The 72,089-nt window shown below is 35.9% G+C and overlaps 3 protein-coding genes, 1 long non-coding RNA gene and 1 pseudogene across 6 annotated transcripts; 1 reads left to right on the top strand and 4 right to left on the bottom strand.

Annotated features, from left to right (window-relative positions):
• Window positions 1-4,818: 4,818 nt before the first annotated feature.
• Window positions 4,819-10,276, bottom strand: LOC142530425 (uncharacterized). The gene is made up of 5 exons (XM_075636259.1): window positions 10,148-10,276; window positions 7,049-7,318; window positions 5,600-5,902; window positions 5,439-5,525; window positions 4,819-5,062 (listed from the first exon to the last, which is right to left on the bottom strand). The coding sequence occupies exons 1-5, from the start codon at window positions 10,274-10,276 to the stop codon at window positions 4,991-4,993; spliced, it is 861 nt and encodes a 286-aa protein (XP_075492374.1). The 3' UTR covers window positions 4,819-4,990.
• Window positions 10,277-20,703: 10,427 nt separating this feature from the next.
• LOC142531345 (26S proteasome regulatory subunit 4 homolog B-like) lies at window positions 20,704-22,401 on the bottom strand. Of its 2 annotated transcripts, none has more exons than XR_012816263.1 (3): window positions 22,168-22,401; window positions 21,619-22,090; window positions 20,704-21,153 (listed from the first exon to the last, which is right to left on the bottom strand). XR_012816263.1 is itself a non-coding variant. In XM_075637443.1 (3 exons), the coding sequence occupies exons 1-3, from the start codon at window positions 22,262-22,264 to the stop codon at window positions 21,070-21,072; spliced, it is 399 nt and encodes a 132-aa protein (XP_075493558.1). In that variant the 5' UTR covers window positions 22,265-22,401; the 3' UTR covers window positions 20,706-21,069. The 2 variants fall into 2 exon arrangements, 1 of the variants encoding a protein (XP_075493558.1); XM_075637443.1 differs by having other exon boundaries at window positions 20,706-21,153; window positions 21,873-22,090.
• Window positions 22,402-43,052: 20,651 nt separating this feature from the next.
• On the top strand, window positions 43,053-43,565 carry LOC142530297 (uncharacterized). The gene is made up of 2 exons (XR_012816115.1): window positions 43,053-43,341; window positions 43,443-43,565. It is a non-coding gene; the product is annotated as an uncharacterized LOC142530297 (long non-coding RNA).
• Window positions 43,566-50,202: 6,637 nt separating this feature from the next.
• On the bottom strand, window positions 50,203-52,576 carry LOC142531436 (glutaredoxin-like). 2 transcript variants are annotated; one of them, XM_075637550.1, is made up of 5 exons: window positions 52,119-52,572; window positions 51,918-51,991; window positions 51,252-51,326; window positions 50,841-50,867; window positions 50,203-50,570 (listed from the first exon to the last, which is right to left on the bottom strand). In XM_075637550.1, exons 1-5 carry the CDS (start codon window positions 52,400-52,402, stop codon window positions 50,494-50,496), a joined length of 537 nt encoding a protein of 178 aa, XP_075493665.1. In that variant the 5' UTR covers window positions 52,403-52,572; the 3' UTR covers window positions 50,203-50,493. The 2 variants fall into 2 exon arrangements, with proteins under 2 accessions (XP_075493665.1, XP_075493664.1); XM_075637549.1 differs by lacking the exon at window positions 50,203-50,570 and adding an exon at window positions 50,577-50,730 and having other exon boundaries at window positions 52,119-52,576.
• Window positions 52,577-52,843: 267 nt separating this feature from the next.
• LOC142531236 (putative indole-3-pyruvate monooxygenase YUCCA9) lies at window positions 52,844-54,549 on the bottom strand (annotated as a pseudogene).
• Window positions 54,550-72,089: the final 17,540 nt, after the last annotated feature.

Raw genomic sequence — 72,089 nt, 5'->3', positions numbered from 1 at the left:
CCCTCTCGGCCCCTTCGGTTTTGACAGCACATGTACTTCGAGTTGGTTGGTTTGGTGTGGATCTTGGTTGGCCTATGGCCCTTAGCCACGGTTCATACCATGCCCCTAGATGTCTAGATCGTGCCATGGTCAATCAAATGGCCACTGGAACGACACGAGACAGCAATAAAAACAAAACACTACACACGCACGCATGAGGGCCCTCGGTAAGAGCTTTTGGTTGGTTGCTGGAATGGTGAGGATTGTGGCTGGCCTAGGGCCCTTAGCCATGGTTAAAATCATTCCTTGGGATGTTGGTAAGAGTCTCTGGTAGGTGGTTCACGCACCAATGGCCGGTAGTCTCGAAAACAACACAAGATACGCGATGGTATAGCTGCTGGAAATTTATAGCAAGTTGCTGTGTTGGTTCGGAGGCTCGTTTGAGTTCTTGGTTGGCTTTTAGCCTGTGGCCTTGGACTGGACAGTGCCTCATTGAGTTAGGAAGGTCGTGTTTTTGACCGTTTGTGATTCGGATCATTTTTGAGGTCGTACGAGAATTTACGGTGCGATGTGCCAAATTGACTCTCGAAAGAGCGTTTCTTGTTTTGGCCTCCATTTCACCTAGATTTCGACCCTCATCATTTTAGGAGTATTAGTTCATAATTTTAAGCGTATTTTAATCATGACTATACGTCGGTTCAGTGTCGGTTCGGGTTGGTTCGGAGTCATGATTAAATACGAAGTCGTTAGACGTAATTGTCGCATTTTCAAACTTAATTGCATAGTTTGGTCAAGTATAAGCTATTGCATATTTTTCATGGCATATTTAGGTTGCAGCGAGCCTGGGAGCGATCCAATCCAGTTGGTAAAATATACAGGATATTTTCATTATGCCATTTAATTATATTACGTGCATGAAAATAGAAAATACTTATTTTTTTGAGATTTATGCGATATGGCTTGTGGTCAATTCACTATTATGGGAGCATTATTTTATACGGTCGCCAGTGACCGATCAGTTCAGTTTGGTACCACCCGGTCGCCAGTGACTGGTCAGCTCAGTTCAGTTTGATACTCCCCGGTAGCCAGTTACCGATCAGTTCAATTCAGTGCAGGGGCCACAGGCGTAGACCATAATCTCAACAGAAAATTTTTACCAGTTATTTCAGTACAGGGCTCCAAGGAGCAAACATTTTTACTATGATTTCAGTTCAGTTATGCACGTATTATAATTTCTCAGTACAAGTTATTTTCAGTATGCCTCATGACATGATATTTTATCCCATGCACATTTTACTTCAGTACTTACTCGTTACCTACGATATTTGCATGCTGAGTCTTTAGGCTCACTAGACTTGATTGTTGTAGGTACTGATGAGGCCAGGGCCGAGGGCGAGGACCAGTGAGCCAGCTTGGGTCGGCAGTAGTGGCACCCGAGGACCTCAGTTTCAGAACTTGCCACTTTTTTATGCTCAGACATTTTATCAGCTGTTGAATATTTTTAAATTGTTATTTTCGGCAAACTTTATTTTCTTCCGCTGCTATATTTTAAACATTGAACTTAAGTTATCAGTTGATTTTATGAATGAGGCACTCCATTTATTTTTAAAAAGAAAATTTTTAATTTTCCGCAAATTTTCAAGCAAGGAGTTTTAGGGCCTCGACATGAACACAATCGAGAAGCACTTTGCTGTCATGGGAGACAAGGGTTCGGTTGTTGGGGTCCTACGGCTGGGCTTGGTAATGGCTCACGTCCAGGACTAACCAAGGTCGTATAGGGGTCAAAGGAAGAGTCCTAGCCATGCTAGGACTCGAGCTAGATAGGCTGGGAAGAGTCCTTGTTGACAAGGACTCTCACCCGAGAATGGGAAAACAGCGCGCAGGTGCAGCGCTTGTCCAGGGCTTAAGGGCTTGGTCTGGGGACTGCGGGCTGGGCCAGGGGGTGACCCTAGGGTCCTAGGTAAGTGCTTGATACGTTGGTTCAGTGGTTGGAGTCGTGGGTAGGGGCCCTAGAAGCATAAATCATGAGAGGAACATGAGTTGCGCAGCTGCTGGGTTCCTGAACCAGGTGGCTCGCGCGCGGGTTATAGGGTCTGGGTTGGTCTGGGCTTGGTCTAGGCTTGATCCAGGGATGGTCAGGGTTAGGTGGGTTCGGAGGTTAAGGGTTGGGAGGAGTCCTAGACTTGATAGGAGCTTCTTTGTTCAAGGACACTACACACACACACATGCAGAAACATGGGTCGACTTCCGGAAAGATTTTGAGCGGGTTAGGGTCATGTTTTGGGGCTAGGCTTTCACAGTAGTGTCTCTAGATGGGTTGGCTAGGTTTTGGCTCGGGCGTGGCTCGAGTAAATTAGGAGATGGCTCGGTGTGTTCGATAAGGTGTCAAAAACAAAAATTAAAAGGCTAAAAATGAATTCATGGGTTCACGGGGGTGGCTCATGACTTGGAAGAGTAGAATAAATATTAAAAATGCTATGTTAAAAATTTGGGGTCAAAATAATGAGTTTTGGATTTAATCGGGATTTAATCGCCGCACGAAACGCTAATTAACGAGTTAATTGAAACACCTAGTTTTAAGCTTTATAAAATTATGAAAAATTAGCTTTAGGCTTAAATAATTATGAGAAGTCTAAGTTTTTAATTTGGGAATTTTATAATAAGGTTTTGTTTAATTCGGGATTAAAACGCATTAATACGTCACATTTAAAGATTAATTTAAAAGTCATCGAATTAAGCTAAATAAAAATATGAGAAAATTCATGTAAGCTTAAATAATTATTTGGGACATGTTAGAGTCAATGAAATTAAGAAAATGTCTAAAACGGGAAATTTTACGTCCAGGGGTAAAACGATCTTTTTACACCTAGAAATTAGTAAACGTCATGGCAGTGTCCCGAATGCTGTTTTATATGTTAATATGATTATTTTCAATGATTATGGATGTTTATATGTTAATAGGTCAATTTTAAATGTTTATGGATTTTTAAGACGTTAATATGTTTAATGTTTTATGATTTAATATGCTAAAACGTTTATTTTAAATGTTTATGATCTAAATGTTTATTTTAAACGTTTATAAAATTAAAATGTTTATTTTAAAACTGTTCATAGATGTTTATGATTTTTAATATGTTAAATTATGATTTTTAAATGTCTATGATTTCTATGATTTAAATATGGGCATTTAAAAGACATGTTGCATGCTTGGTTTCAAAATAAAAATGACATTATGCATGTTTTTATTAAGTGATGCTAACATGTTGAAGGACGTGAAGCGATTGTGACTACTACATGTTGGAAATATCGTGAGGGTTATGGTCCCAGTGGGAGCCCGACGATCGTGTTTCCTTGGATACGGATACGAATACGAATACGTGATACGAATACGAATATGTTAATACGTAGGCCAGGGCCCAGTTGACCGGTGAGAGTGTTGCTGGTGTCCCCCGCCGCCCAGTACTGTCGTTTTCTTTAGATGGATCCATCGCCCAATACGTTTAAAAATACGAGTCACAATCACGATCTGAATTCAACATACACGAACATGAATATGAATACGAATATGGACATGAATATGAATATGTTTAAGTGATATGATTATGTCTTTTGAAAATGTTTTTATGCATCATGAAAATGTTTACGAAAATATTTAAGTTTAAGTTTATACATCCTCATGAAAATGATATTTTAAGTACAGTATTTTTCACCGTTATATGTTAACTGTATTACGTATTACTTGTTATCAAAGATAGGACGTGTTGAGTCTTTAGACTCACTAGGTGTGTTGATGCAGGTGGTATAAATAGCAATGATATTGGAGGTCTTGACGAGTGACTTGCTGGATTGAAGGTGCACATGACCCGAGGACCGACGCTAGTTTTCCGCACTAGTTATGATTTATGATTTTAAGTAATGTTAAAGATATTTTTACGTCTTTTATTTCTGTTACGAGAGATTTTTGAGAGGTTATAGTATGGGCTATACTTTTCAAATAATGTTTTTGGATTTATAAAATAGTTGGTTGTTTTACTTTTAAAATGGTTCCAAAATATTTTTATGATTCGGCCGAATGCTACGTGAGGTTTGGAAAAAAAAATTTCTAGTACTTTTTAAGAAAACGAATAAGCAGACGTTTCAGTCATTCCTCAAACATTTGATCAAGTCCCAGTCTACTGCGACAACACTTGTGTCATTGTACAAGAAAAGTAACCGAGGCCTCATCAACGATCCAAACATATACTAAGAAAGTTCCACATATTCTAGGAGAAGAGACACATCAGTAGCGAGAGTCGTCTCTGCAAATAACATGGTTGATCCACTAACGAAGCCCCTGCCTAGATCATTGTTTTAGAAGCATCGTGAAGCAATGAGTGTTAAATTTATGGGTAGTTGGTTATAAGGCAAGTGGGAGATTGTTACAGTAAGTGTCTAGCGAACCAAGTGGCTTGTGTTTTATTGACTCTTATTTAAAAACAATCTTTATTTTAATAATATTTTATAGTTTTATCCATTTATAACATTTACTTTATCTGTATACTCATACAAGCTGCATAGACACTACAAAAAAAACGCTCGACGACAATGGTAAAAAACTGTTGTCGTAATTCTTTTAAAACCGTTGTTAAAAGCTGTATTGTTAAAAAAAGTTCTCAAAGACAACAATTACAACGGTGAAAAACTGTTGTCTTTGATCGCACTCTTTAACAACATAGTTTTTAAAAACGCTTTGAAAAGACTTATGACAACGGTGAAAAACAGTTGTCTTTTTTTAGGAAAAAAATAATAATAAAATTTATTTTATATTTTTTTAGTATTATAAATCATTCAAAATTCGAAATAAAATTTAATATACAATTTTTATAAATTATTATAAATAACTGCATGTTCAAAATTCGAATCATAATTCTATGTACACTAAAAAAAAGATCTATACATTAATCTTGATAAACTTGGAATCTTCCCTTCAACATTTATTAGCACCCGACTCGAGCTAGTACAAATATCACAACTACACTTTGTTGACCCGGGATTTTTTATAAAAGCCACAGCAATCTCTTTTCTTTTGCTTTGTATATCCAAACTGTAAATTATTCAACAAAAACACAATCATTAACACAATTCAAGTACTAAATCAAATAGAGCATGCATATGACGAATAATATCTTCAAACTCATAAATAAATATAATTTAAGAAATAATTGTAAAATCGATTTTTGGACGAAACAATGGATATCAAAACATTCAAATCACAAGATTAACACTTTCGTATGGCAAATAAACACTCCTTCGGACAAGGAAATCTGGAAAAACAATTGAATTGAAAGAACGCACCTCATCGATTTCTACCCGAGTGTACTCCGATTTTGTGAACTATGAAAACACACACAAATTTGTGTTCTGAAGTAGGAGTGGATAAGAAGTTTCAGACAAATAAAATTACCTAAAGAAAAACTCACCAAGATAGAATCAAATGCATGAAGAAAATCAACTTGATGAGTCACGAGCAAATCTGTCATTGTTGAGAGGGCTTCAATTACATATTCCTGCCAAGATTCAACAGAGTTTTTATCATACAACGCCTAAAACTAAATTCTACTTGCAATGGGAACATACTAACGTTAAACAAACTCAGGGCAGTGTGTGCATCCAAGGCACTAAATGGATCATCCAAGAGATATATGTCAGCATCCTTATAAAGAGCACGAGCAAGCTGAATCCGTTGTTTTTGGCCACCACTTCCTATCTCAGTGAGTTCACCATAAGGTAGCAGCTTGAGATATTTAAGTAGTGAACACCTATCTAGTGTATCTTGATATTTGTTGTTACCGAAGTTAGACCCTAAGAGAATGTTTTCTCGAATGCTTCCTGATTGAATCCAAGCCGATTGAGAGACATAAGCAATTGTCCCATGTACTTTTACCTAAAATATGTTAGACAGATTACATTTTTATAGTATATCTTTAAGATTTGTAAAAGGTGAATCACTTGTGTACTTCCATGCTAATAAGCTCAATCATTGCCACACCATGAGACCTCAGATCCGATTTTCCTCCCCTGTCCCACTCCCCATTGTTGTAAACTGTGGAAGCTCTCACATTTGAGGATTTCAATGATTTTTTGAAAACTATAGTGAATAAGATCATGATGAAGAGCAGGATATCAAAACAAAGACTTAACACACTATCGGTGTAAGAAGAAGAGCGTGTTCGAAAACTCAAATCAGCATCACAAGGGATCTTGTTGTTGTTTGAACAGTTGGATTCCCCACAAAACACGGTCCATAGATTCTCCATCTCTACCCTCACAACTTTTTAGGCCTTCGCAAGTCTGAATTGGATTCCCCCCAAAACAAGGTCATGTATATTTTTCTTAGAATATTCAAGTTTGGAGCATTTCTTATCATAGATGTAAAAATGCATTTGAATGGAAAACCTGTCATCATGCAAGATCTAAACTAATGAAAGGTACACTTTGGACAACACAGCAAGTAGGGGGGAAATGGATCAAGAATGGCAATAATGCAAGCAAAAAGTGGAAATATTTTGTGTAACAGAGATTTGAGGGCCTATACATACAGGAAACAAGATCAACACCTTCCAAAAACCATTCTGAGACAACCAGGGAAACAATCTAAGAAAGATTATAGTAAAAAATAGTTCTTTTACTGTAAAAACAGAAATCAATCAATGCTAAAAAGAGCCAAGACATCTTGCTCCTCTCAATCAAATAGAGCAACTCTTTTTTTCCTCTTCACACGAATGAAAACATTCAAGAACCCAAGAACTTGTTCATCTTTGATGTTCAAGATTTTTCTATCCACAAGCTTGTTGAATTCGAGGGAAAAAAAACCATTATAGGAATGATGCCATACGTGTAATGTCTCGGGGTTATATGATCAAAAAACGCTGATTAACATGCACTATAAAGTTCTAAAGTAAGTAACAACAGTGGGTATCCAAAATCAACATATGTGTGTGGCGTAAAACAAAGATATGTATCACTATATCTTGCAAGATCTAAACTAATGAAAGGTACACTTTGAATCAAGAATCGAAGGCAATCTCACCGGAATCGAAGAAGAACTCGTGCGCACAGACAACTTCGAACAGGGTTTGATCCACTCGATTTCTTCTCGATTCAGTACAGAAAAGAGGTGCAGGGGCTTGGGGAAGAACTTATTGAGATCGACGCTTCTTGTCCGGTGGTCTAGGCGGCGCTCGGCGGAAGCTGTCGTGGTGAGGGAGAGAGCAGCGGGAGGAGTGGGTTGGGGTTTTCTTCTTTCTTTTAGTACGGGGCGGGAATGAATTGGGGATGGGTTTTTTTCCTTCTTTTTCTTCTTTATTTCTTTTAATTAAGCTTTTTTTTAGTGAAAAAACAATGATTTTTTACGACGATTTTTCAAACCGTTGTCATAGTTACTAAAAAACTCTCATAAACAACAGTTTTTAAAATTGTTGTCTTTGACATCTAAAAGACAACGATTTTTTAAAAATTGTTGTCGTAGCCACCAAAAAATCCGCTCATATGCAGTAGTTTTGAAAAACTATTGTGTTTGACTCATAAAAGACAACGATTTTTTAAAAACAGTTGTCTTTGATAAGAAAAAACACACAAAGACAATTGTTTTCATTAAAACTGTTGTTAAAAGAAAAAAGACAACAGTTTTTCGTACAATCATTATCTTTGGAGTGTAGTTAAATGTAGATTTTCTTCTAGTGAGATAAATTCTTTGAATATGCAAAAGTAACCATGAGGTCTTCTTCTCAACATAAGATCATGAAACTCATTAGGAAGTGTATGATATATTCTAAACAAGTTCCTAGTCGAATCAGCCACCTAAAATAAAGATAAAAGTCGTTTGAACTTGAGACTAGCATATATTATGTAAACACCATGTTTCATTGGTAAGGGCACGAAGATGTCAATTCATACAGATGTTTGATCATATGATGATGCACTAAACAACTCTTCATCGAACTGTCCAAATAATTATCACTTATCGAGTGGAATAGCCCGTGGTTATGGTTGTACAATCTTAGCCCTTTAACCCAGGACAACGTTGAAGTTCTACATGCATGCACTTTGATTTGTTTACCGACTATACTGAGGGTCATCAAGTAGAGAGGTTGGGTGTAGTTGCGAAATATGTAGAAGCCAATATATTTTAGCCAGGGATTCACTGCTTGCCTACAGGTGAAGATATCAAATGTGATATGATGAATTAATAGAGCAAGAAATCTCTGACCAGAGTAAGACACGTGTATTTTGAAAAGATGTTTCCTCAGTTGCACTAATCATATCAATATTATTACTCTAAAATATATCACATCGTTATCGAATTCATTTACCACTCTCGATATACCAATAGTTGTAGATTCGATCAGGATATATGAGTTGAAGAAACGTACTGTACGCTAAATTGATACCAACACTTTAAGAATCTAGGTACTTAAATCTGGAGGTCCTGGATTCAAATGTTGGGGGAAGCGAAAGAAACAACTTTCCAGTGATGGAAATTCTATGAGTGACATGGGCATAGGCTACTGCTCATGCTGGACCAACCTACGGCCCATGAACAATAGTGATGTATAAGTATGGGCTAAGGCTCATGTTGGGTCAGCCAATGGCCCATGGTCATTACAGCTTGTGTTGTCACAAAAGATATACATGTGATTCAGAATTTGGGATACTATAATCTCGAAGCCGCTGTTGAATCTAGAGAAGTAGTGAACAACAACTTCTATAATCCAATCATTCATCCTATATTGTTGATGTCGTGATGAAAGTTTGTTTCTTACTGAACCAAGATATCAGTTTACCACAGATAAATTGACATGAGTCAATTGTACTTTTCCTACCTAATTTGCACTCGGCATAATCATCATCTGAATATACAATTAAGTTAAAATGTGGAATCCTTTGGATACCACAATCCGAAATTTTGAGTTACTTTCAGATATTTTAGAACACTCTTAGCAACAATATAATGAGATTATTCAGGGTCATATTTAAATATTGCGTAGATGCATATAACAAACATAATATCAAGTTTACTGGCAGGTAAATGAAGCAGTGAACTTATAAAACCTTGATACATGGTTACTTCCACTGAAATTCCCCTTTCATCTTTATCAAACTTCGTTGATGAATTCATCAGAGTGGTTGATGCTGTAATGTTACCATTCCAAACATTTTCAGTAGTTCCTTAATATACTTCTCTTGGTTGATGAAAATTCCTGATTCAATCTGTTTGACTTGTAAGCCTAGGAAAAATGTAAATTCTAAATTCTACTATCATACTCATATCAAATTTGCCCTTCATCAACTTGGAAAATTATCATATAATTTTGGATTAGTAGATACTAATATCATATACATAAATTTGTATAAGTAATATATGATAATTTTTAATAAACTTGAACAGAGTTTTGTCCACTAATTTGATAGTATATTCATGATTAATTAAAAATTGAGACAAAGTGTCATACCGTGTCCTTGGGCTTGTTTCAAAACATATAAAGCATTATGAAATTTAAACACATTATTCCGAATAGCATGATCAAGGAAACCTGAAGGTTATTTGACATACACCTCATCTTGTAGCAAATAATTTAGGAATGCTCTTTTGACATCCATCTAAAATATCTTGAAGTTATTGTAAGCAGTATAAGCAATATATATCCTAATGGCTTCTAATCTAGATACCGAAACAAATGTTTCATCAAAGTCAATTTTTTCTTCTTGTCTAAATCATTGTGCTACCAATCTAGACTTATTTCTAATTATTATACCATCTTCATTCAAATTATTTTTAAGTACTCATCTAGTAACAATTACTTATTGATGATTAGGTCTAGATACTAAATATCAAACATTATTACTCTTAAATTGATTAACTCATCTTGCATAGCATCTATCCAACTAGAAAAAGTAAGGGTCTCATCAATATTTTTAGGTTCAAGCTGAGAAAAAAAAAGTAGCATGCAAATATTCATTGATCATTTTCCTTCTAGTTCTAAAAGGGGTAGAGGGGTTACTGATCATCAGTGAAGGAGGATGGGTCTTACTTCACCTGTAACTTGGTTCTGAAAATGGATCTGTTGGTGCGGATCAGGATTATTTTGCATTGGAGTCTCCTCATGATCCTCTTGAATATTTTGATCACTTGATCATGTCTTCTGCTCATTTCTGCTTCTGTTTGCATCTTAGGAACATCATGTTCAAGGGACTTAATAGATCTTCTTGGAAAATTTGCATTGTCCTCACTGTACTCACCGAGTTGAATAATTTCCATCCTAATACTTAAATCATTCTCGTTAGATTTCTAATGTGCTTATGGAATTCTACAAAATATTCATTATCATATAGTTGACTAATATTAATAAGATTATAACACAAATTTACAACTAATAACACACATTAAAAATAATATTTCCATAGATAATCTCAACTTTGACAAGGTTTATCGTTAGAGTTGTAACCAAAATTAATCTTTGGTTCACCGTAGCTAATAAATTTTGAAAGTAACTTTGCTTAACAAGGCATATGCCTAGAACTAGCATTGTCAAACATGCCGACCCGAGTAGGGTAGGGTTGGCCTGCCAAACCCGCCATCTGGTAGGCCAACCTGCAGACCGTCCCCCCTCTTGACGGGTTGAGAAATTCTCAACCCAGCCCAACCCTAGGTGGGTTGTGGGTTAGGTGGGCTGGTCCACGGGCCAACCTATAAAAAAATTGAAAATATTATCAAAAAATTAGAAATAAAAAATATATACAATTTTCTTGAATTTGATTATTCATGATTAAAAATTCATAGAAAAATCTTAATAAAATTATTAATTCTTTCTTTTACGCTTCTAAACTTTAGCGATATATATATATATAAATATATGTATGTATGTATTTTAAAAAATTACTCTCACCAAGTGGCCAACCAGAGCCCACCGTGGGTTGGCCTGCCTAAGCCCGCGACCCATAAGGGATGTCCCGTGTAGGCTCTCATTTAAATGGGTTGCTAAAACTTCAACCAAGCCCACTTCAATTGGTTGGCGATTGGACCAACATGACAAACCCAACCTATATTGATGGCTCTAGGCCTCTACTTCGAACATCTATTGTATAAGTGCCACACTGAGCTTCAGACATCAGCACAGTCTTTATTTTCCTACATACACAAATTTTATTAACTAGTATTCAATCTATTTGGGTCCAAACTAGATTGCTCCATTTGGAACCCAAATTTGTATCACCCTGATGGGTTTTTTACTTCAAGTATCCATTGGGGTGTGTGTAATAGAAGATCTGAAATTATCTCCAGCAAAGCGTATTCTATCATGTTGTTCTCATACGTTATTCTTGTTTTCTTGTCAATATCTCTTCTGAGAAGTCTACTGTTATGAAATCAGTAATGTCCGGCCTTCATTGAGGTATGCTCTAATAATACTGATTTGCTATTGTATCCAGTCTGCCGAAAAGATTTTCTCTCAGGCTGAACATAACCAAGTTCAAAATACCAATATTTATTAATTTGATCAAAAGACTTTTCAACTCGAATTTTAGGTTCGTTATATTTATGCATCGTATTAGATCTCATAAAATGAATATATTTTCCTTTGCAATGTCCATATGCGATTTAATACTAATTTCAAAATACGTGCTTTCATTTTTACTAAAGCCAATATAAGTCATATCTCCATATTGATTTTGTAACCCATGTATCTTCTCTATTAAAAAAAAGACTTATTCCATGCATTTACCAATAAAGACAATTTTTTTATTTTCATTCAGCAGCCATTGGTAATCTGCATTTACTCTTTAATTATCAGTCTTCAACTTACTCACTTTAGCCTTGAGATCCTCACAATTGTCTTTTTGTGTAAAAATGGACTTATTGATCTGATCAGTCCGACTTTTTTTTTTTGGTTTTGGCTTCTTCGAATAATTGAGAGGGATTCGAGTACTCTTCAATCATGTCGTGTTTGTTTACATTATTGGGATTTGAAATCAAATAATTCATCATTGGTTGTTTCCAGATCAACATCAACCATCAGACATTGAAATTTTTCAGAAGCATTGTCACTAGATTGGATTCTACCCACTTAGTCTAGCTATCTTAAAAAACCATGGCCTTCCTATTTTTTCGAGACTTCTTGTCATTTCTCTTGTGTCTTTTCTTCTTATGATTATATTTCTTGGACTTTCTATACTCAACAATGAAATTTCCTGTCCTCCGCAATTGAAACATGCCATGTCACAAGCATGTGACTCCTTTTTGAAGTTTCGGTTCTGATTCTAAAAATTTATGTGATTCTTCTTCATGAACCTAGAAAACTTCTTGAAAAACAATGACATCACGTTACATGCTGATTTGTTCTGCAACTCACTCCTGGATGGGCTCAGTGAAATCAATAGTAAGAGCTTTGATTGGATGATTAGAAGTTGATTACTCTCCGATTCTAGTATCAAGCTCAAACTTGATGCTTTTAGATCAACAAGTCATGCAACTTCAACTTTTTTAAAACTTCAGATTCTCTCATTGCAGTTATTTTACACCTCGGGAAGGGAGCAACTTCTTTGTTGGTGTACTCCTTTTCAAGAGTTGCCAAGTCAATAACAATGAAAATGAATCTTTCATAAAAGTCATTCAAAGATTCCCCTTACCTTATTCTGATATTCTTAACTTTTTATATTGCGACAGTAAAAAATTTCTCTTTCGTTTGGTCATTCCTTCATATAGTTGAATCAGTTTCTCCCATATTTCTTTTGTAGTAGCACACATCTTCATCTTATTGAAGGTATTTTTGTCTAGAATTTTGTACGAGATATATTTTGCTACATTATCCAAGTTTGCTTTCTTCTTATCACCAGAAGTCCATTCTAATATATTGTTTTATATTATTTGTGATTCTCCACGATAAATTGCAATTGTAGTATTAGTCTTCGTGATCTTGATAGGTTCATCAATAATAACATACCACATTTCATCTTTTTGTCTAGCTAAATGAGCTTGCATTCTTATTTTCCAACCATCAAACTCTTTTTAAAGAACATATGAATCTTGCTGAATGATGCCATATATATTGATAGGTTCATTGATCTAGAAAATCTTCTCTGATACCACTTGTTAGAATTGATGGAGGTATTTAGACAGGGATGAATAAACATTAACAAACTTTTCTTCTTCTTATAAATAGTAGTGATCTAAACTGTTTTTAGCAGTCGAAATCTGATCTCAACCTTCAAAGTTCAATAGACAACTGAAGAGTCAGTGCTAGAATAAGTCCAATATAAGTTTATGAACCAAAGTGAAAATCAGAAAACCACGAACAATAACAGAAAAGTTAAATGCAATAGAAATTAATCACACATGGATTATTTATGGAAGTTCGAATGATAAGTCCCTTCTACGTCTCTCTTTATTCTCGTTGAATGAGATTTCCACTAAAAGACTTATTTTGACAACTCTTGTAAACACACATTTCATTAAGACGTATACACAGCTTACTGAAGCAACTTCTCAAACACTACAAGAAAAATGATTTTCCGCAGCACGTCATCAACAGCGTGTATTAAAAGCACGCTGCGAATAATACTTTTAACAGCGTGCACCCATGTGTGCGCTGTTAATATTGTTGCACTTGACAGCAATAACGGCGTGCATTAAAAGCACGCTGCGGATAGTAATATCCGCAGCATGCATTTATGTGTGCTGTTAATAACCTATGCAATTTTCGCAGCGCACAATAAAAGCACGCCGTTAATAGTATTATTAACAGCGTGCATGTTTATGTGCGCTGTTAAAAGTGAATCATTTTTTTTTAAAAAAATCGTGTTTAGACATTAACGGCGTACATTAATCGCATGCCGTCAATAATATTATTCACGGCATGCATATTATTAGCACGCTGCGGAAAATGTGGGCCAATTTTTAAATTAGCGACGATTTTGGTTATTATTCACAGCAAAACACCGTCGCTTTGAGCGACGGTTATAATATAAGCTAATAGCGACGGTTTATTGGAAAATCGTTGCTAATAGTTGCAAATTTATCTATAAAAATTCGATTTCCGTTCCACTTTCCTCCACACCACTTCACAACACTTAAAATTTTTCTCTCTTATACGATTTTAATTTCGATTTAGGTACGTTTTTTTGTTTCAATTTTTGGTTAATTTTTTAAGTGTTAGTTAAGATCATAAGTTAATTTATCATAGTTGTACTGTAGTTTTTTTAAAATTTTATTAAATTATAAAAGTAATTTTTTTTATTTTTGTGCAAAATTTAGCGACGGTTTTTGGACTGTCGCAAAATTTAGCGAAGGTTTTTTAACCGTCGCTAAATTTAAATACCGTAGCTAATTTAGCGACGGATTATTAACCGTCGCTAATTTAGAAATGGCGTCTCGATTTTAAAAGGTCGCCGATTAGTGACGGTATTGTCAAAAACCGTCGATAATATTGAGATGTTTTATGAATATTAACGGCGTACATTGCACGCTGCGGATAATTGTGGATTTAAACCGTCCTCGATTAGCGACGGTATTGTCAAAAACCGTCGCTAATATTGAGATGTTTTATGAATATTAACGGCGTACATTGCACGCTGCGGATAGTTGTATTAACGACGTACATATGCACGCCGTTGATAATAGTATTAACAGCGTGCACATGTACGCCGCGGATAATCTTGAACTTTCAACAACTTGCAACTTCACAGCGTGCAATGTGCGCCGCGGAAAGTGAATTTGCGCGCTGCGAAAAGCCATTTTTGTTGTAGTGAAAACTAAACTAGATTCTGAACATAAAGACATTTTCTATTACTTACAAAACTCACATAAAATACTATACAAACTTTGAAATAATTGTGAGCAATAGTTCAACACAGATGATCTCTGAAATAGATCTAATATATCTTTATGAATATGTTTGAATATGTTTCAGCAAAGCTTTGAACCTCTTAAAGAATAAATAGCATATTGTACATGAATGAAGAGAGTTTGTTGAAGCCTGAAATGGTCTTTTATAGATGATTTGCAATATTCAGATTCAAACAAATATAATATGTAGCAATAAATGCTTACGACACTGACATTCACTGGCCAAAATGTTTTGTTTGTATTCTAACATTTTTTTATTTTTGGATTTGCTGATAATATGTCTTCATATGCTAAGGAAACAAATATGATGCTATAAGTCTGTCAATAATTATTCAGCAGACAGTAGAAGTTAACTGATCATTCAATGAATATTTTCTTTCTGAATTTGGTGGAACCTAATCAGATATTCGGAAATATACGCCAGCGATATGCTGAAATGCAAACTACTGAAATACTTATTTGCTGAACTTTTAACACTTTTGAGTTTTTATGACTTAAGGGCTAATTTTCAAAACTTATGCTTACCTATTAGAAGGGTTTCTAAAACTATATCTAAAAATAGTGACACTTCAAATAAAATTGTAGCTAAATATAAGAAAATGTCATTATTTTACCCCGATTTCAGAAAATTATGGTAATTTAACCAATATATTATTAAATCTATTGGCATATTCAAAATTGAGACTATATTTCTAATTTCATCTCTAAGGACTCCATTTTTTGTAGTCGTCATAATTCTTTTTTACTATAGGTTAAGAATAAAATATTTTAGCAAAACTTAGTTCTGATATAATATTTTTAAGAGAATGAAATTTTGACATTAACATGTGTATTATATTATGATGATGGATATAATGATAGAAAAGTTTTGATATATCAAATGGAGTTATTAATAAATTTAATCGCACAATACAATAAGTAGAAATTAAAATATTAATTTACCCATTTCACATAAAAATAAATATTTTACTGCATATAAAATGTTTAATATCACTATTTGATAAGCGGATGTGAAAAAATTATGCCCTCGTTTTGTAAATTAAATATTTTACTACCTTCTTCAGAAATTCTTTTCACTACCTTGAAAAAATAATTATTATTCTCGATCAAAAGTTCATTCTTGTGAAGGTAATTTAAATTTACGTAATTGTTTTTTTTTAAAAAAATTTATAAAGTGATAATTATATACTAAACGGGAAAAATTGTCAAATTTATTTGATAAGTTTACATATTATCTATTTTCGTTTTTTAATTTGTCGAAGTTGGTCTTAATTAGTCATGTACCTATTTTAGCCCCACTTTGTCGGTGTGGTATATGACGTTAGACACATACGTATTTTTCCAGCATCACGTCAATATTTTCCGACGACATGCTTGTACTTTGACGAAATATGAATAAAAATTAACATAATGCAAAGTTACAAAACTAAGACCAAAATTTGATAAGCTAGAGGACGAAATAAAAAAATATATGACAAAAGTACCATAAGAATTTAAAAATTTTCCCAACTAAAAAGAAATAAACCGATATAAATGTTATTTTCAATTCTATACAATGACTAATTTTCTAAGAAAAAATATTGACTATCTTAATTAAAACAATTGAACACATTTTAATATAACATATGTAAAGCCCAAAATCAGTACACGTAAAACCCATGCATTTATTTAATTGTTAAATCATTTATTTAAATTAAAATAATTTTTAGTGATGCATGATTTATTAAATTGCATTATTTTAAATTATGTATGTTTATGTGATGCACGTTAAAATGTTTTCTCGAGTTTCATGTTTCAGGCGATTACTCGATGCGGGATTGATGAAAGGAGACCGGTGACGATTTTTGGCAGTTTTAATGTGGTATTTTATTTTAAGTCAAGTTTGGGGCATTTTAAATAATTTGTTAAGTTTCAGCATCTTTAAAGCCTAAATTATTTATTTAGGAATTTTGGAGTTTTAAAACTTTTAAAGATTTATTTCTTGTGCACCTTATTTTAAATTAAGGGATTTTGTCAAATTTAGAGGTGGATTAGCATTTTTATTAGTTGTTAATTACTAATTAAGCAATTTATTTTCCTAATTAACATCCATAATCCCCTCCCCACTACCCAAACACACGCACACACACACTCACACACACAAACACACGACACAAACACACACACACATACTTTCAGATTTTTGAATAATTTCTAAGGGAGAAAACCTAGGGTTCTACAAGTTCTTGCAGCCGCCCCCCTTTCCTTCTCTTTTCCAGCAGATTTTCGTGTGCTTTAGTGCAAGAAAAATCGAGCCACAATCGTCCCGGATCAATCCTCGCGCCATCTCCGCTTCGGTATTGTCGGTTCGGTAAACTTTAACATCATAAGGCACGTATATTCTTTCGTTTCTGCATCGATCTTTTCATAGTAATGATTTTTATGTTATTGTATGAAAAACATATGGATGTTATGAAGAAGTTGGAGCCAACATGGTTGGATCGGTTTTGAAATAATTTTTAGATCTAAAACTCAAATTTTGCTGTCAAATTAAATATTGCGACTTTTCGATCGACTTTTTGGAATAACTTTCAACATATAAAACGTAGAACTTTTTGATACCTTCGATTTGACAGTAAATTCGAAATATTTGGATAAAATTGAGTGAGTTATGGTGATTTTCATGGGACTGCTCGAACTGCGTTTTCTGAAAATAAGTTATTGATGCGTCCTTGAAGTTTTATGGTTGCAGGCTTCATTGGGGATTGACGGGTGATCGCTGCTACGTAGGTATGTGGTTAATGATGTTGGGAAGGTCATTGACGTTTTGTTTCGCGTCGTTAGGCACTTGGGAGAGCGAGTAGTCGTGAAAACTATTTTGGTGTTAAAAATTGAGTTTATGGGTGTATTGCGTTGCATGTGGTGCGTCGTTTCTTTGGGAACGTTCGGGGCATTTTTGTGGAGTCGAGTCGGTGTCTTAGTGTCCTAGGATGGGTCTCGAGGCGTTGTTCACTGTCGGTGTAATCGAATTTGGGGAGAATAAGTTTCTAAATCGCGGAGCACAGTGCACTCGGCGCCCGAGCGGTAATTTCTTGCCACCCGAGCGCCACCTTCACTGTCGAGAGTTTTATTTTTGTAAGCTCGGCGCCCGAGCGATAATTCTTACCGCCTGAGCGCCACCTTTTCTGTCTGAGAGTAGTGTCCAGTAGACCTGGCGCTCGAGCGGTAATATATTACCGCCCGAGCGCGGCCCATTCTGTGAGGGTGTTTGGTTTTCCACCTCTTTTCAAGTTCTAATAGTAAGTTCATGTCTTTTGTTTTTGGGAAATTTTCACACATCATTTTAGAGATTGTTCGAGGTTCGATGTCATGGGTTAGTACGACGATTTAACGAGGTCAAGTCCCGAGTGATATAGAATGTCGTAAGCTATCTATTTAATTCAGTGGTGAGCAAGAATACCTACGTCTAAGTTATGCAAGTTAAGTGTTGAAATTCATGTTAGTATGTGCAGCAGTGGCCCCAAACGAGATCCAACGAATCCTTCAACGCCAAGTAAGTATGTTTGACGTGCAAAGAAAAACATTTCAAGTTTTTGAGGTATGCTAAATGTCTTGTGACCAATTTATATATGGGATTGGAAAGCGGTAAAGCATGACCAGGGACCAATCCATCCCGTTAAATCATGAACGGGTTTAGATCAGGATTGGAAAGCGTTAAAGCATGAAGGGGGACCAATCCACCCATTAAAGCATGAACGGGGATCTCATGTATGTGGCAGTGGATTCGTCCCTGTCAGCCCAGTACTGTGGTTTAGTCTGATCAGGCGATTTATGTTATGGGTCACTTGCTTTGAAACATGCCTCTTCGCAAAATGATGAAGTTTAAGTATGTTCAAGTATGTACAAGTATGCAAGCACGTTTAAGAAAAGTTTCATGTTATGGCACGTCTATGTGTGTATGTACGTATGTTCAAGCTTATTTATGCAAGTTCAAGTTCCCGTATGTATGTTCTATTTTAAAGCTGCATGTGATTTTATTACGTATTACTCGTTACTTCCAGTTTATACGTGTTGAGGCTTTAGACTCACTAGACTTGATCGATGCAAGTGAGAATGATCTTGAGGAGACTAGGGGTGGGGACCAAGGAGCTGGCTTGGACTGAGCAGGAGGCTAGACCCGAGGACCGCCCAAGTTTTTAAGTTTTTATGAAATGTCAAATACATTTGTCAAACTTTATTTTTGATCTTTTGTTGCAACTACTGTTGGGACGTACGGGTTACGTTATCAAAATTGAAGTCTGATTACTCTTTTAAGAAAATTTTTATTTTTCCGCAAATTTTAAGTAGTAAAAAGTACGGTACGTTACAACATATTTGTCTATAAAAGATTAAAACAAAATAATTATACTTTACTACAACAAATTTGGAAAGAATATATATGTTGTAAGGAGCATTTGACGCTTTACTAAAATTTATAGCTGATAGTAAATGTGCAACTCCAAAATTTTCAACTAGGTAAAGCTCAAAAGTCATGTGCTGATCACTGTCCTAGCAAGATGGTAATGATGATGCTTATAAAGATCAAATGTTTGTCGTTTTACCAAAATTTACATCTCATAGTGACGGTGTAATTTCGATCAACTGTACAACAGCTCAAAATCCACATGCCTATCACTCCTAACAGAAGCAATCATTGAAACCATCTCCACTCAACAATTGTACTTCTTGCAATCTATGGAAAGTGAACACATGTACGAACTTGACTCTGGTACTAATTGTTAGGATCGATCGTGTTGATCTCCTAAGATTAACAACTATTGAACTCCAACAAAATACTAATCCGGTCCATTTAAGAGCAAAAAAAAAACAAAATCAAATTGGATTTCGTTCACTTTTTTTTGGAGCATAAACAATATTTCTCCATAAATTAATAAATATCATGTTGACTAATGTTTTTTTTTTTAATTTCTTGATTAAACATTATCGTGTTAACTAATGATTTTTCAAGTTGTTGACGTTTGATTTGCCTTTGGAAGAGGAACACACCCACTATAGTTCTGATAATAAGGAAGTCCAAGTAAATAAGCATGCGACATGATGACAATAAATACGATGGAGAATCCCGACAATTATATTGTTTCCTTTTTGTCTTCCTTGAATTATGACCTCTCGAGCTATGGTCTCCTTGTACCCTTTCAATTATAAACATTTTTTATGTAACACGCGTGTACTATTATTTACTTTATTTTCCCCTTGAATTATTAATATTCCCACTTCTTCAATATGTTTTTATGAAAAAAAAAAATCAACATAATTAATAAAAGTCTTTTTAGTACTATATGGTAATTATAACCATAATATGATAATCACATTTATAATCATGAAAGTAAACCATAAGATATTAATGTTTAAATATGTAATTAAATTATTTTAATATAGTTTCACAACAGTTTCAATTAAATACATTCATTGGATCATACAATAGTAATGCACAATGTAATGTCGCAGATTCGACGATTGTTTCCACTGTATCAAGACGAGTCTTTCCATCGTGCTTATGTCTCAATTCACACACCCCTAAGAAACTTCCCCAGGGGGTCACCCATCTCAAAATTACCACAAGCCAAACACGGTTAACTTTAGAGTTTTTATGTGATGAGCTTCCGAAAAGAAGATGAACCTTCTTGATATGAGTATTACCTATTAAATCTTTTAAGCTCTCCTCAACAGCAGAGTCTCATATCTGAACAATTTTGGAATTCCTCTCCTTCCGGTGTAAGATCGTTTCATTCATGTTCTATTTGTCTAGAAGCCTACCAGGAGCCGCTCATCGTCCATTGAATCTCATGGCACCAACGATCAGCCTCCACCTTCTTCGACCCCGAGCCTCAGACACAAGAAGTGCGTTGTAGGGGTTGAGTGAATATCAAAATTACAATAAATGAAACCTTATAAAATAGTTGCTAAATTTACTGAAAATGAACATTTAAGTTCAGGAGAGGATCACACGTTCATCTTGGATCTTGCAGTTTTTTCCCTTTCCCATTGATAACTAGAACTTTGAAAAAACATGTCAAGAGAACAAATGTGAATGCGCCATTGGCATGGAATCTTAACTGCTGCCAAATACAACACCTCCCAGTTTGTCATAACTATATCTCTCACAAAGCTTTTAAAATGACTCAGTATTCACGAGTCCATGTCCCTCTTCCTCTTTGTCAACCCCAGAATCATCACATGTAAAGCCCCTCCGGAGCGCCTTCTTTCTTTTTGAACATTACCTTGTCTTTCGCTTTCTTGAAATCTAAATGTGTCACCTAAACATGATAAAAATATATATATCAATATGCAGATTATACCTAACATAAAGGTGTCTAGATATCTCAGAACTAAGAAATCAAAAGGAGGCAAATTCCTGAGCTTAGTATGAATACTTGAATATTATTGCTATTGCATTTGTTTCATTACAAGAAAATAATAAATTCCAGATAATTTTAATACCCACTTCCAGGAAATAAAGTGAGTAGATAGATGTTTATTGTGACAAACATTTTACAATCTTTGTAATTCATTGACTTCGACATCCAATTTAGCAGCAAGCATTGGAAGGTGATGATCGGAGCATTGCAGAATTACAGTCTTAACGTATATTGTTCTCATTATACATGAATTCTCGGCCCCTATTTCCAGAGAATTAATTGCAAAAGACAAAGTTCAGTTGCACTTTAATTTGTCCTTACACCGCACCAATCAAGAGTATACTAATAAAGGTATTGCCTAACCTTCATACGGCACTCTCTCAAAGCAAGTAAACCAGCTTCAGTGCATATGGCCTTGATATCAGCTCCAGAAAACTCATCTTTTGTCATGACAAATTCTTCAAGGTTTACATTATCAACCAATGTCATCTTTGATGTATGTATACATTAAACAAGTATTAATTGAGGAGGACATTCATTGGATCACAAAAGATATTGCACAAAATGCTGATACTACTTAAAAAGTCACAAATAATGAATACATACATATAACATACCTGGAAAATACGCCTCCTTGTTTTGATATCTGGAAGAAAGAATTCAATCTTTCGGTATATTCTACCTAGCCGGAGGGGGGCAAGATCAAGACTTTCAATTTTATTTGTTGCAAGAATTACCTTAACATCTCCTCTAGCATCAAATCCATCTAACTGGTTCAGCAATTCTAATATAGTCCTCTGAATTTTGTCGTTCACCGCCAGAGTGAGCATCATACCTGCAAGGAGCATTCACCAAATAAGTACCCATCCGCATCATTTCCACCTATTTATGGCCCACTAATTAAAACATTACCTTTTTGTACCCACTGCATCAATTTCAACAATAAAAACGATAGATGGAAATAGATCATCAGCAACTCTAAACAGCTCTCTAACCAATTTAGGGCCATCTCCCAGATACTTTAGAATCAATTCACTACCAACAACTCGCAAGAAAGTTGCTGATATAGAGTTTGCAACAGCCTGGAGAAAACAAATAAAACAAGGGGATGACAAGTTATAAACCCTACGTCCTTTTATGCTTTCAGGATATCATCTAACAGAAACTACACCATAAATAAATATGGCGATCACTTGATCAAACAGACGAGCGGCTATGTAGCACGGACACCTTAAAAATATCGGACACGGATAGAACGCGTATCCGCATGTCGGATATGGCAAAATCCGTGTCATTGACCTTTTTAGGATTGACCAGTCGGATACGTTTTGGACACAGCGAGGACATACCACAGGTACGTTTCTGCACTTCTTCTTTTAAATCACTGCTATGAAGTTGTTTATTGTATATATTTGAATTGCTGAGATGGATATCAATATGTGCATAGGATTGAGATTTTGCGAAAGTGAGAATTGATGAAGGCGGTCAAATACTTATAGGGGCATGAGGGTTAATCGCGGACGTTGAGCGGAGGATGAGCAAACGATCAAGATTTACCATGGAAGTTGAACCAGGTCACCCGAGAAGACGAAAAGTTGGGTCGGGTAGGCGAAGCGATGTCTGTCGTATTTCTGTATTTTCAAGTGATAGGGCTTACATCATGTTTCCATCAGCACTAGCTCGTCTTAATTCAAAATATAATTGATCCCCGCCCAAGTAAAATAAGAGATCGGGATTCTAGGGCTATCGGGAGAAAGACCAGGCCAGGTAAAGAGAACACTCTTATATAAACCATATGTGGGTATGCAGCAACTAAGGAAGTTGATTAGACCTAGCACATACTCAAACAAACCTGGACTCCCTATTTGTGTCCTCACATCATGACCAATGCTTAAGCATCTCAGGACAGGCCTCGATTCTTGGCATACATGTGAATACCTAAAACGAGTTGTAACAGCCGATAGAATTATGGTCATTTAACCTCATTGAAGGAAAAGATGGCCATTAAAACCGAGCCATTTAATCCGAATTTTGACCACCTTTGCAAACGATAGAATTATGGTCATTTAAGCCTCAACCATGCCTATAAATAGATGAGCATATGGCATTCAAAAATCACACCACAAATCACCTCAAGTTGCTGCCAATTTCCGAACCAACACCTGTCCAAATTCGAAGCCTTGCAGCAGCTGTTTTCAAAGCCTTGGAGCATCTGTTTTCGGAGCAATAATCGAGCAGCCTTCCTTCTCGCAGTCTCGATCAAAGTTCGGTTCCAACTCGAGTAGCCTTCCTTATCGCATTCTTAAAGAATTATACACTATAAGTCGGTTTTTGTATTAAATTTGCACACTTATATTCTTTTTAAGTGGGCTTAAAGTTTTTACAAAAATTCAATTACATATGATTTCAAAAATTCGATCGACATGATATATCCGCTTCAATTTGATATGCTATCTTTGAAATCTTTTTGTTACTTTATATTAGCTGTGATATTCGAAGCATATTTGAATTATAAATGCACTGTAATGATTCGAGTTAGAAATGGCAAAGGAAGTTTCGATGTTTCATTTGGTATGACCTTAATACGGTGGGATATAATAACCGTTTATTTAACCTTATCCCTTAGAGGAGTAACATGTAGGGGACTGATCAGTAGACCATGGAAAAACAAGATCATTTTTAGTGCTATATTCGCATTTTGTTTGTATTGAATTCAGCATGCTTATCATTGAAATAATGATAATTTATTTGTATATGTACCCTTGATAAGTGTAATGCACGATCGGCCCCCATTTACCGAGTATTTCTGAAACGTCCACTACTTTTTTATATATATATAAATATAAACTTAATATTTCCATAAATCATAATAATTTAACATTTGAAATCTTAAGTGCGCAAAAATCCCTAAATCATCAACTAACCAAAATTCCTATGTCGACCTTTAGAAAGATCAATTAGCAATAAAATAAAGCATAAAAATCCATAATAAAATCATTAACAGTAATCCTTTAAATATTTTATCTAACAAGCTAGTGCGGAAAATAAATTTTCCTTGGGAGTGTATTGCTCGACTCGATCCACTCAAGCGTCAGTGCCTCCATCAATATAATCATCACCTGCAACATTCAAACCTAGTGAGTCTAATGATTCAGCACGTTCTAAACATGAATAACAAGTAATACATATACAAGCACATGCAATAAAACCATTCTTTTATTTAAAATAAATTTTTAACATAAATAAAGCATTTAAAATAATTTTCGGCATATATAAATCATATATCATAAAATTGTAAAATCATAAAGCTTTCAATCCTTTATCAGTTTGGGTGAAGTTTGATCCTTGAAAGTGACTTGATTTTATCCTCTGGTCGACTGATCAGTCTTCATCTCCACATGGCCCATGGGGACGAGCACTAGGCTCCGCCGTGGAAATACGATCGTCGGGCTCTCTCAGGGATTCTTTCCCGTAAACGGGCTCCCTCTGGGGCCTTTTCCCTCACGACATCCCCACAGGGTCTGGCTCAGGGGCTGGTTCGGTTGGTTAGAGTCCTAGCAAGTTTGAAGAGTCCTAGTGGTCATAGGAGTTCTCGGCCGCTGCTCTTCTGATTTTTGTGGCTTTGGTTGGGGCTAGGGTCAAGTCATAGGGGTCCAATAGGTCCATGAGGGTCCAGGGGAGGTCTGGTCCAAAGATGGCTCGGGATGGCTCAAGCGTAGCTCGGTGAAAACGTGACATGGTTCGAGGTGTAGCTTAAGGGTTCGAACTAGGGTTTTTATTGGCTAAAGTTTGAAACGTGGTTCAACGGGGGTCGAATCATGGTTCACGAGGGCTAATAAATAATAAAAGTCTATATTTTAAGTTTGGGAATTTTATATTAAAGTTAGGATATGCAAACGTTTGACGATTTTATGTTTTAAACTATTTCCTTGGGATTTTTAAATATGGTTGGTTGTTTATTTTTAAAATGGTGTCAAAAATATTCTATATATATATATTATATATTTCGGCTGATTAGTAGGAGGGAAAAAAATTTTCTAGTACTTTTTAAGAAAACGAGTAGTGGACGTTTCAGTGTGTCAGATAAGGATCCGAGTTTCACGTCTGCATTCTGGAAAAATCTGCATCAGGCATTGGGTACTAAGCTGTTATTCAGTACTGTCTTCCATCCTCGGACTGATAGACAGTAAGAGAGGGTGATTCAGATTTTGTAGGACCTACTCAGAGCTTGTATGATCGACTTCCAGAGTAGCTAGGAGCCGAAGTTACCTCTTGTGGAGTTCATGTACAACAACAGTTATCTGGCATCGATTGACATGGATCAATATGAGGATTTGTATGGGAGGAAGTGTAGGTCTCCAGTTTATTGGGACGAGGTAGGAGAGAGGGCAGAGTTGAGACCAGATATTGTCAGTCAGACTACAGATTTAGTGGTCAAGATTCGGGACATGATGAAGATCGCGCAGAGCTGACAGAAGAGTTATGCAGATCAGCAGCGTAGGGATCTTGAATTCGCAGTAAGGGATCATATATTTGTGAAATTCGCACCGATGAAGGGTGTGATGAGATTTGGAAGAAAGGCAAGCTCAGCCTTATATTCATAGGACCGTTGGAGATCCTAGAGAGAGTTGGGACGTTTGCATACAGAGTTGCAATACCGCCGAATTTGGCGGGAGTTCATAATGTGTTTCATGTCTCTATGCTAGGGAAGGACATGTCAAATCCTTCGCATGTGTTGAACTATGAGCCACTTCAGCTGACACTGAACCTTTCTTTCGAGGAGAGACCCACCCAGTTATTGGATAGACAAGAGAGGAGGCTCCGGAACAAGGTGATCCACATGGTCAAAGTCAAGTGGCTGAATCATTCCGAGGAGGAGGCTACTTGGGAGACGGAGACTGAGATGAGGAGTCGCTACCCGGAGTTATTCGGTATGTTTTAAATTTCGAGAACGAAATTCAATTTGAGGGTGGGAGAGAATTGATAGTCTAGGAAATTCGAATTACGTAACCCGACTGCATGCAATCTAAGATTTTTATTTAAAATATGTGTTTAATGATTTTTATGAATTTAGCGCATTATTATTGCATGGATAAGTGTTTATTTCATGGTTACTTTAAAGTTTCATGCATTAGGGTTTTAAGCTGCATTTCGCGCTCGAACGAGAAATGGAGACCAGAGATATTCGGGAAAAATGTTTTTATTAAATAATTATTTTTAATTATTTATTATATGGTGTATTTAAGTATGATTTTCGGAAATGGGCCTTGGTTGGGTATTTTTACTCGCCAGTTTATATTTTTAGCCAGTACGCAAATTATAACAATTCAAATGACTTTTTGAGGGTGCAGATAATATTTTCAAAAACGTACCTAAACAAAATATTTTTCGAGAGTGTGTTTATGGTTGATGGGTTTATTTTAGTGCTTAATGGGCCCAAAACCCTTTTAAATTCATTTAATTTTTAATTAAGGCCCATTTATCCATGAATTTTCTACTTAAACCATACCCCATCAAACTGTAACCCTAAACCTACACCATGACCATCCCCTCCCTCTCATTCAGCAGCTTTTTAAAAGAAAAACCAGCAGCCTCCTTCGAGTTCTCCATAGGTTTTCAAGAAAGCTTCTTCCCCGGCTCTCTGGTGCAAGTCCTACGTGCATACTTTCGAGTTTTTGAGCACACAAACGTTAAGGCACGCCATATGAAACGTCTGCCCTTTTTATTTCTTTTAAAAGTACTTAGAATTTTTTTTTTAAACCTTACCAATCAATTCTATATTTCGGCCGAACCATATAAAATAATTAAAGTATTTTTGCCATCATTTATAATAATAAAACCAACCAACTAATATTTGAAAATCAAAAGAAATAGTTCAAAACGTAAAATCGCCTACTGTTTTACCAAACCTAAAAAGCAATAATTTGAAAAGAATAGCCCATACTAATCCTCTCAAAAATCCCTCAAAAGCATAAATAAAATGTCGTAAAAAAAAATCTTTAACTTAGAATCGTAAACTTAAGTGCGGAAATAGAAGCGCTGGTCCTCGGGTTATGTGCACCGACAGTCCAGCAAAGTCACCCGTCAAGACCTCCAACTTCATAATTATTAATATCACCTGCATCAACACACCTAGTGAGTCTAAAGACTCAACACGACCTATCTTTGACAACAAGTAAAACGTAATACAGTTAACATATAACAGTGAAAAATATTTGTACTTAAAATATCATTTTCTTAATAATGCATAAACTTTAAACTTAAACTTTTTCAAAACATAAACATTTCCTACACATAAAAATATCACATAAACATATTCATATTCGTATCCATATTCTTATTCATATTCATATCCATGTTCGTGTTTTGTTGAATTCAGATCGTGATTGTGACTCGTATTCTTAAACGTATTGGGCGATGGATCCATCTACATATAACCACAGTACTGGGCGGCGGGGGACACCAGCAACACTCTCACCGGTCAACTGGGCCCTGGCTTTACGTATTAACATATCATCATATACATATACATATCCGTATCCAAGGAAACACGATCGTCGGGCTCCCACTGGGACCATAACCCTCACGAAATTTCCAACATATCATCGTAATAGTCACAATCACTTCCCGTCCTTCAACATGTTATCATTACTCAATAAAAATCATGCATATACTTATCGTTTTTATTTTGAAACCAAGCATGCAACATATCTTTTAAATGTCCAGTTTAACTTAATAATTTATGAACATTTAAAAATCATGATTTCAACATACAACAATTCATAAACATGTGAAATAATCATATTAGCATATAAAACAGCAAAGAGGGCACTGCCATGACTTTTACTAATTTTCCGGTGTAAAAAGACCGTTTTACCCCTGGACGTGACATTTTACGTTTTTGACGTTTTCTTGATTTTCTTGCCTCTAACATGTCTCAAATAATTATTTAAGCCTAAATTAAAATTTCCACAATTTTATTTAGCTTAAGAACTAGGCTTTTGAATTAATTCGTAATTGGACGGTTTTGAAGGCGTTTTAATTCCGAAAAATCCCAAACTTCAATATAAAATTCCTAAATTCTAAATTTAGTCTTTTTATATTATTTTAGTCCCCATGAACCACGACTCGACCCCCCGTGAGCCGTTTTTCAAGTTTTTACGCTTATGAGACCCTAACATGACACCAAATCTTCGACCTAGAGCCATCTCTTGATTTTATCGTGTCACCCCCGAGACATGTTGATCCAAACCCTGACCAACACCCTAGAGTACCCTACTGGACCCAAGGAACTCACGGAAACCACGCCCAAAAGAAAAACGAAGCCCTCACACACCTACCCTAAGCTGGCCGAGAATTGCATGTGCATGACCCTCACGTCTTTGGTGCCTAGGACTCTAGCCCATGACTTGGCTCTCTAACCAGCCTCTCCAACACTCGCCTAGGACCCTTAGGACGCACCCTGAACCAGCCCTTGAACCCCATGCCGAGCCCCACAATCCCAACGCAAGCGCTGAACCTGCGCGATACACCTAGCAGCTTTCGGGTAGGAGTCCTTGTCAACAAGGACTCCTCCCAGCCCACTTGGTTCGAGTCCTAGCATGGCTAGGACTCTACCCTTGACTCCCTCGTGACCTTGGCTACCACTGGACAGAAGCCATGACCAAGCCCAGACCAACCCAAGCCATTGCACCCCACGCACGAAACACTGCAAACACACAGCAGCATGCACGCTATGGCAGTCCCCATGTTTCTGGTTTCATTCTCGTGTCCTGCTTGAACCAAACCCTAGCTGCCCCTGCCCCAACCTTAGACCACCTTCTATAGACCCTAAAGGACCTAGTTCAACCCAGCCCAGCCCCCTGGCCGAGCCCCTCCTCCCTGCCAAAACTTCTGAACCTGCGCATGTTTCCCTTGGCTCTCGGGTGGAGTCCTTCCCAACAAGGACTCCTCCCAGCCCACTTAGCTCGAACCCTAGCATGATTAAGACCCTACCCTTGACTTCCCCACGGCCCTGGCTAGCCCTGGAACCAAGCCAACCCAAGCCTAGCCAACAACTCACCACAACCGAGACCTATACACCCCATGACAGCAACTTGCTGCCAGCATGCGTTTTATGATCGTGTGGTGCTTTGTTGGTTATCTAGGACTCTAAATACCGTGAAACATTATGCCTAAACACATCCTATATCATGGCAGCCCTTATATACATGTAAACAACCAAAGTTGGAATCAAAATCATGCTTGAAAACTCATGGATTGCATAAAAACGAAATTTATTCAAGATGTCACTTATTTCCCAAACTTTTCTTGCATAAAAATTTAATATGATGTGATGATGGTTTTAAAAGGAAGAATAGGCGTGCCTTTGCGTAATTAATGCACGAAAAACTTGTTGACAATCACGGAGAACGGACGAGAACCTTTGGCTTGAACCTTCCTTGGCTTCTCACGATTTTTCCTCTAAATATTGTAGATGGTGTGTGTCGTGTGAGGGGTATTTTGGGAGGAGAGAAATTTCAGAATTTTAAAAGAGGGTGGCCGTGTGTCTTGTGTAGAATTGTAGGGTTTTTGGTTGATTAAACATATATTATATAGCTTAATTAAATACTAATAAGGCTTTAGGCCTATTAAGCCCTTAAATTAAGCCCATTAGTCTAATTAGGATTTAAATAAAATATTAAAATAGTTTTTGGTAAAATAGTTTGTAGATTAAATAGCCGGGTTGCTAAAAGGTACATATTTTTGTTGAAAAACCAACCCCGATAAAATATACGTCCCGGCGTATTAAATCACCTCAAAACCCATCAATTTCAAAAATAAGAAAAACCATAAATCCATATTTTAAATAATTAAAAATAATTATTTACTAAAAACATTTTTCGTTATTCAGCCACCGGTCTCCGTTCTTCGATCGCAACTTGATTAATCCTTAAAAATACAATTTTATGTAGGATGACAATTAAATCACATTTATCATAAAATCATGCATGTCACACAAATAAATTTAGCAATTAAATCAATTAATTACTTATTTTCATAGTTCCTATATTTGCATGCAGTTGGATTACGTCGTCTTAATTTTTAGACCTTGCACCATGTATCTCTTTTTCTCATAATTTACACCATTTATAGGCTGATGTATATGTAATTGCATGGATAATGCTTTTATTTATCTTGTAGTATCGTTTTTGCAAAGGTTTGACACGAATTATGCTTTCTCTTGATTTATACTCACGTTTTTTGTTACCTTGGTGCAAGGGGATGCCGTGTAAGGACCCTAGGGCGCTGTTTATGTCGAGATTTCAGGCGTCTAGGTGCTGGGTCACGAGCTGGTTTAGATTTTTGGAGAGGCGATCGGTATTTGTTTGTTGTTTGGCTCAGGTTTGGAGAGATCGAGGCTTTTGTGTGTGCAGATGTGCATGGCTCGATCCTAGCCAGGAAGCTGACCCTATTGGGTCCTTAACAGTACTGGGAGAGGGCTGTGAATGGCTGTTCATGGCCTTGGAGTAAGTCGAGTCGCAAGAAACAACTGGGCATAGGTTTTTGGCATTCACCGAGCGTGTCACGTTGGGTTGAGTGTATGGGGCTGTAGGCGCAGGTTGAGGGGTCCAAGAGGGGAGGTCCTTGGCTCGGTCTTAGCCCAAGGGTGTTGGGTTGAGGGCTGGACACATCGGCATTTAAGCTAGGATCGATTTAAGCGGTTTGGTGCAACTAGGGTTACGGTTTGTGCTCGCTGGAAATTTTCAGCAACTTTCAGGCATGGTTTGTAGGTCCTAAGGGGTCTGGAACGAGTGGTTTAGAGGCTGGTTATTTAGGTTCAATTCACTGTTTAAGTTGGGATAATTTTGGTTAAGTTTCGGGTGAATTCGAGTTAAAACCGGGACCCCGGTCCAAGTTTTGAAACGAATCGTATAAGTTTTGGAACGGACTCAAGTTTGTCTAGGAAATGATTAGTAATATATCTTGAGGTGTTTTAAGATGTTTGGTTGGCTTCGGGTCGAAATTTTGAGGTCCAGGGGTAAAACGGTCAATTAGGTTTCCAGGGAAAAATGGTCATTTTGCACTCGAGTCGAGCTTTTAGTCCTGGCAGCGCCCTAAACATGATTTTGACATGTTTTAAATTTTTATGTTATCTTTATTATGAATTTTTATGAAATTATGAAAAATACGTTCCATGCTTGATTTTAAGGAAAATTACGTATATGCATGATTTTTATAAGTGATGAAAATGATGACACGTTTTGAAGAAAGGGAGTTGGTTGTGACTAATATGTATATGTATACGATGAACTGTGAAGCCAAGGCTCAATGGATGGGTAATACTGTCGCTGATGTCCCCTCCATCGGATACCATGGTTATACGTAGATGGATCCATCAAATAGAGCTGATACGATAGAGCTGATACGAAAGTCACAACTAATGAACGGAATTCAATTAAAATAAATAAACACGTATATGATGATATGTTGGGACATGCTTTGACACGTATGTTTTATTATGTTTACGTTAACGCTTTAAAGATCATGAAATGTAATTTTTATTACGGTACTTATCATTGTTGCCTGCTATGTATATGTACTTGCTTTAACATTACAGATGTGTTGAATCTTTAGACTCACTAGGTATGAATGATGCAGGTGAGCCTATTGATCAGGAGATTCGAGGTGCCGAATACTGAGTAGGCAGAGTTGGTTGTTCGCAAGCGAACCCGAGGACCGTATTTTCCGCACATCATGTTTTTGAGATGGAGTGATTTTTGGATATTTTCATACTATGTCTTTTTATTATGTTGATGCTTGACAGGATCAGACTGTCATATTTGCATTATTTTAAAACGTAAGATTATGGATGATGATTTGCCTATTTTTATCTGCAGTGTTTTTATTGATTGTTGAATACTTTTATTTTTAAAAATATGAAATTTCAGCTTTTATCGCATGCAAGCTTAAAGATGTACATTTTCAAAAATGAATTTACAAAAAAAATTTCTAGTAGTATTTTAAGTAGTAGACGTCTCATCCCATCCCCTAGTGGAAGTGGGAAAACATTAAAATAGATTTCGTGGTAGAATTGCCAAAGACGGTGAAAGGACTCAATGCCATTTTGGTAATAATGGACCGTCTCACTAAATCAGCACATTTCTTACCTGTTAAGACGATGTTTTCCATGACACAGTATGTGAAGCTATACATTCGAGAGATAGTTAGACTGAATGGGATTCCAGTATCTATAGTGTTGGACCGAGACACGCGATTCACTTCATCATTTTTGGAAGAGTTTACATGCGGCCTTGGGAACTAAACTACTATTCAACATTTTATTTCATCCTCAGACCGACGGTCAGTCTAAGAGAGTCATACAGGTCTTAGAGGATCTACTCCGAGCATGCGTGATCGATTTTCAAGGGAGTTGAGAACCGAAACTACCTCTAGTGGAGTTTACTTACAACAACAGCTATCAGTCGTCTATAGTAATAGCTTCATACGAGACACTCTACGGAAAGAAATGTAGATCGCCCATCCATTGGGACGAGGTAGGAAAAAGGGCTACGATGGGACCCGAGATAGTTCAGCACACCGCAGAAATGGTCGCCAAGATCCGAGATAGAATAAAAACTGCTCAGAGTCGACAGAAGATCTACGCAGACAAAAGAAGACGAGATCTCGAGTTTGCAATAGGTGATTACGTGTTTATAAAGATAGCACCAGTGAAGGGTGTTATGAGATTTGGCAAGAAAGGCAAACTTAGTCCAAGATTCATTGGACCATTTGAGATACTCGAAAGAGTGGAATCATTAGCATTTTGAGTGGCGTTGCCACCTAATCTCGCAGGAGTCCACAATGTCTTCCACATATCGATGCTCCGCAAGTACATGTCAAACTCTTCATATGTACTGAACTTTGAGCCATTACAACTTACACCAGATCTGTCATATGAGGAGAGACATACTCAAATCTTGGGTAGACAAGAAAGAAGGTTGAGGAACAAGGTGGTAAAAAATTTCAAAGTCAAGTGGCTAAATCACTCGATGGAAGAAGCCACTTGGGAGACTCAGTCAGAGATGAGGAGTCGCTATCCTGAATTTTTCAGTAAGTCATAATTTCGATAACGAAATTTTATTTAAGGGGGAGGAGTTGTAAACGTCCAAAAGTCAACCCACGTAAACAATATGCATGCAAACGATTTAAATTGCTTACTTGCTTTATTTAATTGGTTTTTTATTTTTTTTACATGATGCATACTACATGATTAAGGGTTTAATTGCATGATTTTATGAAAACTGTAGATTTTATCCAAATATTCGATAATAGGCTGTGGAAAAGAGACCGGGACGACAAAGGTAAAATAAATATTTTTCAATAAAAATGCTTATTAATATGATTATTTTTTTAAAAAAATGGTAGAGTTCAAATTATTTTATGAGACGAGCTTGATTTTATCCAGAAAGCCGGTTTTGGTTAAACGAGAGACTTTTAAAAGATTGAAATTATTATTTTTGAAAAATAATTTTTATAAACTTTTATTTTTCAATTAAATAGGTGTAATTGAGTCTAATTTACCTAAGATTAGTAGGCTCAATTGCTCCAAAATCCAAAGGCCCAAAACCTAAGCCCATTAACATGCAAATTAAAATCTATAAAAAATAAATCCTAGGTTTTTTTTAGAGCTATCAGCCAATAATTCACACACACCACACACACATATTTTCAAAATTTTGAGGAGGAAGAAACAAGGAGTCTTCGTCACCCGTTCGTCCTTCTTCGCGCCCCACGCTGACTATCGTATATTCGAGCGTTCTAAAACGTAAAGGCACGTTTCTAAATTCCTTTGATGCATCATTTAAATCATATTATGATTCTTTTAATTATTTTTACATGAAAAATATTGAAGCATGAACCATTTAATGATAGAACAAATATTTTCAAAATTTTGATAATTTTACGCTTATTGAAAAAACATTATGAATCATAAAGACACACTGCCATTAATGGGACATTTATGGGTCGTAAAGGAGTCATTTTAGGAACAAATCAAGGGCTAGATGGCGGCGGGGCTCGGCGGCAGCAAAGAAAGAAGAGCCCAATGGCACAAGGACTCTTCCACCCATGCTTGCGCGCAGGGGGTGTAGTTGCAGGGGAGGCGCAGTGCTCAGATGGAGGGTTGGCTAGGGCTAGTCCATTAAGGTCTAATAGAGTCCTAGTTGGGTCCCGAGGAGGCTGGGGCAGCATGGTTCGAAGGAAGGGTAGTTGCGAGCCCTAGGTGTCCTTGCGCATTCATGCGTGCGCAAGGGTGGCTTCGCGTCTGAGGGAGGGCTCGGCGCTGGTTTAGGCTGGCAAGAAGGGGCTGGAGAGTGTTACAGTGGTGTCTAGGAGTCTGGGGAGCCGCTGGTCGCTGAGCTAGGAGAGTCCTAGTAGGACTAAGAGTCTAGGAAAAATCAAGGAGGAAGGGCCGTGGGCTGAGAGACAAGCGCTTGGGCTTTTGCATGGGCTAGAGGATGGTTATATGGGCTAGGTGCGATCAATGAGGGTCCACGAGGGTCAACGGTAGGTTAGGTCCATGATGGCTCGAGGTGGCTCGAGGAAATCGAGGGATGGCTCGACATAAACAAACTAGGGTTCGGTTTATGGAAATGGTGGTTCAAACCATGGTTCACGGGGGTCGATTCATGGTTCATGAGGGTATTTTAGGTATAAAATTTTATGTTTAAAGTTCGGAAAGAAAATATTAAAGTTGGGATTAATTCGAGATTTAAATGCTTTACAATTTAGTAAACTCTACGTTAAATAAAACTATTAGAAGTCAAATTTAAGCTTAAATATTTATTTGGGATAATCTCGAATCAACAAAAGTGAGAAAAAGTCAAAAATCTAGAATTTTAGGGCACAATAGCAAAACTGTCATTTTACACTTAGGTAGTACAAAAAGATATTAACATATGATAAATGATATTTTAAAACGTTTATGATGAAAATATGAGATTTTTTGATTTATGATAAAGTTGTGCAATTTTCACTGTTAAATATGCTATTTTTCAAATGTGAAAATAACACAATATTTTATGATTGAAAAGAAAATGAAAAATATTTTGAACGATGTGAATTGACTTTGACATAAAGGATATGATATTTGATTTTTGGGAATATCGTGAGGGAGAAGACAACAGAGGGAGCCCAACGATCGTATTTCCATTTTAGTCATTGCCTAGTGCTCGTCCCCATGCGCAATAGTGAGCTAAGACTGATTAGTCGACCAGAGGATACAGCTAGTCACTTTCAAAGATCAAACTTCACCCAAAATAATAAAAGATTGAAAATTTTACGATTTGACGATTTATGATTAAATTATGCTTACAAATTTATGCTAGCTTATTTTGAATAAAAGTATGATTTTTAATGCATGTGCTTGTATATGTATTATTTGTTACTCATGTTTAGAACGTGCTGAGTCATTAGACTCACTAGGTTTGAATGTTACAGGTGAGGATGAGATTGAGGGAGGCGATGACGCTTGATTGGATCGAGTCCGATAGTACACTCCCGAGGGACATTATTTTCTGTATTAGCTTGATAGTCAAAGTTTTAAAAATTTTGTTAATTATTTAATTAGAGATTTTTTATTCTTTATTTTGAATTTAGTGTTGATCATGTTAAATGGTTGACGTAGAATTTTGTTAATTGACGAGTTAGGGATGTTATGCACTTTTTAGATGTTAAATTATTTTTGGATGTTGGAATGTTCAGTCATTTTAAATAAGAATTTCTATTTGTTGTTTTTAAAAAAAGCTTTTTGAATTCCCGGTAGAAAGAGATTTCCTTAAAAAAATTAGTAGGTTTTTCACGTTTAAAAATAGTGGACATTGCAGGTGATGTATTAGGAGTGTCAATGTTGGGTATTGGATAATACCAAGCTGAAGTAGGTTTTTGCAATTTTTTTTAACAATCAAAGTCTTCTAGTGAATTTCTTCTTTGAGTGATAGAAGGAGAGACATAGATGGATTTTGTCTTCGAACTTCCATATATCTTGTGTTATTTATTTTATGCATCTTAATATAATTCTGCTTCAGTTAATCTTTTGTTTATTTTGTTAAGAGAACAATCAATTGAATATATTTAACTCAGCAGTACCAGCCAGACCTTTTCGCGACTTTCAGTTGTCAAGTTGTGTAAGGCTTGAGATTTATTAGTCTTCATTGATGTGATATTCGGAAGATATAAGTATGCATGACATGTAATGAGAGGCACTAAGTGAGATGGGAGTAGGAAAGACATGGAAAAGACATGAGAAATTAGAGTTTTTAATGCAAGGAAGACAGCACCCGCACCATGAAAGATACCGCACCCGCGGTTGACGGACAGAAAAATGGGCATTTTTACAGTAGGGTCACCGCACCCGCGGTCCAAGAAGCAGTGCACCCGCGGTTGATGGCCAGTAGGTTAGGGAATTTGGTGCGAACCAAGATCACGCCCGCGGTCCACATGACACCGCCCCCGCAGTCGTCGAATTGTGAAAAATGAAAAGTGGTGGCGAGAGCTTAGCGCACCCGCGGTGGAAAGAGAGCGCACCCGCGGTGCTGCATGCGAGAAATCCACCTTTGTTTCTTAAGTTGACACATGGCATGGTATATATATAATTCAAGCATGAGTCATTCTTCCTTCACTTCCAGCAGCGGAGAATGAGAACAAGGAGAGAGTTCCTTCAAGCTTTCTTTGTGGGAGATTTTGAATTGTGAAAGAATTACATGTCCAAATTGTGAACCAAGTGGAGATTCTTATTCCTTGCATCAAGGGCTTCAAAAGGGTATATGTTTTATTAAGTTCAGCATGTTTTGAAGTTGAGCTGTTAAAGAAAATCAGATTTGGTTTCTATTTTGTGTTCTTATGATTATTGTGAACATATAGTGGAAAAAGGGATAGAAGAAATAATATCATATGTGATTGTTATGATTTTCCAGCATGTATGGAATTGAGATGGTGCAGATTTCAGAATAGTACATGTGATTCATGAAGATTTTGGATTATGGTTATTGATTATTGTTTGAGTTGATCGATATCGAAAGATTACGCCGTTATACCGTCAAGATTGATCATTGATTCGTAGATGTGTTGAATTGAATAGAGATTGATAGAATGCATCTCAACATTTCCATTTCAGATTTGATATTGACAGATTCGACATCGAGACTTCGATCACGATAAAGACTGAACGACAAGAAGGTATAATTCATGTTTTGTTTGGGGAAGACACAACTCAAATGAGATTCAATTTGAGTTTCCCAACAAAATCACATACTTGTTCTGTTTGTACTTTATATTGATTTATATATATGTACTGAGATAGGAGTGTCATTGGTAGATACGCCAATTTTCTAAACGTTCGGTGATATCGATGCTTCGGATCAGATTCACTCCGATTGTAGATTTCGATACAGACCAGACCGAAGTTTAGGAATAAGATGTAACGCCACCCCGATTGGGAGAGTAGGTGGGAGACCTGTTACATCTTATTCAAACCGGGATCCCTAGACTTAGATACGAGTCAAGTTAAAGAGTAAGAATCAGATTGTTTTATCTGTATTCGATGATGTGTCATAATTACTGATTATGTGTTATGATTTGTATTAAACTGCATGACATGCATGTATACATGTTTTATACTGGGATTTATTCTCACCGGAGTATCCGGCTGTTGTCTTGTTTTGTATGTGTGCATGACAACAGGTGGGGCATGATCGGGGTCAAGAAGATGATGAGAGAAGACGAGTTTAGAGTGGTGATTCCGGACTTATTGTAGACTTGGTTTAATACTTGAAATTTAGTAGTTGAACCTTAGACTAGTTTGAATAATTGTTGTACATTATTGTACTTATATACTGAGATGTATATTAATTACATTCCATTACGTTCCGCACTTACATTTTTAAAAAGAAAAAAAATTTAGACCCTTAATTGATAATTAAATCCCAAAGATGATTAAGAGGATGATTAGCGTCCGGGTCCCCACAAGTTGTGCCTAGCCAGTCAAAAATCAGGCATTAACAGTTTACTGTTAAGGCCAACTCAAGTGTAAGAGTTTATTAACATTTTTTCTAAACTCATTTTCTGTCCTGACAAAATTAATAATCCAAATCAAATCAAACCAAACTGAATCAAAGCGAAATTCCTAGTTTGGTTTGGTTTAAGAAAACATGGTTTGGTTTGAGATTTGAAATTTTGTAGTCGATCAAATATAATTTGATCTGATATTTGATCTAAAATCATATGAAGCCAAACCATATTGAACACCCCCACATCATGCACCTTCAAATTATTGTCTTGTCGAAAAGACGCAAAACAAACCATTCTACTTACCAAAATTATTTCTTGAAACATTTGCTTAAAATTTAAAAATAAAACAAAAAGCTGCAAATTAAGGCTAGAAAAAAACCCAAAATCCCAACTCATCTAGAATCTCATCCTGTTCCCATCCCAAATCTTTACCTACCCAAATGTTTCTCGACCCGATTTTTTGGAATTTGTCCCCTCCATATCAATGTCGAGAGAAGGATCGGAAAAATTTTATTTACCCAATTTTATTCACGTTCCGACCTAAAATAATATTATTAATATTTAATATATTTTATTAATAGAATTATTAACACATTGGGCCAAACTTACTTGACTAACACATTGAGCTCTCATTTTTTCATTCCTCTCCAAATTTCCTAAACTAGAAGAGTTGAGTCTCTGACCAAAAAGGAAAATCACGTCAATCCATCTTTTTCAGCGGGAGGAAAATCAGATCGATCCAGTTTTTCCATTGGGAGGAAAATCTTTGAAGGTTAATAAAATTTTTATGAATTGATGTTTTGATAAATGAAAATCCATTTTATCCACGAGTTTTTTCCTGGGAAATTTAGGAAAAAGGGAGTCCTTTGTGACTTATTTAAAAAAAAAGGATTCAGATGTCAATTTACGTAAATGTCCCTATACTTTATGCTTAAAATTGATTAATCCTTTTTCACTCTTCTAAACTTCTTCACTTCACTGTAAACCCTACGCAGTCGACTCACTTGCCCTCGTTTTCCCATCGACTAAATCCGCGCAACTGAATCGACGAAACCCTTCTTCAATATTTTTTTTTGCAACGCATCCGAGAAATGGCTGACCAAAATATGGTATGTTCACTTTTATTATGTTATTTGATTCTTCGTGCGTGTGTTGAGAAAGAAATGGTTGAACCGTCGTGTTGAGGAAGAAAGGGTGCGTGTGTTGAGTTGTTGAGGAAGAAAGGGCTTCTTAGTCGACCAAGCGAGGGTTGGTCGACCAATGCTTGGTCGACCAAGAAGCCATGGTCAACCAACGCTTCTTTGTCGACCAAGCGTGGGTTGGTCGACCAACGCTTGCTGGTTCAGTTTAACATTAGTTTTTTATTCTAATATATTTGTATTTGTGACAGGTATATTTGCCGAGAAAAGTAGGCAGGGATGAATTTTTCGCTGCAAGTTGACACTCAAATCAAGATATAAAGAGGTTTCGGAGAAGATTTTTCACTACCTCAACAACGACGAGAGAGCCCTTTTTTTGGAGTAGTCTCCTTTTGGTAATTTGGTAAGGTAGCATAGAGATTTTAATATTTGTAGTCAAATTATGTGGTATTTGATGAGTAATCAGATAGTTGACACGGGTAGTGATGAGTTTTGGATGGTGGTGTGCAAGAGGCCGGTTAGATTTTTTTTGTTAGAGTATTGTTTAATAACCGGCATCGATTGCGGTACAGAGCCTGTAGATGTACCAGAGGGAGGTGTCTTTGGCTTCAGACACTTTGCCGGTAAGTCTGAGATTGTTTTGAGTGATTTGGAGGCAAAGATGAGTGTTCAAGTGCAGAATGAGACTGGTGTAGACGTGGAGAAGTTAAAGATGGCCAGTCTTTATTTCTTTTGTTTTGTGTTCGGTGAGGGAACTAGGAAAAAAACGAATAAGATCGATCCTAAATACCTGAGGCTTATAGATGATTTGGATAGGTTTAACAGCTATCCGTGGGGTAGAGTAGCCTTTCGTGATGCGGTTCGATGTTTAAAGAAGGACCTTTTAGGGCGATATAATTACCTCACCGAGGCACAGGGTCGGAAAGAAGTTGATGGCAGCTTCCTTGTCGGTGGTTTTGTGCTGCCTCTGCAGTTATATTATTTTTTGAATGTTAAAACTCAATTTGTTATCTTTATTTCTACTAATAACATTGTTCTAAATTTATGTTACAGATCCTCGCTTATGAATATTATCTGAGCGTGGCACAAAAGTTTGCAAGGAAAAGAGATGTGGACGTTTTGATGTTGCCCAGGATGTTTCAGTGGGTGACTAACACGTGGTCGTCAAACCGTGCCCCAACTGCTATTGATGTCACTGCAGCCTTTGATGATTGTGCTATAGATGTAAGTAATATGAATTGATTTGATATAATAACTGTGGACTTAATTTTTAATTAATCTGATACGTTATTAATTAAATGTAGGATTGTCTTGGATGTTTGACTCCTACTCCAGAGGAGCTCGTTTCAGCGTATTATACGACCGGGGTTTTTGTTGATTCTGTGCCCGATGCGGTCACCACTCGGGTACTCGAGCTCTGGAGGCAGAGTCAGACATTCATATGTAGCGAGCACCCTCTGGATTCTCCCTCAGTCCAGCACATGCATTCTGCACATTCACCTCCCTCTGTCCAGCACACGCCTTCTGTACTTGCATCTCCGGACGTTTCCGGCACCCGCTCTGGTGATCTCAATAGATCCAGCTCTAGCACCAGTTCTCCTATGCGTACGGGTCCTAGAGTCCACTTTGGACTCAATACTTCCCGCCGCCCATCACCCTTGGTGCATCGTTTTGAGAGGCGATTGACTGCGTTGGAGGATTCCGTTACTTCTATGCATGTTAAGATGTCAGCGGGATTTATTGAGACCAGAGCGTGTATCAGGATTATAAATCAAGCTTTAGATGACTTGAAGTCGAGTTTCAATCTTGGTCTCGATGAGTTGAGATTGAGTTTGACTGAACAGATTAGAGCTGGTTTTGCTGAGATGAGGTCTAACATGTCAGTGCAGCAGGACATAGATTATAACATAGCCTATAGCAGAGGGCGGAAGAGGAAATCATCCGAGGCAGATTTTGTTGAGTTAATTTTATTAATTATATTTATGTTTCTGTAATAGAATGATTTAGTAGAATTCTCATTATTATTTTAATTTGTTTAATGTACGCTATTAGGTGTGGATGATAATATGGCTAGGGAAATTGGCAGTAGTAGCCAAACACAACATTTATTTGAGCCTAACATTCCGGTCATTGCAGAGGAGTCCTCAGAAGGTGAGTTAATGCACTTTTTTGATTTGATATTTATGTATAGTATATTAAACAATAAACTTTTTGTTTTTAGATATTCAAATGACTCCGGATTCGCGTAAGTCAGGTGGAGAGGCGACCACGTCGAGAGGTTATTACACTAAACCTTGTCTATTCATATTTGCATTAAAGTTGTTATTATTTTAATTTGTTTAATGTACGCTGTTAGGTGTGGATGATAATTTGGGTAGGGAAATTGGCAGTAGTAGCCAAACCCAACAGATATTTTAGCCTAACCTTCTAGGCGTTCCAGAGGAGTCCGCAGAAGGTGAGGTAATGCACTTTTTTTATATTTATATTTATGTATAGTATATTAAACAATATACTTTTTGTTTTTAGATATTCAAGTGACTCCAGATGCGCGTATATCAGGAGGCGAGGCGAGGCGAGGCGACCACGTCGAGAGGTTATTACACTATACCTTGTTTATTGTTCATATTTGCATTAAAGTTGTTACAATTGATCATTTTATAGATGACGTCGAGAGGTTATTACACTATACCACAGTTCTACCTTTAGAATTGTCTCCAAAACTGAAGTTTGGACAACAATATTTGATTAGTTGGGATAGAAAATCATCATCCCTTGTCATGTTTCGCTAGCATCCACTTTCCAAGTACAAAATTGATTTTTTTGCTGATGTACTTGTCACCTGTTCATTGGTTGCTTCCAGTTCGGCATCATTGGCCATAAAGTATTTTACTTCATCTTAATCGTTGGAGATGCTCAAGCTCTCAGACTGAGACTCTTCACTTTCAGTCTCAGCCCATTTGGATTTGCTTTCTTTAGCTAGCAGGACCTCATGTTTCTTCTTGAATAATCTTTTATCATACTTCTCTCCTTTTCTCAACTCAACTCAATTATTTCTTTTTTCATTTGAATATCAAATGTCCTTCTTTGTTTTAGGACACTCAGCAATGAAGTGTCATGTCTTTCCATAGTTGTAGCAAGAATTTGGCTCTTCTTTGAATTATTCTTCTGATATTGTCGTTAGAAATAACTTCGATTTCTTCTCATAGGTTTTCCAAATTTCTTGACAACTAATAACATTGCGTCATTACTCAGTTGTTTTGCAGTCTTCTCAACTGAACCAGTTGGTTCCATTTTGATGGCACTTAGAGTAGCTGTGACTGTTGGTGTTGAAGGTTCTCCTTCTATTGTCTGCAGTTCGAGGTCATAAGCTTTGAGATCAGCAAATAAGTCATGTAATTCTATCTTATTTAGGTCTTTGGATTCTCTCATAGCCATCGTTTTTACATCCCATTCTTTAGGGAGATCTCGAACCACCTTCAACGCAACTTTTTTATTTGAATACACTTTCCCAAGTGCATTCAGTTCAATGATAATTCTGCTTACTCGCTCATCGTACTCATAAATAAAATGATCAACATAAATCTGGTAGGGATTGTGAGCAAAGTCAAAGGTAGTGATCCAGAATGACCGTGTCTCTCGTAGGAAAAGGCACGAAGAATTCTCACCCTGTCGACAGAGATGGGCGCTGGTTTTTGCTAAAACTCGTTACAGGGGTGAATAAGTGCATTATATATGACTTGCAGCAAAGGCATGATCCCAAATTCAAAGATCTGAATGAGGAAATAGAGCCTATACTTGTTAACGCTGCTCGTCTGCTATCCATTGTTGGGAACAACCCACACCCCGAGAGGCCATGGAATATAAAACTACATGATGAATTCCGTGCCAAGATTATACAGTACGTTGTCAACTTTCTATTTAAAATATAATAACTTCATTATTCTTTTTTTTAATTTTACAGTAAATATTAACTTCTCATTTTCTTTTCTTTTTTCACAGTGAAGATTCCGGAGCATTTGTGTTAGCTGTTGCTGGATACTCTTTGTCAAGGAAGAGTGCGCAAGTAGTACTAACTTTAGATGATAGATTAGTATCTGAGTTTAGATATTTTTTAGCTTGTAAGATGTTCCTTAATGATTGGTCATTATTGTGATGTATCGGACAATTACATGTAATTATTGGTACATTGTTTCTTATGTAATTATTTGGGGTTTTTTGTTGGTCGACCACTCTCCTTTTTGGTCGACCATTATCTTTTTGATCGACCATTAGCTTTTTCGTCGACCACTCTAGCTTTTTGGTCGACCATTAGCTTTTTTGGTTGACCAATAGCTTGTTTGATCGACCACTCTAGCTTTTTGGTCGACCATTACCGTTTTTGGTCGACCATTAGCTTTTGTTGGTCGACCACCACTGTCTTTTTGGTCGACCATTGTGCTTTAGGTTTTAGGGTTTAGGGTTTAGAACCCTAAATTCATGATTCATCATATAACATTATTTCACGATTTCACAAACATGTTACATTTAAAAAACCAAATGTGTCACGATCTCACAACTATGTTATATTAAAAAAAATATGAATCGTAATTTCAGGATTATGTTATATGTTTTAAATTACATATGAATCACAGAATCACAATCTCAGTATTTTGTTACATTTAAAAAAATATGATTATGTTATATGTTTTAAGTTACCTATGAATCGTGGAATCACAATCGAACTATTTTGTTATATTTTAAAAAATATGAAGCACAATTTCACGATTATGTTATATGTAATAATAGACATGTATCACGATCTCACAACTGTTACATTTAAAAAAAATATGAAACGTAATTTCAGGATTCTGTTATATGTTTTAAATTACATATGAATCACAGAATCACAATCTCAGTATTTTGTTACATTTTAAAAAATATAATTATGTTATATATTTTAAGTTACCTGTTAATCGTGGAATCACAATCGAACTATTTTGTTATATTTTAAAAAATATGAATCGCAATTTCACGATTATATTATATGTAATAATAGACATGTATCACGATCTCACAACTGTTACATTTAAAAAAAATATATGAGTCGTAATTTCAGGATTATGTTATATATTTTAAATTACATATTAATCACAGAATCACAAACTCAGTATTACGTTATATGTTTTAATTTACATATGAATCACAACAAAAAATATGAATCGTAATTGCATTACGTTATATGTTTTAATTTACATATTAATCAAGGAATCATAATCTCACAACTATCCTAATTTCACAATTATGTTACATATTTTCGACAATTATTAATATTAATTTTAAAAAAAACTAAAGGTCGACCATCAAGCTAATGGTCGACCATGAGCTTGATGGTCGACCAAAAAAAACTTATGGTCTACCAATCAAGCTAATGGTCGACCATTAGGCTCATGGTCGACCCTCAAGCTATCTCTTGCTGAATTCACCGATCGAAGGAATTTTGTTTTGCTTTCTTCTGCAAACTCTCTTCTCTAACAAAGGAGGCAACACCAGTGGAAAATTAATGTTGTGTGGCCATTCATTTTATTCGGAACGGGATACACAGTCTCTGAGTAAGCCATGCACCATGACATTGTAGAATAGTACTCTGAACACATATCATATAAATCAATTTTCGCTAACCAACTGGCTGCGATGGCATGAGCATATGGGATTCTATCAATATCAAAAACTCGACATGTGCATCTTTTTGATTCCAGGTCCACTATGGCCGAATGTCCACGACTCCTAACATCAAACTCCAGACGTCTTAATTCAAAAATTTACATTCCTTGGGCATCTGTGAACCTGCTACGAAGAATCCCTTCGATCGTCGGGGTCAAGTTAGTGTTACTTGCAATTGATGCGAGGCGATATCTGGCAAACCAAGATGAGGCCAGTTTCTGCAAAGAATCTAAGAGTGCAATGATTGGCAGCTTCCTTTCTTCAAGTAGTCTAGCATTGATCGACTCAACCCTGTTTGTCGTCATAATATTGTAACGGGTCTTCGGACAATATGCTCGAGTCCATCTATCAAGTGAGTCTCTCTCGTCCAAAAATTGCGCTGGCTCAGGATATCTATTCCTAAAATCATTGTATGCAATATCAAACTCGAAGGTTTTATAAATTTTTGCAATGTGCAAAAACATTTCGGTTGCACCCTTCTTTTTGCATCTAGTCTTCATGTTTTGGGATAAATTCCACGTACAATGATCATGATGCGCATTTCTATAGACATTAGAAACCACATTAATGATCCCCTGATTCTGTCAGAAATTATCACCAAGTCATCCTCGTCTGGTACTACTTCTAACAACTTCGTTAAAAACCAACTCCACGAAGAAATACACTCGACATCTACGATTCCCCACGCCAAAGGATATTGGTGATAATTTCCATCTTGTGCCGATGCCACCAGTAAAATACCATTATACTTGCCCTTCAACCACGTACCATCAATTGATACAACTTTTCGCATACTTCGATATCCTCTAACCCATGCACCAAAAGCAAGAAACTTATACTTGAATCGATTTTCCTCGTCGACAAATATGTCTGTTATGCTTCCTCGATTCATCTGCTCAACCATGTGCAAATAACAAGTCAATTTAGTAAAACTCTGCGTAGGATCACCTTTCAACATATTGTCTGCTAATTCTTTCCCTTTCCAAGCCTTGTAGTATGATATATTAGCATTCATACTATTGCGCATCATTGCCATCACCGCTTTTGGTACAATTGGCACTGGATGACCTTGAAAATTATCCACCAACATATCACGAACAACAGCAGAACTCGCTCCACGGATTCTCTTTCGTCTCCCAATCAAACCACATGTGTGTGTATTGCAATATGTTCGAACGGAGAATGCACGTGAATCATTCTTAATCAAAGAGGTCCAGATTCTCCACTTACAATCAGACACTACACATTTTACGGCATACACTTTTTGGCTACTTTTAACCGTCTCAAATTCAAAGCAAGCTTCCAAACTTATTATAATTAGCTCTTTTTTCACCGCTTCTCGGTTTGGAAACTCTTGACCAACAAACAAGTTTGAACCATCCGTGAATGAAAATGTGTCATTATCAATATCCACATCCGCATCCAAATTTGTGTCATTGCTTTGAACCAAATTTGCCTCGACCTCAATTGCGTCATTACGTGCTTCATCATATAACTCGTCTGTGTTACTACGATCCACATGCATGGCATCCACATTATGTGCTTCGTCGAAAAAATCACTGCTATTATTATGATCAACAGAAACAATATTCAAGTGAAAATAATCATCAAAATGCCTATGTTTGTTAATATTGCAATTGTTTTCATCAATACCATATCCGTGCACATTATCAAAAGAATCAAAAGAAGCAACACATTCAATTTCAACTTGAATCACTGGACTACTTCTCGGACAACCAAGATACAAATATGCTTTCAAATTATGGTCATTCTCTATATAAATTGATTGAATGTTGCACGGCAAATCTAGAAGATAACCCAACCTCAAGTTAGCAGTGTCTTCTGCTTTGCCAGCTCTATATAGTTCACTTTTTAAAATTTCAAAATAACAAATATCATCATCCACTGGAATAGCAACAAACTTTGCATTGGTCCCTTGATTCCATTTATATATCAGCCCTTCCGTCACTTCCCATTTCCCATCGAAATGAACAACAATAACTGCTGGCATATATACAAAATGCACCAACAAATATTATAATTAGAATGGGCAAAATTTTTTAATAACAAAAAAAAAAATTTGTTGGTCGACCAATAAAAATTTCTTGGTCGACCGCAATTATGTCGGTCGACCAAGATATTTTTATTGGTCGACCGCAATTATGTCGGTCGACCAAGATGAATACATCACGGTCGACCGACTTAATTTCGGAAAAACAAGAACAACTTCATCGACCAATCTTGGTCGACCAATAAGAATGTGGTCGACCATGAAAATATTTCTTCTTGATCGACTAAACATGATCGACCAATAACAGTTTGGTCGATCAGGAAGAATTCTTCTTGATCGACCAACTTAATTTTGGTTGAAAAAAATGTACTGTGAATTTTCTTACAGACGAATTGGTCTTCAAAGAAAATGGAGAAAACTTACTGTGATTTTTCTTCAAATACAGACGAATTGATCTTCAAATACAGAAGAATGGGGCAAGATATGCGGGAGTAGATTTAGATCTGGATCTGAGGAATGAGCGCAACAACACCTGAGCAACAACAGTGGTCAATTTCGATTTAATGTAACGCGGTAGCAATAGATGGGGTAGATGAGTTCTTTAAATTTGGGAATCTGATAATTGGGGAAAATGTGTGTGGAATGAGAAGAAAGATAAGAGAACAATTAATTTAGGAAGTTGGAAGTTTAATTAAGGTTTAATGTAGTAATCAAGAGTCAACTCCCTTTTTTAAAAAAAAGTCAGACTCCTTGTTTTTTAAATTCTTCATGTCTTAATCCCATTTTTTTTAATTGGCCCTTTTTTCCTATATTGGTTTTTCAGGTTTGCAGAGATTGGGAAGCGGCTACTCCATGATTATCGGACATTTCAGGTCTGATTCATTCCATATAATGTGAAAGTCTCACTTCAATTAGTGAATCGAGACGGTATAATTGGTGTAACCGAGTTCAATTGTTTTATTCTTTGTGAAGTGTTTATCGTCTCTATTTGTTGTATTTTCAATTTGATTATATGTAGACTGAATTATAAATTCTCTGTTTATTCAATTTGTACTCGTTTACACTCGGGTCTACTTTACTCCTTATTAAAAATTGCATCTATGAAAAATTGACTTATCTATCAATATGTATTTGGAGATTATGGATTAAAAAAATGTACTTTTCGTGATATCTTTCTCTACCCTTACGGTATTCCGAAAATTCGGGTCCCGACAATTAGTATGGGATAAAGAGAAAAAAAAAGAGTCAATTTTTATCGAAACTGAGATTGAGTACAAGGAATACATGACGGATCCATACCCGATCCTACCCCTACTACCAATAAGTTTTTCCAACATACATTTGTCGGGTGAAGACTTGCTCCTCCGTATTTTACACCCGGGAGTATTTCTGTTCGATCCAGTGCTTTGTAATCCCCATAAAAATACAGGGGATGCCCTAATAGCTTCATCTTATTTGACTATACATTCTCAAACTTTTCATACAATAATTGTAACACAACACCCAGAAAAGTAATGGAAATTCTTACGACTATGAGAGGATTACTATAAGCAATTCCAAAAAGTGGGGTATATCCCTCTGGATGTCACCACTTCATCCGGGCATTGTGCATGAGGGCGAAGTAGAAACCAACTTCAAATGCAAAACCAGACTCTGTGGCATTACTTGGCCTGGAAACCCCATTAGGTAGTCTTGGAAGAAACAATTTCGACACAGATATGATATAGGAATAGTCAATAAATTACACAAAAAAGAAATGGCTGCTCTGTTCCTTTTCAAGAAACAACATTTTAAACAGAATGATGCAAATTGGTTATACAACTTGGAACAACCTGTAGCATGACATTTTCTGCATCTGGATTTATGGTGGCACCAAATGTAATGTCTGGTACAAGTTACATTTAGTTAACCACGAGAGTTGTATAAAACTATCATTGTGAAGTTTTAAGAGGGTCGGACCAACACGTTCTGATGCCATGATAAATGATGAATAATACTAATGCAGTGAAATGGTAGGGAATAAAAAAAAAAGAAGAAGCAAAGGAGTAATGTGATTCGTCCGTAGCCTGTCCCCATGAACAAATGACTCAGAAAAAAAAATTCTTTTCTATATGAATTTTGAAAATTGTCAATATCTCTTATACATACACAAGAAAATATCTTAGGAACATAAATGATAGGAGGAAATGACCGAAACAAAATAATAAGAATTGCAGAATTATGGAATCAAATATGATCTCTTATAACAAATTTTATTTTCTAAAAATACATTGCCACAAACTAGTATTATAACAGTCACTTTGATATCCAAATTAAGGCTCTCTTTGGACAAGAACTTTAAATACATTTTTAGTGTTTTTCAATTTTTTTGTACAAAGTTAATGAAAATATTCTTTAAAAAACAGTTATCAACTATAGTTTCATAAGAATAATTGAGTGGTTTAAGGTTGTTTTTTGATATTTTTAGAATAGCATAAAAAGTTGTGATTTGCAACTGTAAAAAAGCTTCTATAGAATGGTTGTTCAGATGCATATTAATTCTTAAAACAACTTTCAAAATTTGTAAAATATATTTTTATAAAATCGTTTTACAAATAATTGTCCAAACGGAGCCTATGATTCTTGATATGATCATGCCTGAACTAGATGATATAGAATGATGCACTCGCTGGTAAAAGAACATTTTGTACTATTTTTGCAGTGCATGGATAAAAAATCATGAATCACGATACTCTTAATATCAATTCATGACAAAATAAACAATTAATTAATACAAGAAGAAATGGTAGGATGATATTCCAGTCTAGTGTAAAGAATGTACCTTAGCCACATTGGTTAACTGATTTTTCTTCATTGCTGGAGAAGTGCAATAAATATATGAACCTCATAGAACATACAGGGCATCTTAGCTTTCGAGGCATCTTCTGGCAGTGAAGAACAGAAGACCACCACAGAAGAATCCAATCAGATGCTAAAGATTAATCACAAATAAGGAGTACATTTTGACGAAACAAGTTGTTTGGTCTCATGAAAGATTAAAGAATAGCCTTACTAAAATGAAATATAATTGGAAAAAAAGGACATAAGTAGCTTCAACAAATGTGGAAAAATCATACACATAGTTGAGAGTTATTCATCAGAAAAGAATTAACTTGCATTTAAGCAGACATGTGTCCTGAAAAGATAAAGAATTTCATAGTTATGGAACTTAGGAACAAACAGAATAGTACACTTTTTCTATTGAATCCCAGGATAAACAGTAGCATATTTTGTTGCAGAACTACGAGAGCTCTCAATGCACGAGTAGAACCGGTACACATAACAACAAGAAGATCAAGACTAGGTCTCTGACTTTTTGGCACCAGCTTCGGCCAACAGAGGCTCAAGTTTTCCTTCTTGATGCAGCTGGACAGTATCTGAACAAAATACAATGAGGCAAATAAAAATTTCAGGGGCCATACAGCATTTGTTTAAAGTAAATTCTCCCATTATTTGCATTAACTGAGCCAATCACCCCGTAAGATTTAGAAGCCCTTGCTGATTCAGTGATCACCCTATGCACAATCGTTTTCTTTTCTTCACCGGTAAACATAAGAAATTAAAAATTGTGTTTTAAATTACATTCAGAAAGTATCTAAATTTAGATTAGGTACAACCATCAACTTAATGTTCATAAAGATATATACCTGTACAGCCACCGATATGCTTGCCCCCTGGGAAAGAAAAAGAAATAAATTGGTTATAGATAAACTTCAATATATACTGTATAAGCAAGGATAACCGAAAGAAAAATGATGCAACTCCTTAATGGATGGATATAAGAATTAAAAAAGATGATTACTCTTTATCAATCAATGCTTGTCGTAATCACTTTCAAGACAGATTAACATTAAATTCAATTCATTAATCTTCTGAAAGTAGCGTATTGTTGATTGAAAAGGCACTTCTTGGCCTTTCATGAGGACATAGCTAATAGCTATTATAAAGCATTAAAACAGAATGACACATAACAAACTGAGATGAACACGTGATTTGTAATTGTCACATCATAAACAATAGAAATACACACGACATTGATAATTGTTGATAATTCTCACCTATAAACACATTGGGAACAGTGGACTGTCCAGTTAGCTTTTCCAAAGCCTTCTGTAGATCTTGTCCCTGAGAGCCTGAATATCAGAAAAATTTCATGTAACACCACCAGTTATTCGGGCTCACTTCTAACATCAGTTTTCTTGATATAGGATTCATTTTTGCACTCTCACCATAAAATCTTTTCAGGTTGGACAATTCATTCCTCTTTACTCATAAACAATTCAAAAAATCCCTTAGAAAAATACTGGGACAAAGGATTAAGGTCTTTTTGAATAAATGAGTTGCCAATTACGTTCTACAAGGAAACAAAATGAACTAAAATCCAAGAAATAGACTAACGCAAATCGTGCCAGCTCCATCTAACTTGTTTGGAAGCATCCCTTTAAACATTACGCACTCAAAAAATAAATAAAAGAAACGACCAAGCATTTCTTTGTGAAGTGAAATTGTTGAAATTTATGCAGATTGGAATGACTTAAAGTTCATAACTATTTTTCACATGTTCATAACTATTTTTCAGATGTAACAGGTGTTCAAATTGATGATATTATTTTCAAGCAAACGTAAGGAAAGTATCACTGCAAGCACGATACGGGTTAAGCAGATACAATTTAATTCTCTAAGAGTAATAATCTATAGGGGAAAAAAAGAATGAATAGTAATACCTAATTGATCCAACTCAATAACAAATGGCTCGACGCCAACACTCTTCAATAAATACTTCACCTCCGATGAGAACCTTTGATCATAAAATTCAAAAAGCCCAATTACCAAATCGAAGAAAAGAATCGACAAAAAAATTTCACAGAAATCACAAATCATCTTATAAAGAAACAAAATGAATACTAATCAAAGTGGACACTTACGAGCACCAAGTTTTGGAGTAAACGACAACTGGGTTTCCTGCGACGGTCTTCTTGACGGTGTCTTCCGTTCCCTGTCCGAATGACGCAGAACACATCGGCCGCGTTTTGATGGGCTGCGAATTTCTTGAAATGGTTTTGCTTAGTTTAACATTATTGCCCGAGTAAAAAGTTGAAACAACATTAGGGAGGCGATAAAGAGCGGCAAATTGGGTACGAAAAGGAGGAGCGACAGAGAGGGAATCGAAGCCCTTTGCGAGCTGAGACGCCCCCGACATTGACGCCATTATCAGCAAATTCCACTAAAATTGGCCAATTCACGCCCCTTTACGTCTTTGTTACGCCAACTTTCGAGAGCCTCGGGTTTACCAATTTGTTGAATTGTTATCCAAATTTGGAGGGTTAGGTTTAGTGAAAAGCTGAGGAAGAAATAAGAACGTTATCAATAATTTTTTAAAAAAAATGTCCTTATGTTTCCATGAAATAAACAAAATATTTATTTGATAAATTACTGATATTTTTTATTTTTGAATTATTTTAGTCTAGAAAAGTGAAGTTCTTAGGTAAAATGAGAAGAATAAATTGTTCAATTTTTGTAAATGGATAAAAAGGGCTTCTTTCATTGGCTGATTAGCATACAAGCAGCCATGAATGGAAATGTAAAAGACAAAAGTCCTGATCTTCCAAGCTATGCAAGATGGCGAAAATTCAAATTTTGTGTCTTTTATATATGGTTTCTATTATTTGAATTTTACATTATCAGTTCTGGTAACATTTCTCAAATTTTTTATTTGTTCTATACACCCTTGTACACTCAAGGATTTGGCAACAAAAAAAAAAAACATTAGAGAGAAAAATGGAAGCCAAGAAAGAAATTTCAAGGCCCCTTTGATTGAAAAGTTGTAATGAATCTTCTGTGGATGGGGACTCCTTGCTTCTTATTTATGCCTCAAATTATGTCTCCAAAGACCTCCAATATCTTGGGATATTTTCGTGGCGTCCGTGGATACACCAGATAACCCTCTCCTCGCGAATCCAACAGCGTAGAGTCCATCTTTTCCTTTCCATCCATTTGGGAATGGAGCATTTGGAAACCCGTTGTTGGAAAAGAATTCAGTCTCCTGTACAAAATTAAAACTACGTCATCGCTTTATTAAATAAAAAAATAATGGTAAACAAGTATATACGTAGCGGTTATTAGTTTCGATATTAATTTGTCTCACCTGCAGCCAAAATGGGACGTTACTGCAGTATCCAGTCGCCAAAATAACCGAATCGATCTCAAGTTTTTCGCCATTAAGAAGCTCAACCGTGCCGCGTGTAAACTTCTTAATGCAGGGGACAACTCGGATATCCCTTGTTTTGATTCGCTCAAGTGCACCAATGTCTAGAACTGGAGTCTTCCCTTGAGTGTTCTTCAGTTCCAATGGTCCAACAGATGGTCGTTTCAGCCCGTATTTCTCGACGTTTCCGAGTACCATCCATGCTAAAACTAGCAAAATCTTGTCCACCACCCACAGTGGTAGCCATTTTAACATCAACATTGCAAGCTCAAACGATGACTTCCCAAATATCTCCCTCGGCAGTACATGAACCTAAAATATAAACCATAGAGAGAATGGCGGGTTATACTCTGGACAAGGTAGGAACATACTAGCTTCTTAAAGTGCTTTTTCAAACAAAAAAACAAAATTGAAATATTCTTTTTCTCTATAATTATGCTTACCGAGCTGCGAACAACCATTGAAGGCTTGGCCCCGTGGTTGCAAAGATCAAGAGAAACCTCCATGCCTGAGTTCCCACAGCCCACAACCACCACCTTCTTCCCCCTGAAACTCTCCCCACACTTGTAATCACAGGCGTGAATGACTTCCCCTCCGAAATCCTTCAAACCTTCGATATCCGGCACCAGTCGCTCCGCATTCTCCCCGGTCGCCACCACCAGCCACCGGCAAATATACTCCACCTCTGACCCCCCGGCAGAAACGCTCGTCCTCACCCTCCACAACCCGCAGGTTTCGTCGTACCTCGCCGCCTCCACCCACTCATTAAACTGCGGGCTTATGTTGAAATTTTTCGCATACATCTCCAGGTATTCGATGAACTGCTTCTTCGTCGGGTACTCGGGGTAATGATCGGGAAATGGGAAATTCGGCAATTGGCAGAATTGTTTCGGGAGATGAAGCTTTAAGCGATTGTAAGTCCGCTTCTGCCAGAGAGATGCTATGCAATCTGCTCGTTCGAGGATCACGAACGGGACGGCTTGCAGCTTCAGCCCGGCGGCCACTGCCAGGCCCGACGGCCCTGCGCCGACAATCACAGGGCCGTTCACCCACACACATCTGCGGGGCAACGAATCATCTTTATCTGTAGGATTACACATTCTCATTCGATCGATAAATGTGTAGTTTCTCAAGTGTATGTGAGCTGTTTATTGCTTTTGGAATTGGAATGAGAGGACAAGATGGAGGGTGGAGGGGTTTAAATAGAGCAACTGAACATTATTATTACATATGAAAGCTGCATGCAAGTGAAGAGGATATTTCTTTTGGCTTAAAACGATGTCTCGATTTTGACATATATAATATAATATATATATATATATATATATATATGTCCATTTTTCAAATAATAATACTAATATTCGATTTAACATTTTGTCCATAAATGTTTATGTTTTTTAGAATGCGAGTGAAATTTAATTATTGGCCCTCTAAATCTATAATTTAGACTTACGAACAAGTTAAAATTATTTGAATACGAAATTAGACAAGTTTTTATTGAATTTTGAGGAAATTAAATACTTGATTAACAAATAAAATAGAAAATGGGGTCTCTTAAGTGACGACGGTGCTATGGGGAAGGGGTCGGAGTTCTTTCATCTTATAATTAATAATTGCATGTTTTTCTATTGGTTTATTTATAAGAGTGGCTATTATAAAGATGGTTGGAACATCGTATTCTTGCACTCAAGACGCAGCGGAAGTTTTAAAATTTTGCTTGGGCATCGTGTGTTTAAAAAACATTCATAAGATGTTTAGAATTATAGATTTGCGTTCTTAACATTGGACTCCAAACTATTCCGGTGTTTAGGCGGATATAGTCCTTCTTGTAAATTCCTACGAATTGCTCTTCAGCCTTGATCACCTAATTAGGTCCACGATCGAAAGCTATTTTCCTCGCTTGGATTACACTAAAAATCACAAACGAGTTGTGCATTGAGACTGTAGCATCCGAATTTCCAAAATTTAGAGACGGTGCAGCGCGGCCAAATTTTTCTTCACTCTTTTAAAATTGGCCGAATGTTTTTCACTAAAAACAATGAAGTGGCCGAGAGTTTTTATTGAAAATTGGAAAGAATTTGTTTTTTAATCTTAATTGATTCTTAATCAAATATTAACTAATAATATTGATTCTTAATCAAATATTAAGCAAATCAAATTTGCTTTTTATTGCCAAAATCTCTTCCAATTTTTCTTATGGTGGCCGTGACTTTTTTTTTTTTAATTTGGGAAGGAATTTTATGGAAAACAAATCTCTATTTAATTTTGCGCTCTTGTGGTATGTGTATAGAGTGAGACTCCTAATCTAATTAGGACTCTATATTTTCATTATAATTAAATTCTCATATAATTAATATATAATGTATTTATTAACCTTTAATAATACATGATATAATAATATCATATACACATATTTTATATCACCATATAAAATATGTACATGTATATGTATATTTAATTAGATAACCATTATTTAATTTATAAATTAAATCCTTATTTAATTTAATGCTAGACTCCTCTATAATATTTATGAGAATTTGTACATGTTAGCAGTCAATACTATTAGCACCACTTATTTAATTAGTAAATTCCAAATTTACTAAATAAATGATTCTGAACTCATTATAATCCCGATCGACGATCCGAGAGCGTCGATGTATCAAGGATACAAGTTTTGTTCATATAATGAAAATCGAAAATTTCGAATATCAAAATTTTCACTTACCATATTGGACAGCTGCCAGTTTTAGTGAACTCCTTCACCAAACAGACAGTTCCACTCTCCTTCTTTATTTAGCAATCATGCTAACTTCCATTTCTTCCTTCCTATCGAATCAGCTCATAAACTCCTTTATAAACTTCATGTTTGATCTCCATCAAACTATAGTCGCCAAATTCCAACTACTTGAAATTTGACTATCTCAACGAGAACACAGAATCCGATACTTGTATGACCCTCAATGGTTCAGGGATACAGCTAGCCGTGGTTACACATCTCCATGTGATTCAGAATAACATTTATTCTTATTCGGGTTTACCCTAGTTAACCTCATTCTTTTCATCAACTCCTTGATCAAGAATGTCAGAACTCATTTCTGATTGCACACATCGGATCATGGTAAGAGCGTCTAGTAGCATCGCCCCATGATCCCTAGGTATCATTAATAGTGCCTGCAAGAACCATTCGATTATAATTAACGTACAGTACAGTCCCTTCATCTCATATATCCCGATCGAATCTGAAACCATTGGTTCATCGAGGGTTGCATATTAATTCGATAACTATGTGATACATATAATAGTGGAATCGCATGTACCATTGGAGAACTTCTTCTCCAACGTACATCTTATACTCTGGCCAGAGATTCCAGGACTATTATTTCATCAGATCATATAGGATATCCACACCCGTAGGCGAGTGGTGAATCCCCGACTACAATACACTTGCTCCTACATGTGTCGCAACTGTACCCAATCTCGCCACCTGATGACCCTCCTGGGATCGGTAAACGAATCAAAGCACAGCCCTAGCATATAGAGCCTCAGTGTTGTCCCGGGTCGTAAGGACTAATGGTGTACATGAAAGGGGATCGGTTTTAGGTGTTCTAAAGCGCAACGGAAGTTCAAAATTTATTTTGCAGCAAGAAAACCGAACACCTCATGTACTAGGATGTGTAGCAAATACAAAAACACAAAATATGACATTCATAGTGTGTTTAGAAGATATACCTATCAATCACAAAGGATTGATGATGGCTCCAACTTAGTTTTAAAAACTAAGCTCTTGAAAGGGATGACCCAATCTACAAGCTTTCCAATGAGCACTCCTTGCTCAAAATCAAGCCCACCACTTGCAAGCTAGAACCACCTTACACTTGCACTAGAAAATGTAAGGTATTTTCTTTGTGAAGTATATGAATTCCTCAACAACTTGAAGAACAAAATTTTTGGGAGAAAAATGGTGCAAAATTTCGGCCAAGTGTGGAGGGAGGAAAGAGTGAATGAGTTGTCTTGGTGTGTGAGAAAGTTAAGACCACCTTTTGCATGCCTTGCAATTTTTTAATAAAAAGTATTCCCCAACTCTTCACCTCCCAAGCATGCAATGTAAGTGGGCTTGTAACATTTACAAAGCCCATGGACTTTTATTTAAATGTCCCAAACATATTTGAGACCATTTAACATTTACTTGATTTTACTCAAGCCCACTAGTTTAATAATTATTTCTAATTAGGCTACACAAGGCCCAATGTTATTTAATTAATCCAACACTTGAATTAATATAATTATTTGGACTCTACTAGGTCCACTAGTGTTTAATTAATTCAACACTTGAATTAATTTAATTCAGTCCATAATAATGTTTATGAAAATCACAATTTTCAAATACATTATTTATTTGGCCAACTTTTAATTTGTGAAAGTGTTCCACAAATTAAAAGTTACATTTCCCTCATAGAAGTCATACTTCTATTTTTCCTTACGCTTATAAACTCCTTTATAAGCTGTTCAACACATTGAAATATTTTACTTCTCAACGGGATCTAGAAAGCTAGCACTTGTGTGGCCCTCAATGGTTCATTGATACAACTAGCCGTGGGTTCACATCTCCATGTGATTCGGACTAAACATATCCTTATTCGAACATACCCCAATTGCTCCATTCTTAATTATCAACTCCTTGATAACAAGAACGTCAGAACTCAAGTCTGATAGTACCCAACCAATCATGTTAAACGCCTAGCAGCATCGCTTACATGATTCCCTAGGTATCAAATGATAATGCCTGCAAGAACCATTCAATTATGGTTAGCGTACAGTACGGTCCCTTCAACTCATATATCCCGACCGACCGATTCGACAACCATTGGTATATCGAGAGTTGTCAATGAATCGATACTATGTGTCATTTCGTAGTTGCATCGATGGTGTAATCTATGAAACCCATTTCATAATTACCACTATACTCTGATCAGATATTTCATACTACATACACATGAGATCACATAGGATATCCATACCCGAAGGTAAGCGGTGAATTCCCGACTACAATGCATCGACTCCTATATGTTTCGACAAAACACCCAACCTTGCCACCTGATGACCCCATGAGAGTCGGTAAACAAGTCAAAGTGTAATGCTAGCACATAGAGTCTCAATGTTGTCCCGGGTCATAAGGACTAATGGTGTACAACCATAAACTAGGACGTTTCCACTCGATAAGTGAGAACCACTTGGAAAGTCCTTTATGGAGGGTTGTTCAGTGCACTCTACAAGGAGCACATATCTGCATGTTCGGACATCACAATGTCCCCTACCAATAAAACATGGTACTCACATCGTAGATACTAGTCTCGAACTCGAGCGGCCTATATCCTTCTTAGCGGCGGCTGAATCGACTAGGAACTGTTTAGAATATACAGTATTACAAATATGAGTTTCATGATACTCATCATATGAGCATCTCATATTCTTTCTACTATTTGTATATTCAAGGACTTTATCTATGCAACTAGCATGGGTATACAGATAAAGAAGTGTCAAAACAATAGTTTCAAATTTTATTAAAATAAAGATTGTTTATACATAGAATTTAAACATGAACCCTCGGCCAACACTTGGCTCGACGGGCACTTACTCTAACAGTACAATCACAACCACGGACTTATCCTCTCGATGAATGATAACCACTTGGAAAGTCCGAGGGAGGGTAGTTCGGTATAATCATCATATGACTACCCATCTGCATGTTTGGACATCTCTATGCCCTTACCAAGAAATGCGGTACACAACATCACAAATGCTAGTCTCGAGCTCAAGCGACCTTTATCCATGTTTTAGGCGGCTGAATCAACTAGGAACAAATTTAGAGTATACATTGTTTACAAATGAGTTTCAATATCGAATTACGATTCATTTGTATAAAATATAATCAAGGACTTTATATATGCTGATTGCATGGATATAAAGATAAAATATAATGCCATAATCGAATAAAATGGTAAAATATTATTAAAATAAAGATTATTTTATATTAGAGTTAATAAAGCCCGAGCCACAAGTTGTCTTGCCGGGCACCTACTCTAACAATCTTCCACTTACCCTATAGCCAATTACCCATAGATCTTAGACCCATTGCTTCGCGATGCTTCTCAAACAGTGGTCCTGGCAGGGGCTTCGTCAGTAGATCAACAACGTTATCTGCGGAGGCGACTCTCTCTACCAAAATGTCTCTTCTTTCCACTATCTCCCGGATTATGTGGAACTTCCTCAGTATATGTTTGGATCGCTGATGAGATCTCGGTTCCTTCTCTTGCGCAACGGCACCGGAGTTGTCACAGTATACCGAGACTGGATCAACTGTTTGAGGAATGACACCCAACTCTTGGACGAAATTCCTCATCCTAACACCCTCTTTTGTTGCAGCCGATGCAGCTATGTATTCGGCCTCAGTGGTTGAATCCACTGTGGTGTCCTTCTTGGAACTCTTCCAAGAGACAGCACCACCATTGAGCTTGAATATAAATCCAGAGGTTGATTTCGAATCATCCACATCTGATTGGAAGCTAGAATCAGTGTAGCCTTTCAATTTTGGTTCTCCACTCCCGTATACCTAGAACAGATTCTTAGTTCTTCTCAAGTACTTAAGAATGTCTTTCACTGCTTTCCAATCAGTGGACCGGGATTTGACTGATATCGGCTTGCAACACTCAATGCATATGCAATATCAGGTCGAGTAGATATCATACCATACATAATACTGCCTATGGCAGACGCATATGGAATGCGGTTCATGGTTTCCATCTCTTCATCAGTCTTAGGGCACATAGACTTGGATAGATTCACACCATGAGACATTGGGATATATCCTCTCTTGGACTCCTCCATAGAAAATCTCCTCAGTATGGTATCGATATATGTAGTTTGGATGAGCCCTAGCATTCTCTTTGATCTATCCCTATAGATCTGTATTCCTAATACATATGATGCTTCACTCATATCATTCATGGAGAACTTACCAGCTAACCATACTTTAGTTGACCGCAACATCCCTATATCATTCCCAATGAGTAGTATGTCATCAACATAAAGTAGTAGGAGTGTCATTGTCCTCTCCCACTAGCTTGTGGATCCTTCTTTGAGAAATATGTCCTAGCCTAACGTGTCACAAATGTGCTTGGTTTAGACTATCTTTTTTCTTTTGGTTGTTGAAATTGTGTTTACTTGGACATTCGTTTATCATTGCAAAACATTTCTGACCCAGATAATTTCTTATGTCCAGACTTCTTGCAGTGAAGTAAACATGTTTTGAGTTATCGGGCTTTGTCAAATTCCAGGCCCACCTCCTTCTCATTAGGCCCAATCATACTTACACCATGCTCATGGGCAAGAGCCCCATCTTGCATGCTTGTAGTCATGTGTTCCTTGAAATTGGCGTGCATCATTATGCGAGTTTCATGCACTATGCAACTCTTGCATGTGTATTTGAATGTCAACAGCATTCAAAATTTTCTCAAACTGTCTCTACAGTTCATTTGACATAGAAGCAAGCATATTACACTTTAGCTTGCATCCTATGGTCCTACTATCTTGCATGCTTTGTCAGTTCAGCAAGACTGACATTAGTGTGTATGCTATTTTCTCCGAATTTAGAACAATTTCACCAGCCAATCTTGAAAATTAGTGTTCGGTTAGCTTGTTTTAATAACAGATATGAATTACGTGACGAAATCATAAATATATTGATACGGAACAGAATAAACATTGCCGACTATTTTTAAATATTTTTAAGACGTAAAATATGGACTTTTGTTTTTACGAATTACCTCCCACTATTTTGACATTTTCACCACCCTATGATGAAAAACGGAAAATCCAAATTTCTTAGTGAGTATGCAAGGCCCAATTGTGAAATTATGATCCCGAATAATATCAGCCGATCATAACTTCCAAAAGGTAGAGCCCAGTTGCAACTCCTTGCAACCCTTACGTAATTTTGCCTCACGTTTGAGGAGGGTCCAATAATATGATCCCCTTTCTCTTCACGTGTCGAGCCCGGCCCATCAATGTTGAACCTTAATGGACGGTCGTAATGAGATCCCCCAATAATATGAGCCAAAGTCATGGGAGTTCCACGTAGTTAAAATCAAATATGTCAGTGGAAGTCACAGCTTTCCGGCGTCCAGGTCTCCCCAATAATATGAGCCAGACACTGATCGCGGGTAGCGTTAATCATGCAACCACCGTTGATGGAAGGCAAGGAATTATTAAACTTTCTTTTAATTATTCTTTTAATGGGCTTGATTTAAATTTTGGATCTCATCCAAAATGAGAGATTTTAATTTTAAAAATTTGTCTCATCGTTAATTTTAAAACTCGTGTCATGATTATTTGTATGATTGCCGGATTCATGCAAATCTTGTTATTATATTAATAATAATATTAATAATAACGCACATACTAATTATTTTTAATATATCAAATACATCATAAATAATAAAGGATGATCGATAACCGAGAGCTAATTGATCCGTACGAGCCACATACGAATCCATGTCCATAACCTAGGTAAATGCAGGGATGCAAATGCAATATTATATAAGATTCCAATATTTTACATGTCTTCGATATTCAAAACTCTTTACGAGGATCGGGCCCATCGTCTTCAAATCTTGATCTCCCACTAATTCTAATATTTACATTAAATATCCATGGCACATTGGGATACAAATTTAGGGGGTGGGAACGGACCATAAACCAGGTCCACTTTTAATTATCAAATAATCAAAAATTACAACACGTAAAATATCCTAACATATACCTAGCACATTGGTCATGGCTCTCGATCATCCTTTTAACATATAATATCATATATTATATAATCCGATAATATCACATATTATCAATAAATCGTGTATCTCTTAAGTTATCACTAACCACCATAATTATCAAATTAAATAAACACTTTTATTTAATTTCAAATAATTAAATTTCTTGTAAAACATCTTTTACAATAAATAATTAAAATCATATTTCAATTATTTATGTTTTAAGAAATTGATTTTATCGAAATTGTTGTAGGGGTAAAATCGTCCGTATTTTCACAAAATATCAATTTAACCCAAAATTTTAAAAAATAAAAAAATCGCCCCTGGGCCCGAACAATTCAAACCCATGATCATGCGTGTTGCCCGAGACGTTCCTGGGCACCCGCCCGCGTCGCCCGATCGCTGCCGACCCGATTGAGCTCTGGCGGGCGCGGCTGTGTGCACGCCGCGCGCATAGTCGCGCAATCCGTGTGCGCGCGGCGCCGCGCGTCTGCCAGGAACAGTTCCGGGCAGACCAATTTTTTTTTTCAAAAATAGATTTTTCAAAATAATTTTTAGGGACGTTTTTCATAAAAAATCTTACGCGGTTAGAAATAATAAACTCAACACAATTTAATTAAAACAAACGATTGAGAATAACCGGGCTCTGATACCACTGTTGAAACATCGTATTCTCGCACCGGCGGAAGTTTTAAAATTTTGCTTGGGCGTCGTGTGTTTAAAAAACATTCATAGGATGTTTAGAATTATAATTTTGCGTTCTTAACGCTGAACTCCAAACTATTCCGGTGTTTAGGCGGATATAGTCCTTCTTGTAAATCTCTACGAATTGCTCTTCAGCCTTGATCGCCTAATTAGGTCCCCGATCGAAAGCTATGTTCCTCGCTTGGATTGTACTAGAAATCACAAACGATTTGTGCGTTGAGACTGTAGCCTCCGAATTTCCAAAATCCAGAAACGGTGCAGTGCGGCCAAATTTTTCTTCACTTTTTTAAAATTGGCCGAATGTTTTTCACTAAAATCAATGAAGTGGCCGAGAGTTTTTATTGAAAATTGGAAAGATTTTGTTTTTTAATCTTAATTGATTCTTAATCAAATATTAACTAATAATATTGATTCTTAATCAAATATTAAGCAAATCAAATTTGCTTTTATTTCCAAAATCTCTTCTAATTTTCCTTATGGTGGCCTTGACATTTTTTTTAATTAGGGAAGGAATTTTATGGAAAACAAATCTCTATTTAATTATGCCCTCTTATGGTGTATGTATAGACTGAGACTCCTAATCTAATTAGGACTCTATATTTTCATTTTAATTAAATTCTCATATAAATAATATATAATATATTTATTAACCTTTAATAATACATGATATAATAATGTCATGTACACATATTTTATATGGTCATGTACACATATTTTATATCACCATATAAAATATGTATATGCATATTAAATTAAATAAACATTATTTAATTTATAAATTAAATTTTTATTTAATTTAATTCTAGACTCCTCCAGAATATTTATGAGAATTTGCACATGTTAATTTAGATAGTCTTTATCTAATAATGAGATTTTAGAACCTTATAAAATTCTTCTTGTGTGATTAAAATTCTATTAGTCATTGTTTGATTTGGAAACTCCAAGTCTAATGAATCAAAAAATCCATGATTCTGGTTTTATCATAATCTCGATTAACGATTATATATTGTTGATGTGACGAGGGTACAAAATCCGTTATTATGATGTGAAGTGAAAATTTTGAAGATCAAAATGTTCTACTGATTCATTTTTTGTAGTATCCTACTTTGAAACTCTTTCACTAAATTAGACAGTTGAATTCTTCTCACTAAATTCGCAGTCATTCTAACTTCCACAATTTATAAATATGAAATTCACTTATAAACAACTTTATAAGAAATATGTTTGATCTCCATCAAACTTAGTCAACAAATTCAACTTCTTGAATTCGACTTTCTCAACGGGAACGCATAATTCGATACTTGTATGACCTTTAATGGTTCGAGGATATATCTAGCTGTGGGTTCACTCATCTCATGTTATTTGAAACAACACTACTAACTCATCAGATCATATAAGATATTCACAATCATAGATGAGTGGTGAATTCCCGACTACAATGTTTCATCTCCTACTTATGTCGAAATTACACCCAATTTTACCACCTGATGACCTTCATGGAGCCGGTAAATGAACCAAAGTACAATGCTAGTACGTAGAGCATCCATGTTGTCTCAGATCCAAGGACAAATGGTGTACAATAATAACTGTAGGCTTATTCACTCATAAATGATAATCATTTGAAAAGTCTAAGAGAGAGTTGTTAACTGATTTATCATATGATCATCTATCTGTATATTTCAAAATCTCCATATCCCAACCAATGAAACATAGTACTCCACATCACATATTCCAGTCTCAAGCTCGAGCAGTCTTAATCCTTATTTTAGATGGTCAAATCGACCAAAAACACATTTAGAATATATAGTAACTTAAACATTAATTTCATAATTATCATCATGTGTACGACCTCATAGTACCATAACATATTTAAGATCTTTACCAATGCATCTTTCATGAGTATACAAATAAAGTAAATGTCATAATAAGATAAAATCATAAAATATTATTAAAATAATTATTATTTTTACACAATTGTCTATAAATCCCAAGCCAAAAATTGTCTCGCTGATACCTACTCTAACAATCTCCCAATTGACTTATAGCCAACTAACCATAAATCTCATACATATTGTTTCACGATGCTTCTCAAACAATTGTCTTTTAGTGACTTCATAATTGGATCAGCAACGTTGTTGTAGAGACGACTCTCTAAATTGATATGTCTTATCTTCCCACAATCTTTCAGATGATGGGAATGAAGCGTCTACTGCTCATTTTTCATTAAAATATACTATATAATTTTTTTCTTCCTTATAAACTTTCGACCGAAATATACTTATACATTAATATATTTTTTTTTGCACAATTTAAAGTAAACTCACTAACTAATTATTTAAAATCCAAAATGTAATGCAAAATATAACATCGTCAAACCAAACCTAAAACTAACATTTTTTAAAATAGCATAAATTCTTAAATCCTCTCAACCACTCAAAAGCATAAAAGTCACAAAATTTTTAAATTATTGTAAGTCGTCATAACGGAAAAACTAGCAATGGTCATTGGGTTATGTGCATCATCGGTTCTGCCAGTTCAACCATCAAGTCATCCATCATCATCAAAATTATTCTCACCTGCATCATTCACATTTAATGAGTTTATTGACTCAGCAAACCTTAACCGTAATAACAAGTAGTTCGTATAGATTCACATGCAAGAATAAAATATTTTTAATAAAATAGATTTTCATGAACAATATTTTTAATAAAATAGATTTTCATGAACATGCATAAATTTTTCCGTTCATCATATATGTATATGTTTCTCTTTTATTGAATTCAGATCATTAATTGTGACTTTTGTATTAGCTGTTGGTCAATTGATCAATCTTACGTATAACCATGGTACCAGACGGCGGAACATCAACGACACTCTCATTCGTCAACTGAGCCTTGACCTTACATATCATCATATATTTTCGTATTTGTATTCGTATTAGTCACAATCAAGTCACCTCCTTCAAAACCTTTTATCATATTCATCACTTATAAAAATCCTTGCATAGACATCATTTTTCTTTTAAACCAAGAATAGAAAACGTCTTTTAGCATTTTTTTCATTTTTCATCATAAAATTTTATAAACGTTCAAAATAAACATTTTTAACATTCATTACAACATTCAGGACACCTCCAGGACTTCTAACATTTTTCAGTGTAAAATGACCATTTTCTCCCAATTTAAACTTGGACCTTAAAATGACGCCCCGAATCCATCTAAACTTAACATAACACCTTAAAATACACCCATAAAATTTCTTAGACGTAAATTTAAGCTCCTCGACTAATTTTTCAATCTGTATTTAAATTTGAATTTACGTTCCGGTTTTAACCTGAATCGACTCGAAACTTAACCAAACTTGAACCATAGCTTATTAACACCTAACCATACCCTATGCAACCCAAATCAAGCCATTTAAAACCCATAGAAACCACCTAGCAAGCTTCTGAATTTTCTGCCCTTAGTCAACCAAACACTAGCCCTAGCAAACCATAATTTCCTTTGATCCTATCCCTTCACCGACCCAACCACACCCTAGCTGACCCTGCTGGTACCTTAACCGAACCCTTAGACCCTTCCTAGACCAGCCCTACAGCCCATGCATGTGAACGTGAATGGTTCTTCCCAAATCGCGCGGCCACGGCTAGGAAGTGCCCTAGCCATGCGCCTACCCTAACCAGCCGCACCAGCTATCCTTGGACCACCATGACTCGTGGCTAGGACTCTCACGAGCCCAGCCCCTTATCTGGCCAGCCCTTGCACAGCCTCCTTCCTATTTTTTTCCCAAAAGTCGAGCCCTAGTTTTCCCCAAAACACCAAAACCTTGCGGCCCCTACTATCCTGAACCATAACAGCCTACATCATGCATCTTAAGACCCTTAAACATATTGAAAAACATTCCTTCTAATAGTCTTACATTGGCATCCCGTTTGTGCAACAACACCATGAATTTAAAAGCATGAAAACTCAATTTTTATCATGTATATGCCATAAAAACGAAAATAAAAGGAAGGGTATCATATTTTTCATGCAATCATGAATAAATACACATAATATGATATGAAAGATGAGTGAAGAAAAATTATGGCATGCCTTTGCAATAAACACCAAATACAATCTAATTTTTTTTAAAATTTAATTTAGTAGGGTTGACAACTGAATTGTATATATTATCAATTTTCAATGTCAGTTGACTAACAAGTGTGCAGAAGGAAACCAAACTGACAGATTATATCAAATAAGCAAAGCTAGTTAGACTAGGTAGACTGAAATGTAAACTGAAAATGTGGAACACACGAGTTTGTTTCTGGATGTTCAGATAACTCAAGCTCATACGTCACTAACTCTTCCCATTGAGAATAATCCACTAGAAGATTTGGATAGTACAAGTAGTGTGGGGACCCGGACGCTAATTCATTTCTTAATCGTCTGTGGGAATAATTAAATCAATTATAATAAACAGAGTCTAAATTTTTTTTTATACAAGTGTCAAGTGCGGAACGTACTGGAATTCATTCGAATATATACATCGAAACAAACTACAAGTCTTGTACCATATAAAATAATTTAAAACTAAGGTTTAACAACTACATATCAAGTGTTCAAACCCTATCTAAAATCCAAGTCCGTAGTCTCTTCATCTTCTCGACCCTGATCCTATCCCACCTGTTGTCATGCACACATACAAACACGACAACAGCTGGATAACTCCGGTGAGAAATATATCCCAGTATAAATCAACGATACATGCAATCATATAATCAATATAAAGCATGAGACATATATCAGTAATATGAATCCAAATCTGAAAACATAATTCAATATAAATCTATAAATCAACTTCTGACTCTATATCTCAGACTAGACTCATTCCTAGTTTAGGGATCCCGGTTTCCAGATGTTGGCATACTATATCGAATTTCAGTAAAAGAAGTAAATCCACCTCTAATCAAACATCGATATAAACCAAACATCCAGTGTCTTGACCTATCCGTCACAGACTTTGGCAACCTCCGCCAATCACTATTCGTTGACAATGTGTAATGGGTTAGTGACGATTCCATCACCATCAGGCCCGTCTGTCACAAGACCAATCTTCTAATACATGCTTTCTATAAATCAATAGAACAAGCAAATCAATCAAATCAATGCACACAATAACAATAAGTATGTGGTTTAGGGAAACTCAAGTATTTCACACTCGAGTCATTCTCCCGGGTCGACATTGACTTATACCTTTCTTTCTGTAAATCTGACTCTGTCGAAGTCTCTAACTCAAATCTGTCAATACTTAATCTGAAAATGACAATAACGAGGTTATCGTATAAAAAAACCAATCAATCAATACTGGATATAATTAGAACTGAATCAAATTCCGTTTCAACAGCATAACTGTACAATCTCAATATACCCAGCAATACAAATCAATAGATATCAATTCTCACAACTCATAATCGATACAACACAAATCTGATATCAATCTCAATCAATTCAACTCAGAAAATCATAACAAATCTATACGGTATCCGTTATTCAATCCGGTTTCGATTATACGACGTCTAACATGTCAAGAACATCATATATGAATCATATCCGATTCTAGCAGTATCATAATTTCAAATGATAACAAAACGTAACAAAACTTACGTCCAGTTGTAACGGTGTCGATAGGAACTCGGTACTGAAGTCAGATTGAAAATCAGACGGACGGATCGAAATATAAAGGCGTAAGGATTTTCTTCAAACTCTCCCTTTTCCCTTTCTCGTTCTTTCTCTTGTTTCTGCCGAAAGAACTAAGTTATGTGTATATATATATCCAACTTGCATGTTAAGCAACGTGGCAACTTTTCTTGCATTTCCGTCTGCGCTCGGGCGGTCATAGCCCTCGTGTATTATACAATGGCGCTCGGGCGTTCAAAAACTACCGCCCGGGCTCGGAATGTTCGGTCCTCCCTTGTTATTTAAGGGCGCTCGGGCGGTCAAAAACTACCGCCCGGGCGCCGAACTTTCGGTCCAACATTTTTGTAATTCATATGCTTTGCCCAATCTGGTCTCGGAATGGCCCGACTATAATCACATCAGTTCATAATCAATAATCTCTAAGTTTGGACTTAAACACTGTTGAACTAAGTCCAAACTGAAACTCCTAGTACACCTCATGTGAAGATAGTTAATATACAGACTGTTATTTAAATACAATGATTTATAATACTGTTATATCCTAGCATTTAATTATCATTGATGATTAGATACAATTCTTTGTAAAGTGTGCTCGACTGATTGAAATTTTCGGTTCAGATATTTGGAAGTTTGAATGCTCGATTCTCAGTAAAAGTCGTAACCTTACTAAACTTAATCAATCTCTATCTATATAGAGATGTTTTAAAATAGACCTGTTTTAAAAAAGAAAGTGCATGTTGGTTTGTTTTTTGTCCAACATTCTCTGACAGTCGTACACTTCTGCGATCAGTTTTGTACGAAAAAGCTTTATCCAATTACCAGTTTGATTTTCTGGTGTAAACTGATCTGATGATAAAAAATAATCAGTTTTGTTCGATTAGACCAATTTTGCTTAAATAACTTGCTTTAATTATTTGTCAACACCAAAACATAAAATTTTTTGTTCCAACAAATATGTTATCTATGTCAATTAATTATTAGGTCAAAATAATCTGTTATGATTATGTACAAAATCAGTAGAATTCTATAAAATGTTTACAAAATTCTATAAAAATATTGCAAAAAAAATCTATAAAATCTACATAAATCTGTTTGTCAATATATGATATTGTATAAAAATCAATAAAAATATAACAGATCCATAAAATCTTAATTTCTAAAAATCATTAAAAATCATCATAGTTTGAATAAACCCCACTTTGTGAAGTGTTGCATCAAGTGGTCTGCCTTTTGGCGGTTTCGGTTAAGTCCCTTCGTAGTTTTCAAACTCGCTGGCTCTCCTATGCAATCAATACCATCGTAATCCTCTTCAATATTCTTCGCTGATTCTTATTCATTTCACCCTCTTTTTCTTGCTTTTCCAATGCCCCTTCTTTCGTTTCCTACCTGTAATTTTTGTCCTTATTCATCTATTTAAAAAAATTTGAACTGATTTTTACATTTGATTTATGTACGATCGAGGAGGCGACATTTTTCGGAGTTGAAGGAAGAAACCAGATGGGATTACTGAGCAGTTTATTGGGAGTTCTTGGTTTTGGGCTTGGGCTTCCTCTTGGTTTCTTGATTGGATTTTATATTTTTATTTATTCCGAATCCAGAGATGTTGAGGTAATCTTGTTTGATTTTGCTTCTTGTTTAATCATATTGAATTTCATCACAAATCTATCAAATGAGACTGGCAGTGACAAATGTAGTATGTCCGTAGGCAACTCATTTGGGATGAAAAGGTCCACGTACACTAGTTTTTCGATGAGCCCAATAATTCTCACATCGTGCTCATGGACCAAAGCTCCATCTCGCAGGCATGTAGTCATGAACTACTTGACTACAGCGTTCCTACGTAGACATGTTTGAACACTATACAACTCTTGTAAGTGTCTATAAATTTCAGAAGCACTTGCGACTTCCTCAAACCGCCTCTTTAGTTCATTTGTCATAGAAGCTAGTATATATATTTTAGCTTGCAAATCGTGGTCCTACAACTTATCAAACTTAGCTAGTAATTCTACACAAGCATCAGTAGATGCCTCTTTTGGAGGAGCTTTAGTGAGCATGTATGCTATTTTTATCTGAATTTAAAATAACTTTGAATTCCTTACTCAGCCATGATAATTTGGTGTGGTTATCTTGTTTTGATCGAGAATAATAGATAATAGATTTCGCAATGACATCGTAAATATACTAAAAATATAACCAAAATAAAATTACTGACTATTCTAAAATATTTTGTAAGAAATAAATTTGGACTTTTGTTTTATGAATTATCTCTCACTATTTTGACATTTTCACTGCCCTATGATGAAAACAGGAAACTTATTTTCTTAAAGAATACGCAAAAAGCAATTGTTAAATCGTAAACCAGAATAATATAATTCAACAATAAATTTCAAAAGATAGAGTCCAATTGTAACTCGTGAAAATCTCACATAATTTCCCTCACGTTTTGATGACGGCCCAATAATATGACACTGTTCTCTTCACGCGTCGAGCCCGACCCATCAATGTCGAATCTAAGTGAACGGTCTGCATGACATCCCACAATAATATGAGCTGAAGTCATGAGAGTTCAATGTAATTCACATAAAAAATGTCAATGGAAGTCATAGCTTTCCGGAGCTTCCTAATAATATGAGTCACAAACTGATCGCGGATAGCGTTCATCATGCAATCACCACTGATGGATGGGATGAAAATATTAAAAACTTTCAATTTTTCTTTTTATGGGCTTCATATAAATTTTGATTCTTATTCAAAATAAAAAATTTAATTTCGAAAAATGGTCTCATCATTTAATTTTTAAAACTGTGTCACGTTTGTTTGTATGTTTGTCGGATTCATGAAACTCATGTTATAATAATAAAAATAAAGCATATAATGATTATTTATAATATATCACATACATTATAAATAATAAAAGATTATCGATAACCAAGAGATATTTGATCTGTGAGAATTATACATGGATCCAAGTCCAAAATCTATGTAAATGCAGGGATGCAAATCCAATATTATATAAGTTTTAAATATTTTATATTTTTTTCGACTTTCAAAACTATTGATGATATGGGCCCATCATCTTCAAATCTTGATCTCTCAGTAATCTAATATCTAAATTAAATTATTATGACACATTGTGATATAAATTTAAGGTGTGTGAATAAGCCATAAATCATGTTCATTTTAATAATTATCAAATAATCAAAATCAACAGTGAAAAATATCATAACATACACATAACAAATTGATCATGACTCTAGATTATCTTTTACTATATAATATCGCATATTTTATAAAAATATAATTTCATATATTATCCTTTAAATCATGTATCTTATAAATTTATCATTAACAGTCATAATCAAGATAAATTAATAACTTAAATAAATATTTTTATTTAATTTTACAATTAATTTATTAATAATTAAATTTTTTGTAAAATACATTTAACCATAAATAGTAAAAAAAATCATATTTTAACTA

The sequence above is a fragment of the Primulina tabacum genome, chromosome 17 (assembly GCF_025594145.1).
Source record: "Primulina tabacum isolate GXHZ01 chromosome 17, ASM2559414v2, whole genome shotgun sequence".
NCBI classification, from domain to species: domain Eukaryota; kingdom Viridiplantae; phylum Streptophyta; class Magnoliopsida; order Lamiales; family Gesneriaceae; genus Primulina; species Primulina tabacum.
This window is presented reverse-complemented; position numbering and strand designations above follow the sequence as displayed.

What these genes read in the sequence shown, in the direction of transcription:
- LOC142530425 (XM_075636259.1), bottom strand. Translation starts at nt 10,276, where the DNA reads ATGGAAATTATTCAACTCGGTGAGTACAGTGAGGACAATGCAAATTTT. An exon ending in TGAGCAGAAGACATGATCAA is followed by an intron (nt 7,319 to 10,147) that starts GTGATCAAAATA and finishes AAAGAAATAAAG; the next exon opens with AAGAAAAAGAAGGAAAAAAA. An exon ending in CGAGTTCTTCTTCGATTCCG is followed by an intron (nt 5,903 to 7,048) that starts GTGAGATTGCCT and finishes AACATATTTTAG; the next exon opens with GTAAAAGTACATGGGACAAT.
- LOC142531436 (XM_075637549.1), bottom strand. Translation starts at nt 52,402, where the DNA reads ATGGCGTCAATGTCGGGGGCGTCTCAGCTCGCAAAGGGCTTCGATTCC. An exon ending in TACTCCAAAACTTGGTGCTC is followed by an intron (nt 51,992 to 52,118) that starts GTAAGTGTCCAC and finishes TTATGATCAAAG; the next exon opens with GTTCTCATCGGAGGTGAAGT. An exon ending in TGTTCCCAATGTGTTTATAG is followed by an intron (nt 50,868 to 51,251) that starts GTGAGAATTATC and finishes TTTCTTTCCCAG; the next exon opens with GGGGCAAGCATATCGGTGGC.
- LOC142531345 (XM_075637443.1), bottom strand. Translation starts at nt 22,264, where the DNA reads ATGGCCCTAAATTGGTTAGAGAGCTGTTTAGAGTTGCTGATGATCTAT. An exon ending in GATGCAGTGGGTACAAAAAG is followed by an intron (nt 22,091 to 22,167) that starts GTAATGTTTTAA and finishes TGCTCCTTGCAG; the next exon opens with GTATGATGCTCACTCTGGCG. An exon ending in CAAGGAGGCGTATTTTCCAG is followed by an intron (nt 21,154 to 21,872) that starts GTATGTTATATG and finishes TATCATGTTTAG; the next exon opens with GTGACACATTTAGATTTCAA.